Source organism: Cannabis sativa, chromosome 2 (assembly GCF_029168945.1).
Source record: "Cannabis sativa cultivar Pink pepper isolate KNU-18-1 chromosome 2, ASM2916894v1, whole genome shotgun sequence".
NCBI classification, from domain to species: Eukaryota; Viridiplantae; Streptophyta; class Magnoliopsida; order Rosales; family Cannabaceae; genus Cannabis; species Cannabis sativa.
Genome location: NC_083602.1, coordinates 71,440,705 through 71,512,793, shown reverse-complemented (window position 1 = coordinate 71,512,793; position 72,089 = coordinate 71,440,705). Strand labels below are relative to the sequence as shown.

The 72,089-nt window shown below is 34.9% G+C and overlaps 1 protein-coding gene and 1 long non-coding RNA gene across 2 annotated transcripts; both read right to left on the bottom strand.

Moving 5' to 3' along the window:
* Positions 1-7,516: 7,516 nt before the first annotated feature.
* Positions 7,517-9,384, bottom strand: LOC133035113 (uncharacterized). The gene is made up of 3 exons (XR_009686387.1): positions 9,153-9,384; positions 8,225-8,287; positions 7,517-7,748 (listed from the first exon to the last, which is right to left on the bottom strand). It is a non-coding gene; the product is annotated as an uncharacterized LOC133035113 (long non-coding RNA).
* A 13,767-nt stretch (positions 9,385-23,151) lies between these two features.
* On the bottom strand, positions 23,152-42,804 carry LOC115720157 (uncharacterized). The gene is made up of 4 exons (XM_061109584.1): positions 42,652-42,804; positions 25,885-25,948; positions 23,414-25,578; positions 23,152-23,307 (listed from the first exon to the last, which is right to left on the bottom strand). Exons 1-4 carry the CDS (start codon positions 42,802-42,804, stop codon positions 23,152-23,154), a joined length of 2,538 nt encoding a protein of 845 aa, XP_060965567.1.
* Positions 42,805-72,089: the final 29,285 nt, after the last annotated feature.

The following is a 72,089-nucleotide window of genomic DNA, read 5'->3' as shown; positions in this document are numbered from 1 at the left end:
GAGTACTTAGAATATTGCAAGTGGATCTTGGTCACAGAATACTAAACTCATATTCCATACAGTGTGAATCCATTGATAGAAAATGGTTATTAAACACCTGTGAAAGTGTAACTGTATTGTATCCTGGAATTAGAAATATTTGAAAATTTTTGTTTGGAATCTAAAATTAAAGTCAAAGACTTAAATTTATACCAAATATAATGAGTAATTCTTTCTTGGACCACCACTACAAATTTAAACTCTAAGTTAGATTTGCCCATACAAGTAGGGGATTTCTAAGATTGAGGTTTTATATTAATTGGGAATAGAATTTCGGGATTATAATCATATGCGTCATTTAATTTCTTAAGAGAAAATATAATGACATGAAATGATTTATATGTTAGGTTTTATGCCCTAAATAAAACTCCATTTCAATGTAATCTATTTTATTCAACATCAATAAAGAAACAGAGGTATTTTTCATTCATTTGTGTATGTTTTGGTTCACTCTATCAATTGCTTGTCTATTTGATTTATAAATTCATCTTAAACCCTTTTCACATACTTGATCATGTTTATTGTGCTGTCATCACATTGGAAAGTAAACATGACTATGTGAATAAAGTTTCCTAGATTTATCAGACACAGGGTTTTACTGATATGATAATCTACAACAAGAGTTTACTTGTATTTGGAGAAATACTATGTTCTTTCCAGAACATTGGTTAAAGTAAAGCTCAGGTTGGATGCATGGAGTATGCATCGGAAGGGACCAATATTGAACTTTGACTTAGATTTAATTAAACTTACCGTAAAATCTATTCAAGTCAATATCGCCAAGTTGATCCTAGATCAAATGATCTTAATCTTGTTATGATTAGGCTCAATCTCAAGAGGCTATTCGTGTTATTTGATTTGTTAGTTAAGCCTACTTTTAGGTCAGGGTGATACGTACATTTTGGGAACACGGTAGTGCAATTGAGTGGGAGCGCTAGCATAAACATGGAATCTATAGCTTCTATCTGGCGAATAGTAAGCAAAGGATGATCTCCTTCGAGCTTTACCAAACAAAAAATAAATGGTGGAGATCTCATTTCACATAAGCTGAAATATCATTTATACGGGATCAAGTGTTTTAAGGATAAAATACATAGTAGGGTGTTACGGTAATCTAATCCCTTTACAGTGTAGATCATTCATATAGAGGATCATTGATCAAATTAGGATTATAACAATGGATAACTAATGATGTGTCTATATGGTGGAACATATAGAGCATTCTATATATTGAGAGTGCAATTCTAAGTTCTATGCGTGGATTCAACGAAGAATTAATAAGTTAGTGAATTTTAGTGCTAAATTCTTGATCTACTTATTGGAAGCTCGGTTATATAGACCCATGGTCCCCGCACTAGTTGAGATAATATTGTTTGTAAGACTCATGTAATTGGTTTTGATTAATCAATTATAATTCACAAATTAGACTATGTCTATTTGTGAAATTTTCACTAAGTAAGGGCGAAATTGTAAAGAAAGAGTTTATAAGGGCATATTTGTTAATTATGATACTTTGTATGGTTCAATTACTAAATATGATAAATGACAATATTATTTAATAATTATTTATAGTTATTAAATAGTTAGAATTGGCATTTAAATGGTTGAATTAGGAAATTGGCATTTTTGAGAAAATCAGATATAAAAGGTGTTCAAATTGCAAAATTGCAAAAAGCAAGGCCCAATCCACTAAGCCATGGCCGGCCACCTTTGTAGGCTTTTTAAGTTGATATTTTTATTATTTTAATGCCAAATAATTCAAACCTAACCCTAGTGGAATGCTATAAATAGATAGTGAAGGCTTCAGGAAAATTACACTTTACACTTTCTGAATCAGAAAAACCTAAGCCTCCTCTCTCTTCCTTAGCTGCCACTCACTCTCTCTCTTCTTCCTTTGATTTTCGAACTTACCCTAGTGATTAGAGTAGTGCCCACACACAGCAAGCAATACCTCAATCATAGTGAGGAAGATCGTGAAGAAAGATCATCAGCAAAGGAGATTCAGCATCAAGGATTCAGAGAAAGAGATCAAGGTTCAGATCTTGATAATACTCTGCTACAGAAAGGATACAAGGGTTAGAGATCTGAACGGAAGGAGTCATTTAATTCCGCTGCACCCAATGTAAGGTTTCTTAAACTTTATATGTGTTTAATTTATCGTTTTAGAAAGTTCTTATTTAGGATGTTAATAAACATACTTGTGAGTAGATCTAAGATCCTGGTAAAATAAATTCCAACAACTGGCCTCAGAGCCATGGTAATTGATTTACTTGCAAGAAATTTGGACTTTAAAACGATTGTTTGTTTGTTTTTGGATGGTATCATGTTGTATTGAGTGTTATTTGGTGATTGATTGATGTTTGTGAATTTTTGTGAAAAATAATTGCGATTCTGTTTCTGGAATTATTTTTGTTGGATAGTATGGAAAAAATTAACCAAGTTAATTTTTTACAGAACTCAATTTCGATTTAATTTGAATTAGTTATAATTTTTTGAAGATTCGAAAAAATCGGGGCTGTGCTGAAATTTTCCTGCGATCGCGAAAACTGTCCGTACAGCTCACAATTTTTTCGTTTTTCTTCGTTTTTTCATGCTTTTTCATGGAATTAACTTCCGATTTTTTGTGTAGTTCTGTATTTATACTATTACTATTCCTAATTCAATTCTAATTATCATTTTGAATTAATTTAATATTTTTTAAATTTAATTCAAGATATTAGTGTAATTTGAATTTGAAAATAGTTAGTATCTATCTTTTTGGTTAATAATCTATCTTATTTTAAAATTTGATTATATCTTATCTTATTTTTAAATTTAAGGTCATATTTAAAATATTTTAAATTAATTTTTTTTTAATAGTTTGACCTTATTTAAATTTAAAATAAGATAACTATAATCATGTAATTTTTAAATGATATAAGATATTTTGCTAATTTTTTAAAATTTTGTTATTTTATTTATTTAAATTACATTTAAAATTTGGAAAAGATTTTCATTTATCTTTTCTAATTTTTTATTTAATTTTTATTTATAAAATAACATTTAAATTTTAAAAGTAGTTAGCAAATGTTTTTTTTTTTTTGAAATGATATTTAGGTTGGTTGAAACCTAATTTTTCAAAATTGTAGGTTTAATTTTAAATTTAAATATTTAATTAAATTTTGAATTTTTTTTTATTTTTCAATTTTTTTTTTTAAATTTTCGAAAATTTATTTTATTTAATTTATTATTTTCGAAATTAATTATTTAATTTAAAATTAAATAAATCCTACATCCAACTATCCAACTAACCTTGTTGCAGGAGTATGTGTTTTAGCTTGTGTGTAAGTTTTCAAAACCTATTATTACTTGATTGCAAATAGCCATGGTTACTTTTTGCCAGATCTAATGATCTAATGGCTCCCTTGGTCAAGATAATAATTTGTAACAGGTATATTTAGAAACTTCTTTCATCTGTGTATGACCTAGCAACATGATAGGACCCATCCAAAGTGTGCCTGTGTGAGCCTATGTGTTTAATTTTATTATAAATGCATATAGGTTGTTGTTGCTAAAATAAATTATCATAGTTCTTGATAGAATTTATTTAGGCCCATTTAGATTTTGGGCCTATTCAATTAATAACAGTTGTTCTTATTAAGGTTAAATTCCTCTCTTTTGGGCCTTATGTGAGAGTTGGGAGCCATAGTAGTGGGTACGACATACTGAACCCAACACCCCCTCACATGAACCACCCCAATTGTGAAGGCCCATTTGCCTCATTTGAATAAACTGTACTAGGTTAATTACACTAGTTTAACCTAATAAAAAAATTGATTAGCAACATAATTAATTTCATTTATTTTGAAATTAATTTAGAAAATCATAGTTTAAAGAATTTTATATTCTAAGCTAAACTATATGTATTTTCTTGTATTTAATTAAATATAAAATTATAACCATCTAGATTCTTTCTGAAGCTTAATTTAAAATTTTCATTAAATATTCCTATTTAAGTTGATATTTAGTTATCTACAACTAACCAACTTAAATCTGAATATCTTTTCGATTTAAAATTTCAAAATTAAGTTGAGGAATTTTAGACATTGGTTATTAAGATTCTTTAGATATTTTTAAAGTTAATATCTTTTCGAATATTAACTTAAAATGGAATATTTTAGATATTTTTAGGTTAATATCTTTTCGAATATTAACTTAAAATGGAATATCTTCAAATTAAGTGGTTACAACTTAATTTTAAATTTAATTAAATCTGATTTGAAAGATATTTAAGTTGATTTTTTAGATTCTTCTAAAACAACTTAAGCGAGATATTTTCAAATTTGTTCCATTTAAATATTCGAATTTAAATAATAATTGAAAATCAATTAAAGTTAATTTTTTTATTTAAACCAACTTTGATTTGTAATTTTTCATTATTAGTTTATGGAACTTGTTCCATTTATTATTCGAATTTATTTTTCGAATTTAATTAATAATTGAAAATTAATTAATGTTGATTTTTTATTTAAACCAACTTTAATTTGTAATTTTTCATTATTATATTATGGAACTTGTTCGATATTTATTTGAATTTATTTTTCAAATTAAATAATAATTAAAAATTAATTAAAGTTGATTTTTTATTTAAACCAACTTTAGTTTGTAATTTTTCATTATTATAATATCGAATATTATGATTATACAAAATACATATATATTTTTTTTAAATAATGAGCTTTTAATCAAAAGATATTCGATCTCCATTGTTGGTCTTACAATAGTTAAACTTTTTCAATATAACCTCGAGACGCTAGACTTTGTCCCCCTATGGATGGTTATTCGTTGAACACTTTTAACACCGTAAGATTTCATTTGATAAGTGTTTTGTGAGTTTTCGTCTCTATTTAGACTCTCCCCTACGGTGACTACTTAGAGATAAACTCATAAAACATGAAACAATGGTGGAAGCTCATAAAATGAGAATAACCTTGACTCTCGCCTATCGGGACAACGTTGGATTCTCATTTTGATCGAATAAAAGGTTGCTAAAATGTTTAATTTTAGATGAGCTGACAACTCTATTCAACTAATGTTATCTTTGACTCTCGCCTACCGGGACACTGTATTTCATTATGTTGGAAACCTTGGAAAATAAACTATGTTAGATTTAGTATTTCTATAACATATGTCATTACTTGTTATTTTCTGAACTTGTGTATGAATTTTGAACCAAAACCTTACTTCTGTTTTATTGATGTATTTTAGTAATCCCCTTCTCATTCCACTCCTAGTTAATATCTTAGCAATTGAACTTGAAGTTATAAACTCCTTGTCTGAGTAATACTTCACATATGCTCATGATGGACTTTAAATTCCAGAAAGCAGGTAAGCTGGGAATTGTTCACTCTGAAGAGCAAATAGTTCATAACTCCATATATCCTACCACTTCAAGCTTAGTTGAGAAGATAAGAGAAAGTGATTCCACTTCCTCAAGTTATACTTCACAACAAAATGAACTAGCAAGAACAACAATTAACAAACGAATAAGCAGTTTTTCTTTAGTCTTCGAATCATGTGTGTTAGAGAATGATAAATCCATTTGGATTCTTGATTCTGGGTCTACAAACCATGTAAGTTGTTCATTGCAATTGCTTGAGAATTGGAATTATTTGAAATCCGGAGAGTTGAAACTTAAAGTTGGTAATGGCGAAATGGTTTCGGTTAGAGCTAGAGGAAAAGCCAAACTCAAGTTTCAAAACAGAATTTTGGAATTAGACAATGTCTTATACATTCCAAATTTCAGTAGAAACTTGGTTTCTGTTTCATGCTTACAATTGCAACAATGCAAATTAGATTTTTCGGATTCTGGTTCTACCATTTCTCAAAATGACATTCAGATTTGTGTTGCATCCATGGAACAGGGGCTTTATGTTCTTAGACCAGAAACACCATTTGCCCCTACATAACGAACTTTTTAAAGTAGCTAAACCTAGAAACCACAAAAAGCAAAAGATCGTTGATGATAATGAAACATATCTATGGCATTTACGTTTAGGTCATATAGGCTTTGATAGACTCAATAGGCTAACCAAAGACGGTCCATTGAAAAATGTCGTCTTAGGTGAATTGCCAGTATGCGAGTCCTGCCTGGAAGGAAAAATGACTAAACGTTCTTTCTCTGCAAAGGGAGAGCGTGCCAAACAACCCCTAGGGTTAGTGCATTCTGATGTCTGCGGACCTTTGAATGTCAAAGCACGAGGTGGTTATGAGTACTTTGTCACTTTCATTGACGATTACTCTAGATATGGACATCTTTACCTTATGCATAAGAAATCTGAAACATTTGCAAAGTTTCAAGAATTTCACGCATTGGCTCAAAACCAATTGGGTAAAACATTAAAGATCTTGCGAACTGATAGGGGTGGAGAATATATGGATATGCAGTTCAAAGATCATTTAATTGAACTTGGAATTGAATTCCAATTAACCGCCCCTAGTACTCCACAACAAAATGGAGTTGCAGAAAGAAGGAATCACACGCTTTTGGAAATGGTTAGGTCTATGCTTAGTTTTTCAACTCTACCTACGTCCTTCTGGGGATATGCAATTCAGATGGCAACCGACATTTTAAATGTTGTTCCATCTAAATCAATCCCTAAGACACCTTTAGAACTTTGGAATGGTCGTACACCTAGTTTACGCCATTACAGAATCTGGGGGTGCCCTGCTCATGTCTTAAGAAAGAAAGACGGCAAACTTGAGTCACGAACTGAAGTTTGCATGTTTGTCGGTAATTCTAAAGAGACTAGGGGTGGACTATTTTATAGTCGCAAGGATGATAAAGTGTTTGTTTCTACAAATGCCACTTTCCTTGAAGATGACTATATTAAGAATTTCAAATCACAAAGTAAAGTAGTGTTGGAGGAAATGCTTTCAGATATAAGTCCTTCCAATGTTCCGTTCTCTTCCACACGTGAAGAGGACAATCCCACTCCCTCAGTTGAACAAACTGAGAAATCTACTACTAAAGTTTCTGTTCAGAAGACAACCGTACCTCGTCGTAGTGGGAGGGTTTCAACAAAACCTGCTCGTTATGGCTTGGATGGTGAAATCAATATGGTCGTAGGTGACGGTATTGATGACGATCCATTAACCTATAAACAGGCAATGGCTAGTCCGCAACGGAAACGATGGTCAGCCGGCATGGATTCAGAAATGGATTCCATGAAAAAGAACAAAGTCTGGGAATATGTAGACGCACCTGACGACTATCATCCGATAGGATGCAAGTGGGTTTACAAGAAGAAAAGAGGAGCTGGAGGCGAAGTCAAAACTTTTAAAGCTAGACTTGTAGCCAAGGGTTATACCCAAAGTGAAGGCGTGGTGTAACGCCCTAAATAATTAGGCACGCTACCCAAAATACTTATGAAGCCCTAATCCCCTAACCGGGATTACTAATTAAAATAGCGCAGAATTTAAACTTTTATATTAAACAGACTGAAAATAAACTTGTAATATATTTAAACTTTTCAAAATAGTTGGGATCCCAAAAATATTTACAAACTTATTACAAGTTCTTTCTTACTAGCCGACCTAAGCGGCAAAACAGAATACAAAAGTCAACACTGTTAGACCCATAACCCGCTTGGTCTGAAGTGGCATGAACATGTACATTCTTCGCCCTGCTCCTGAAACTCATGGCTGATCAGCTAATGCCTTACCCTTTCCTGCACAGTAGAGCACCCGTGAGCCAAGCCCAGCAAGACAGTATAAATCATAACAAATATATTATGCTCATTCACATATGTCTGTATAGCACAGACCTGATCATTATTTCATCATGCCCATTTATGTCTACGTGGCGTAGACCTATGTATTGCGCTCACACATCTAATTAAATCTACATGACGTAGACCCACGTGTTACTCTCACACGTCTAAATACATTAAGGCCTTAGAAGCGGTTCATCTCGATTATGAGTACCGAGTCCAACCTGATTATGCCTTGAGCACATAATCCTTAAATCTCATTTCAATTAACATGGCATGGCATTTATACACATATATCACTAGGGTAATAACCCTAGGCTATTAGACCGTTCCTATTAGGGTAATAACCCTAATCCCGGTTACTTAACATTCATGCATATCATTCTCAACATAAGCGCCACTGCGCATACTCTACGTGCTAATCACTGTCTTACCTGTTGTCCCGCAATAGTAGAGATTCCAAATCCCCGGGTGCTCCTGACCAGGTGCCGGTAATCCTAGTCACACACAATCCGGGATTTTCACAAATAGGGTTAACCCCTGATTTCACATTCATAAAATAAATTCATGGCATTTCAAATACAGATAATCACATAGAGCTCAAAAAGAGCTTTCCAACGGTATAAAGAACGTCCCAAACGGAGTCCCGAGTCAAAAGTTATGGCCAAAACAAATTTCAGCATTTCCCGATGAACTCCAACCGGAATTCCGGATGAACCAACCGGAATTCCGGTTGTCTGGGCAGAGAACACGAAATTTCTCAATCTTTAAACCCCCAAAACTCACTCAAATCATTCCCAAACATTCCCAAACTTTCCAGAGCATCAATATATGTCATAATAAACATATTCCACAACTTAAACCCAACAATTGCACTAAAAATCAAAAAGTGCCATTAAAGCACCAAGCTTGAGTTCCATGAACTCAAGCTTGCTTTTCACAACCAAAATCACAATTAATCCACTTAGAGCAGCTAGGAAATATTATAGGGTCTAAAACACATATTTATGCATCAAAATCCAACAATAAACCCCATAATTTCAGATTGCACAATAATTAAAATCATGCCTTAAACTCCAAAACTTCAAGCTCTAAACTTGAGCTTCAAACTAACATCTTTCCAATATTTTCCAGCAGCTCAAGACCAAATAAAACATGTATTTTCAACCTAGAAAATACCCTAAAATCTTACTCCAAACTCAACAAACATAAGTCCCAACTAAATCATGCAATTTCACCAAGATTAAACACCAAACTTAACAATATGCATACACAAGAACACATCAACTATACATGCTATTAAAGCATAAAATTCAGCAAGCAAAATCAATTAGAAACTCAATTAAAAACTGTAGAGAATACCTCAAGACTAAGCAAGAATAATCCCCACAATCAAGCTCCAAAAATTAGCTCCAATTCACACCAATTTTCTTCAAATTCAACTTGAAATAACAAGAGGGTTTGGGAGAGAGAGGGGGTCGGCCAAGAGGAAAGCAAAACCAGAAAATTGCTTTTCATTTCATCAAAAATCAATTTTAATCAAACATAGTAAATAGGGGTCAAATGACCAAAATGCCCTCATGGCTTATTATTCACACCTACACCCTCACAAGGGTAAATAAGTCATTTCAATACTCAATTAATTTCAAATAAATTTCAGATTATCATTCATCAAATAAAATGCCAAATAATCAATCCAATTTACATTTCGGGCCCGAACCCGGTTCGGCCCGAAATTCCCGGTTGTGACTATACCGCGCTAACCTGTCAGAACACACCTGAAAAGACAACACAGGTATACTATATAATAATATAGTTCCATTAAGCACGTAATCAAATTAATTTCATAATTTTACCCTTCTCGGGTCATAATTACTAAAATGCCCCTGGCTCACCAACGGGGTCTTAACATAATAAAATTCATATAATTTCACATATATTAAATTATATAATAATATAATTTCCTCAATTATACATAATTATCTAGTTAGGGTTTTGCTAATCCATTTCTTAATTCCGGGTATTACACGTGGACTATGAGGAAACTTTTAGTCCTCTTGCCATGCTCAAATCCATCCGAATTCTTCTCTCCATAGCTGCTGCTTTCGATTATGAAATCTGGCAAATGGAAGTCAAGACTGCCTTCCTTAATAGGGTACTTGAAGAAACCATCTATATGGAGCAACCAGAAGGTTATGTTCTTCCTGGGCAGGAAAAGAAAGTTTGCAAATTAAATAGGTCTATCTATGGACTTAAGCAAGCTTCTCGCTCATGGAACAAAAGGTTTGATGAAATCATCAAGACCTACGACTTTCTTCAGAATGAAGATGAACCTTGTGTTTACCAACTCAAGGAAGACCAAATAGTAGTATTCGTGGTCCTTTATGTTGATGACATTTTGATTATTGGAAACAATGTCAAGAAAATGACTCACATCAAGGAATGGCTCAACACTCAATTCGATATGAAAGATTTGGGTGAAGCAGCCTATGTTCTTGGTATTCAGATTATTAGAAACCGGAAGAACAGATCTCTTGCTCTCTCTCAAACAACCTACATAGACAAAGTCTTAGAGAGATTCTCCATGAACAACACAATTGGGGCAAACATGCCTTCTAGATATGGTATTCGTCTATCTAAGGAACAGTCACCGACTGATCCTCAAGAGATAGAGGACATGGCGAAAATTCCCTATGCCTCTGCATTTGGAAGTCTAATGTATGCAATGCTATGCACTAGACACGACATACGTTATCTTGTTGGAATCGTGAGCAGGTATCAGTCTAATCCAGGACAAGAACATTGGAATGCAGTTAAGTATATTCTGAAATACTTAAAGAGTACAAGGAATCTTGTGTTAGTCTACAAGGGTGGTGCTTTAAATCCCATAGGCTACACTAATTCAGATTTCCAGGCAAGTCTTGAAGACAGGAAATCTACATCTGGGATGGTGTTTACTCTTGGGGGTGGAGCAGTGGTTTGGAGAAGTGCTAAACAAACCGCGATATCGTACTCAACTATGGAAGCTGAATACATAGCAGCAGCCGAAGCTGCTAAAGAACTTGTCTGGCTAAGAAAGTTCTTCACCAGCATAGGTGTTGTTCCTGGAATGGAAAAGCCTCTGGTACTACTCTGTGATAATAATGGAGCAATAGCAAACAGTAAAGAACCTCGAAGCCACAAGAGAAGCAAACACATTGAAAGGAAGTATCACATTATCAGAGAATACGTGGCAAGAGGGGATGTACTAGTTGAGAAAGTTGACACAGAGGACAACCTAGCTGATCCATTTACCAAAGTCCTGGCCGTGACAGCCTTTGAAAAGCACCGTCAGAATTTAGGATTAATTGATATGTACTAATTAGTTTTATATTAGTGCAAGTGGGAGTTTGTTAGGTTTTATGCCCTAAATAAAACTCCATTTCAATGTAATCTATTTTATTCAACATCAATAAAGAAACAGAAGTATTTTTCATTCATTTGTGTATGTTTTGGTTCACTTTATCGATTGCTTGTCTATTTGATTTATAAATTCATCTTAAACCCTTTTCACATACTTGATCATGTTTATTGTGCTGTCATCACATTGGAAAGTAAACATGACTATGTGAATAAAGTTTCCTAGATTTATCAGACACAGAGTTTTACTGATATGATAATCTACAACAAGAGTTTACTTGTATTTGGGGAAATACTATGTTCTTTCCAGAACATTGGTTAAAGTAAAGCTCAGGTTGGATGCATGGAGTATGCATCGGAAGGGACCGATATTGAACTTTGACTTAAATTTAATTAAACTTACCGTAAAATCTATTCAAGTCAATATCGCCAAGTTGATCCTAGATCAAATGATCTTAATCCTGTTATGATTAGGCTCAATCTCAAGAGGCTATTCGTGTTCTTTGATTTGTTAGTTAAGCCTACTTTTAGGTCAGGGTGATACATACATTTTGGGAACACGGTAGTGCAATTGAGTGGGAGCGCTAGCATAAACATGGAATCTATAGCTTCTATCTGGCGAATAGTAAGCAAAGGATGATCTCCTTCGAGCTTGACCAAACGAAAATAAATGGTGGAGATCTCATTTCACATAAGCTGAAATATCATTTATACGGGGTCAAGTGTTTTAAGGATAAAATACATAGTAGGGTGTTACGGTAATCTAATCCCTTTACAGTGTAGATCATTCATATAGAGGATCATTGATCAAATTAGGATTATAACAATGGATAACTAATGATGTGTCTATATGGTGGAACATATAGAGCATTCTATATACTGAGAGTGCAATTCTAAGTTCTATGCGTGGATTCAACGAAGAATTAATAAGTTAGTGAATTTTAGTGCTAAATTCTTGATCTACTTATTGGAAGCTGGTTATATAGACCCATGGTCCCCGCACTAGTTGAGATAATATTGTTTGTAAGAGTCATGTAATTGGTTTTGATTAATCAATTATAATTCACAAATTAGACTATGTCTATTTGTGAAATTTTCACTAAGTAAGGGCGAAATTGTAAAGAAAGAGTTAATAGGGGCATATTTGTTAATTATGATACTTTGTATGGTTCAATTAATAAATATGATTAATGACAATATTATTTAATAATTATTTATAGTTATTAAATAGTTAGAATTGGCATTTAAATGGTTGAATTAGGAAATTGGCATTTTTGAGAAAATCAGATACAAAAGGTGTTCAAATTGCAAAATTGCAAAAAGCAAGGCCCAATCCACTAAGCCATGGCCGGCCACCTTTGTAGGCTTTTTAAGTTGATATTTTCATTATTTTAAAGCCAAATAATTCAAACCTAACCCTAGTGGAATGCTATAAATAGATAGTGAAGGCTTCAGGAAAATTACACTTTACACTTTCTGAATCAGAAAAACCTGAGCCTCCTTTCTCTTCCTTAGCCGCCACTCACTCTCTCTCTTCTTCATTTGATTTTCGAACTTACCCTAGTGATCAGAGTAGTGCCCACACACAGCAAGCAATACCTCAATCATAGTGAGGAAGATCGTGAAGAAAGATCATCAGCAAAGGAGATTCAGCATCAAGGATTCAGAGAAAGAGATCCAGGTTCAGATCTTGATAATACTCTGCTACAGAAAGGATACAAGGGTTAGAGATCTGAAGGAAAGGAGTCATTTAATTCCGCTGCACCCAATGTAAGGTTTCTTAAACTTTATATGTGTTTAATTTATCGTTTTTGAAAGTTCTTATTTAGGATGTTAATAAACATACTTGTGAATAGATCTAAGATCCTGGTAAAATAAATTCCAACATTATAGACCATTCATCCAATGATATGTTATTGAGCTAATTCGAAATGAATAAGCTAAGAGGAAGTAGGATAATTTCGTTGTTTAAATAAGAATCCAACGATGCTTCGATTAGCGAGAGTCAAAGTAATCTTATGTATACAATCTTCTTGTTTCATATCGTAAAAATACTAGTCTAAGGTGTCATCAATTGATGAACAGCTAGATGTTGCATATACAATATTTATCTTTCGAGGTATAACACTATTATGTATGTCTAATGGTGAAAATCCACTAGGGATTTATCTCATTAGATAAACAAACCAAGTTAGACCAACAATGAAGATTCGAAATTAAACTACAACTTAATAACAGAAAATAACATGGTTCAATATAAATTCATACACAATTCAGAAATTATTAAACATATAGCAAGTAGGAATGACAAGTGAAAATACTAAAACATACAATCCTAAATAATTTCCAAGGTTTTCAACAAACAGATATCAGTGTCCCATTTAGGCGAGAGTCAAAGCTACCATCCATTGAATAGAGTTGCCAGCTCATCTAAAATGTTAAACATTCTAGCAACCTTTTATTCGATCAAGATTGGAATTCAGCGTTGTCCCGTTTAGGCGAGAGTCAAGGCAATTCTATCTTATGAGCTTCTACCATAGTTTCATAATTTGCAAGTCAAATATGGTCGCCACCATTAGGATGATCCATACCATATAAAACACTTACAAACTACTTATCTTTCGAGATTAAACGGTGAGAAATTGCTAATGAACGTTCCTCCATTAGGGAGGATTACTCACTAAAACAAACGCGATGTGAAACCAACAATGGAGATCGAATATCTTAATAATAAAGCTCATTATTTAAAAATATATTTTCATTATTATTTATAAAATATATTCATTAAATATCGAATTTAAAATTTAATTTAATATTTATAAAATTATACTTAGATGGTGATTGAATTATTTCCATCTCAATAGTAATTTATATATAAATATTAAGAAAATTATTTAAGTTGTATTAATTTAAATTAATTTGCAACTCAAAATAAATTTTCATGAGAATATATTTATTGTATTTTGAAAAAGAAAGTATATAAACTTTATGTTTTTCGAAATACTTAAATAATAATTACTTTGAAAAATACTTCAAGCAAAAATATCACCTATCTAGATTTTTATTTGACTAATTAATTCAATTTCTAATAATAATATACTTTAATTCATTTATTTTAAATTAATCAATTAATGAAAAAATCATTGATTTAAGTTGGTCCAAAAATTTATTAAAATAAATAATTAATTTACAACTTAATCTATTTTTCAAGATAAATTCAAGATCATCTTGCATTATGAAATGCAATTTCGAAAATTGATTAATAAAATAAAGAAAAAATATATTTTGAAAATTATTTAAATTTAAGTTGAAAAAGTAAATTTCAACTAAAAATAATTTTCTATTTAATTAAGTGTCATGAAAAAGAAATATTTAAGTATCATGATTAAAATCAACTTAGATATTTAATTTTCAATTTAATTAAATGTATTAAATTCAAGAAATAAATAATTAAGTGTAGAGAAGACTTAATTATTAATTTCTAGTTTAATACTAGGAAAAATTATACTTAAAAGAAATTGTACCAAAATTAATTATTTAAATAATTAATTTTACAATGTATAATATTTTCTTATTTAATATTAGAAATAATAAGTAGTCTAGAATAACTATCTAGAAAATATCTTATTTGACTAAGTATCTTTTCCACAAAATTTGAAAAAATATCTTGTTTAAGTTGTTTTAGAAGAATCTAAAAAATCAACTTAAATATCTTTCAAATTAGATTTAATTAAATTTCAAAAATTAAGTTATAACCACTTAATTTGAAAATATTCCATTTTAAGTTAATATTCGAAAAATATATCAACTTAAAAAATATCTAAAGAATCTTAATAACCAATTCCTAAAATTCCTCAACTTAATTTTGAAATTTTAAATCCAAAAGATATTCAGATTTAAGTTGATTAGTTATAGATAACTAAATATCAACTTAAATAGGAATATTTAATGAAAAATTTAAATTAAGCTTCAGAAAGAATCTATATGGTTATAATTCTATATTTAATTAAATACAAGAAAATACATATAGTTTAGCTTAGAATAAAAAATTCTTTAAACTATGGTTTTCTTAAATTAATTTCAAAATAAATGAAATTAATTATGTTGCTAATCAATTTTATTAGGTTAAACTAATTTAATTAACCTAATACAGTTATTCAAATCAGGCAAACGGGCCTTCACAATTGGGGTGGTTCATGTGAGGGGGTGCTGGGTTAAGTATGTCGTACCCACTTCTATGGCTCCCAACTCTCACATAAGGCCCAAAAGAGAGGAATTTAACCTTAAAATGAACAACTGTTATTAATTGAATAGGACCAAAAACTAAATGGGCCTAAATAAAATCTATCAAGAACTATGATATTTTATTTAGCAACATCAACCTATATGCATTTATAATGAAATTATCAGAGGTAAAACCCTACAAAAGTGGCCGGCCCTATACATGTGGATTTGGGCCTCAGTTTTTGAAATTTTGCAGTTTTATCTTTTCTGCATCTGATTTTCTCAAAAACGCCAATTTTCTAATTCAACCATTTAAATGCCAATTCTAACTATTTAATAACTATAAATAATTATTAAATAATATTGTCATTTATCATATTTATTAATTGAACCATACAAAGTATCATAATTAACAAATATACCCCTAAAACTCTTTCTTTACAATTTCGCCCTTACTTAGTGAAAAATTCACAAATAGACATAGTCTAATTTGAGAATTATAATTGATTAATCAAAACCAATTATATAAGTCTTACAAGCAATATTATCTCAACTAGTGGGGGGACCATGGGTCTATATAACCGAGCTTCCAATAAGTAGATCAAGAATTTATTACTAAAATTCACTAACTTATTAATTCTTCGTTGAATCCACGCATAGAACTTAGAATTGCACTCTCAGTATATAGAATGCTCTATATGTTCCACCATATAGACACATCATTAGTTATCCATTGTTATAATCCTAATTTGATCAATGATCCTCTATATGAATGATCTACACTGTATAGGGATTAGATTACCGTTACACCCTACAATGTATTTAATCCTTAAAACACTTAACCCTGTATAAATGATATTTCAGCTTATGTGAAATGAGATCTCCACCATTTATTTTCGTTTGGTGAAGCTCGAAGGAGATCATCCTTTACTTACTATTCGCCAGATAGAAGCTATAGATTCCATGTTTATGTTAGCGCTCCCACTCAATTGCACTACCGTGTTCCCAAAATGTACGTATCACCCTGACCCAAATGTAGGCTTAACTAACAAATCAAAGAACACAAATAGCCTCTTGAGATTGAGCCTAATCATAACAGGATTAAGATCATTTGTTCTAGGATTAACTAGGCGATATTGACTTGAATAGATATTACGGTAAGTTTAATAAATCTAAGTCAAAGTTCAATATCGGTCCCTTCCGATGCATACTCCATGCATCCAACCTGAGCTTTACTTTAACCAATGCTCTGGAAAGAACATAGCATATCTCCAAATGCAAGTAAACTCTGTTGTAGATTATCATATCAGCAAAACCCTATGTCTGATAAATCTAGGAATCTTTATTCACATAGTCATGTTTACTTTTCAATGTGTTGACAACACAATAAACAGGATCAAGTATGTGAAAAGGGTTTCAGATGAATTTATACATTATGTACATATAATCATGAAATAAATCATGTGAACCATGCAACATTAAATGTTATTTCTGATCTATATTAATAAGTAAATCTGATTATATTGAAATGAGTTTTATTTAGGGCATAAAACCCAACAAAAAGTTGTAATGCTGCTGATGTTGTCTGGATGGCTCGTACCACCCTTCGACAATGGACATGTGCTCAGTCTAAGAGGCTGGACTCGATTTCCCTAGCCTCTAGTCGCACTGACACAAGAGAACACTGGTCCAAACCGGCTGCTGGACAGTGAAAAATTAATGTGGATGGGGCGGTTTTTGAAGACACAAATGAGGTTGGGACTGGTTTTGTTGCACGGGGCTGTGATGGCCGAGTAATTGAGGCGTTTTCAACTATTTCTTCTGTCAGTTGCCGACCTGAAATTGTAGAGGTTCTAAGTGTCAAAGAGGCACTTAGTTGGATAAAGAGGAATAACAAGTCACATGTCATTTTAGAGACGGATTGCATTTTAGTTGTTCAAGCTATTCTTAGTTCGGTATCTATGCCTTCTATTTTTGGTTTATTTGTTCAAGATTGTCAATTTATTTTATCTTCTTTAAGTAATGTTTCTATTGGTCATGTTAAACGTCTGCTAACAAAGCCGCGCACTGTATGGCATGTGGTGCTTGTTATTGGTCAGGTCGTCGTTTTACTGAGAGTGATGTTACCCTTGCTCTTTAGTCCATTGCATTAGCGGATGCTTCTGTCTAATAAAGATTATTTTTATTAAAAAAAAATAATTTTTAATAAAAAAATAAACAATATGAACAAATCTATGAGAGTTACGTGGCGAGCCACGTAAATATTAGTTTTATATAAGTTCTAGTGGTTTTTGTTTAAGACACTTGTGCTTTGCTAACAATTATATCTATTTGATATTTTTCCTTTAACTATATATATATATATATATCCATACACAGATTAGATTTCCCTTTAGATTTTTTTAAGAGTTTGGCTTTTCTGCAAATAAAAAGCCATTTGATACAAATATAACTCTCACAAAGATCAGACCATGGATTGTGGTAACTAAAGCATCAATCACATAAGGCATGAACATAACACAGTAAATCCATTCTAATTGATTAAGCAGAACAATACTAGCGTGGTTGAACTTGTTTTCTTCCTTGTCTCCTTTGCTATTACCTCTCCATTTAGGATCCATTCACAAATATCTTTTAGAATATACAGTAGTCTAGAATAAGTTCCTTCCAAAGCTGTATTTGCTTTCCGGATATCCCTTACTGGCTGCAAACTGGAGAAAAGAAAACAAATTATCTATATAACAAAACGACCCATAAAAAAATAAAGGAAAAAAAAACCAAACAAAATCATGATAATAGCATCTAAATCATACATTTACTTCAAGATTCCACTACACAATGGCAAGAGATCTGGCAAAAATTTGCAAAACTTTTCATTTTTAGTAACCACTAACAACAAAGTAAACATAATATATATGTTGCCTATATTTTTATAATATTAACTGTCAAAAATAGCAAAAGAATCAAAAATCGAAATGGCAATTTAGATTACATTTTATTGAAGAAACAAACGCACAAATAAGAAACAAAATAATTTCAAAAATCTCCAGTTTAGCCAATTAAGACTTCAATTCTTTTATTATTATATTTTTTATTCTTCCCTAACTCATCAACTTTCATTTTCTCCATCATAAAATTATTATTCAATAAAAAGTCAAAATTATGCAAAGGACAAAGAAATTATGCAAAGGACAAAGCAAGTCCCTTTGATGACGAGAACTTTTTTTTTTTTTGAAATGTGATGATGAGAACTTAATTTTGGAATAATCGACCAATCGGCAGCCCAATCGACAACAACCTGTGTGAAATTTGGCCATGAAAAAATAGTAGGATGAGTGGATAACTTACCCGGTGAGGCTCCGATGCTCAATAGGACCAATCGACAGCCCAATCGACAACAACCCAATTCTGAATTAAGAATCAGACCAATCGAATGGTCAATCGTATCGACTTCAAACTAATTTTGTTTACGGTGAAGCTCTGATCATCGAGACCACACTGATGCTCAATAGGACCAATCGATAACACATCTATTCTGAATGAAGAATCAAACCAATCAATATTGCTCGATTGCATCAACTTCAAACTCATCGTCTTCTTCATCATCATCACCGACATTGGTCTGTATAGGATTAGGATTAGTTGTATAAGATCGTTGTGTTTCGAACCACATCAGTCACATGCCAAACCCCCCTAAAATAAATTAAAAAAGGTATGTGTCTCGAACCACATCAGTCACATGCGAAACCCTCGAAAATAAATTAAAAAATGTATTATTTTATACAATTTGTTAGAGAGATATGTGGGTAAGATGATTTTTTTTAATTTTAAATAAGATTGTTTAATTTTTTGGATTTAATTATTGGGTTTATTTGTTAACGGAAGATCAAACCTGTTAGATAGACACTTTTAATATATAAAGATATATATATATATAAATGAGAAGTATGAGTCGATGACATGACGCTCTAAAATCACTATAAAGTTATTTTTCTCTCCCCTCCTTAATTCTCTAATTTTATTAAATTTTTAATAGATACATAAATATGTGCCTCAATATTTTTTCCTTTTTTCATATTTTTAGTAATATTAAATATTAATTAATTTTAAAAAAATAACACAACAAACACTATTATCTATTCTCTCCTTAATTCTCTCTTTTTATTATTTTTTATTTTGACAATTCTTTTTTAACAAAAAAATAAATATTTTTTAAAATTCAACAAAATCTTAACCAAATATGATATATACAAATATATATGCCAAAAAAAATCATTTTTTAAAATTCAAAAAAATCAAAACCGAGTATTATATATATATATAAAGCAACGAATTTTTAATTTAACAAAAAGAAATAATATTTATAAATTTATTTTTTATAATATTAGAAAAAAAATCACACAAAAAATTAGACTATGTATATTTATAGATTTGTTATTTTATTTTTAATCTATTTATCACTCATTTATATAAATCTTAACCTTATAATATGTAACTAAAACTCTTTTTTATTTACCAATACTATGGATCTCTATCGATCTCCATTGCTATTTCTGTTTGTCAATATCACCATTATAGCCATACATACATAATATATTATTTTTCTTTTGTATTACTCTATTTTTTTTTCATGCATACTATATTGTTTTTCTTTTGTATTACTCCATTGTTTTTTATTTCTTTTTTTTCTTCTCCATTGTAGTTATGGGCAAACATAGTTTTAATCTAAATGAATTGCTTTGCTTGTAAGAGAAAGCATTTTCTTTTTCTAATTTATGTATTCTTTTTTATTGATATTAATTAATGCTGATATTTAAAATTATTAATATCGATGTTCTGGTTACATGTTCGGAAGATACCACTTAACAAAGAAACATGCTAACAATGAGAAAAATATTTTATTAGATACACATTCTAATTCCCTAATTAATAATTCATGAGACTAATCTCATAGAGTATTTATTTATCATAATGAGTCTGACTGTACTTATAACATTATATTATATAGCTTAGTTTCTATTTGGTTTCCTTTCAGGTAGTGGAAAGACTTTTATTATGAAATCATTGCCTCTGAAGGCATCACATACAATACAACAATTATATATGGTGTTTTTTTTTATCTCCTCAGTGAAGAGAAGTAAGTCTTTCTGTCCTTAGTTTTTTTAAGAATGTAAGTATAGATTTTTCACTAATATAATACTACTATAAAAGTTAAATAATCATATATTAATATATTCTTAATTATAGTTTTTCTTTTTTGCTCTCAGTATGATTTTTAATTATTATTTTTTTTAACATTTTGAATGCACCTAATAAAATGATGAATGAAGAAAAAATTAATTAAAAAATGCATGATATTATATATATATATTTTTTGTGAGAAGTTTCTTAATATATATATATATTTTATTTTTATAATATGTAGAATATATATATTTTAATTTAAAAATATCTAACAACTAAAGTTTCAAAATTAAAAAAAAAATGTTATATATATTTGGCTAATTAGTAATTTTTTCCCCTGAACTTTCACATGTAGTAAATAGTGCCCTTTGAACTTTTTTGGCCGTTAAAAATTCTCCCCGAATTATTGAGATTGTTAAATTTAAGTACTTTTATATAATTTCATTCAATTTTACTGTTTCAGTGATTGTTTATGTACTAAACCATGCTCCCCAGACTTTGATATCTACCAAATCATGTCCCTCAAACTTTGATATGTACTAAATCATGCCCCTTGAACTTTCATCCATGTTAGAATTTTTTTACTAAAATTAGACAAAAGTCCTTAAATTTAACAATCTCAATTGTTCAGGAGAAATTTTTAACGGCCAAAAAAGTTCAGGGGGCACAATTTAGTACATGTCAAAGTTCAGGGGAAAAAATTACTAATTAGCCTATATATTTTTATGATACGCGCTCTAAAATGACTTTATTTAAAATTTGGTAATAATTATTTGCTATATTTATTTTATTTGGTGATGACATCTACTTTGAATATAGTGACGACTACAAATAAGATATGCTGATGACAACGATTTTGAAATAGTAGTTAGAGTTTTTTTTTTTTTTTATAGATTTATATTCAATTATCTTTTTTTATATCTCTATTTTTTTGTAAGGATTTATCTATTTTTAATATTTTATTCACTATAACATTTGTATAAAAGTGAATAGTTAACCTATTATTTGATTAATTTATTTTAGGGTAAATTGTGGCATAACTACCCAATGTTTTGGGTTTGTAAGCGACAGGTACCCATTGTTTATATTTAGTGGGTAAACTACCCAATGTTTACAAAATAGTAATTCCGTCTCATTCCGTTTTAAAAATACTGTTAGTCAATTTAGGTGGACATGTGTAAGGCTAAGATCACACTATTTTATTTTATTTCTTTTTCTCTTTAAAATAAATATCATTAATTATATTTATTCATTTTATATAAGTTAAATCTTAAAACTAAGTAAAGCATAACAATGAAGATGAAAATCCATCTGTGAACTAACAAGAGAGGAGACGAAGAACTTGTGAAGAATATATTTTCAAAGATCCAATGGTAGTAGAAGGATATGACCAGGGGTGGGTATATGATGAAAAGTGAATGATCATTCTATTCTTCTAGCTCTAATCCAATTGGAGGAAGGTCTAGTGGGGTATCAAGGAAGGGGTAGAGGGAGAGGGAGGTTTGATGGTATAACTTGTGATTGTGGGTTAGTGTCAGAAAATTTCTTGGACCGTAAAAAATTCTGGCTGAAGGTTCAAAATATACTTTAGAATGAGAGTAAGCGTTTTTAAATTTGTATTCTTAGTTATGATAATTATAAATGAATTGTAGTGCTGTTTTTTGCACTATAGACAGATGGAGGGTGAGTGAATTTTTCAGTTGGGTGTATTTGTAAACTTCTGAAATCGGAAAGGAATTGATTCCAAATTGGTTGAGAAGAATGAAGGTGACTAGAGGCATGAAAATTTAGTATTCACTGTGGGTAAAAAAATTGGGTGATATGAAATTTGGACAATAATTTCATATGCTAATCCAAATATATTTTCTTACTTGATATCTGTTGGATGAAATTATTTTTTATTGTATTAATGTGTGGTTTTAATAGTTTGGCTATTGAAGTAGTGTTGGTTTAGTGTAATTTGACTGAAAAATTAACTTATATTATTGTGATTTAGTTGCTGAAGTTTTGCAATTTGGCTACAATATTTATGTGACAATTAAAAGGAAATGAAATTAGTATTTTCATTGCTGCAATTTTCATAATATAATTTGCCAACCCATCAATGAAACAAGTTTTTTTTTTTTATTCCAGCAACATGTTTAACAAGGTGATGAAACAAAGAAAGAATCTTTCATCTTCATTGAACAAGTAATCTTTATTAAGGTGAGAGATAGCACATGTTTTTTAAAATCAATTGAGACGAGTTGATAAAACAAAATGTGAGGAGCAGATTAAAAGCTATAGGAGAGCTTGAGTGTACATTAGATAATAAATAGTAAACTTCTTTAAATTCATAACTATAATAAAACGCATATTGCTCATAGAATCAAAGCATAAGTACAAAATATTCCAAAGTTTCAAATCATGGATATTTTGAGTTCAGCAACACCACTAGCAGCAGTTCCCATTAACTATCATCCGTACTAATGGTATACATCAAAACAACACATCAAAATAAAGTCTGATTCAACCCTATATATCAAAAAGAAATTAATTTTAGTCAAAATAAAGGCTAATTTTGTTGCTGAGATGGTGGTTGTCCCTGAGATGTGGAAGCTTGTAATGCCTCTCTTGCCTTTTGCTTTGCTCTCCGCTTTTTTCTTTTCACTGTTTCTTCTGTTGGACTTTTCTTAAGTGGTCTTCCTCCTTTATTCTTTTGAGTAGTAGGCTGCAAAATTTTTAACTCACAAGTCAATTGTGAACATAAACCAAAATAATAGAGCTCTATAAAGAAATACTACAAGCTATATAGGTTTCAAATTATAATTTTGTACCTGTACTATTATTGAAATTTTACAAGTACGGCGTGAATGACCTTGTTTTCCACAGTTACCGCAAGTGTTTACCTGTCCAAATCTTCTCATCTTAGTTGCATTTGGGGCAGGAGGTTCATCGACATCTCTATTTCGTGCCTTTTTTGGTCTACCAGGTAAGACAGAATTAGTAGGAGGGTATATTGGATTTTGTCCTGGGTTAGGCCATTTATCAGGTGATGGCATTGGGTAAATTACTCCGACGTATTGAGCTATATAAGCTTCTTTTTTGTAAACATCATCCACAAAATCATACTCATTCAATCCAAAGCTACAAATAGCAGATAAGGCATGCCCACAAAGTATTCCAGTGAGTTGGTAACCTCTACAAGTACACTTCTTAGCAACCAAATCCACTGAGAACTTTTCTATGCCACCCCGACTTACTTCAAATGTGTGTGAATCTGCTCGAGTACAAGAACAACACCTGGCCACTTGCTTGTTCTTCTCGATGATTTTCGTCACCCTCTTTCCAACTGGATTCACCCATTTCGAAACACTTTCTCGTTTAACACATCTCCTGCTCATTAACCAAAAACGAAGCTTCTCTAACAAAGTGACAATAGGCTTTTCTCTTGCATCCAATATTGCAGAGTTGAAACTTTCACATAAGTTGTTCAGCAACATGTCACACTTAACAAAGAATCTAAAATGACTCTTACTCCATTCACTTGGTTTTTTTTTTATCAACCACTCATATGCTTTCTCATTAACCTCCTCCAGTTCAGCCATTTTTTTGGTGAAGTCCTCTGGTGTTGTGGCTCGTGCACGTGCCCACAACTTTTGTTTTAGCAAAAGGCCAGGGAACTCTTTCTTGAAATTAGAATATAAATGTCGAACACAAAATCTAACCTCCGCACCCTCAAATGTAGAAGCTTGAGCCTTCTCTAAACCTTTTTGTCTATCACTCATCATAGTGATTTTTGAAACGTCAATTGGTTCCAAATCCTCTTTCAACAAATTAAGAAACCAAGTCCAAGTATCTATATTCTCTTTTTCACATACAGCATATGCAATAGGAAATATAGAGTTATCAGCATCAATACCAATAGCAGCCAACAACATACCTTTGCAATACCCTTTTAAGAAACAACCATCTAAACCGATTAATGGTCTGCATGCTTTGAATCCATCCTTGCAAGCTTTAATGCATATGTAGACTCTCTCAAACAACCTTTTATGATCAACCATCTTGCTTTTAATTATCGCTGTGCTCCCAGGATTCAATTCCACTAGTTGTTTGCAATAATCATCAAGGACAATATACTGTTGTGCCACCGAGCCCTCAAGTGTGTGCCTTGCCTTCTTTTTTGCATTGTAAAACACATGCCTTTTTGTGTTAGAGAACTTACTGTTGGCGGTCAGCTCCATGAATTGAGTATAGTGCATGTTGGGATTCATTCTAAACTCATTTTCGAAATGCTTAGCTAGCCAAGTTGCATCCACATGCTTATTATCAAATACAATTCCACAATCATGAACATTATTAAGTGAGTTAACGCTAAAAGTTAAGTGGTCCCTTTTTTGTACCCTAGCATATAAGGACCAACCACATCCTTTAGCCTTACAAACTACTTGAACCTTTGTAGGGTGATTGAAGATGTAGATAAATTCTTTATCTGTGGCTATAAAATACTCCTTTATAGCTTCTCTTAGTTGAGCCACACTAGCAAACTCCAATCCAAGACTAAATTCAAAATTTGACCATTCATTTGTTGGTATAAATTGCTTTCTACTTCTCTTAACTTTGGTTTCACCATATTCATCTTCACTATCTAAGCTCTGCAAATCATCATCATTCTCATATCCACTATCTGAGTTCTCTAAATCACCTTGATTGCAAAAGTCATCAACAGATGCCCACCATTTACTAGGTTCACTTGTGTTTACTTCAAGTTCTATTTCATCATCTTCATCTAGGATATACTCATCTTCAAGAAATTCAACCTCCTCAACAAGGACAATGTGGCCCAATTCATCATCTTGTTGGGCCTCACTTTGCCCCGAATCAGCCTCTGCTTGGACCTCATTTGCAGCTTCATTGTGGGCCAAATCAGGGACATCTTGGATAACATTTGAAACTTGGTTGTGTTCCCAATCAAAGGCACTTTGGGACTCACTTTGACCTACCATACAAAGCCACAAAAGATGTGATAAGGTTCACTTATATATATGTATGTGATTAAAATTTTAAAATACAAAGTAACTAATTTCACCAAATACAATATAGTAAGGTTGTTCAAATTAATATCTTCATATTATTTTTCAATTATTGTTAAATAAAAACTGTAATATATTAACCAAAACATGGTAATACTATACTTTTACCACTCACTCAACTTAATTTCATGAATAACATGATAATTTAAGAGAGAGTCCAAACTAGCTAGCTAAATCCTTTCTGCTATTATAATTTGATGTATCCCACTTACTCTGAAACTTTTCAATGTCAAAATAAACCATAATCCCAAACCAATGCAAAGATTCCACAAAACACTGTAATTGGGTCAGCCACAAAAAATCACTTTTATAATTGACCCAACAATATTATAATATATTTTTATTAAAAAATAATAATATAGTATATAAATCCACGCATGTAAATACAAACCCACCATTCAGTCTATTACTTTAAAAGAAAAGAAATAATATCAAGTGAATATAAAATTCTATGAAATCAATCCATCCAATCTAATACAATAACATGTGGTCCCAAAAATATTTAACTAGAGCAGATAAAAAAGTCTTGAAACTACCGTAAAATAAAGAAGAAAAAGTATGGTTTGGGTCTGAAAAGTAATAAAAAAAAAAAGAAAAATAAGAAGCTTACAATATACATGAGTTGGGTCTAGATCCCACCAAGACATTATCTTCTTCTCCGGCGTCGTTTATCGGAAAAAAATTGTAACACCCTAACTATCTTAGGCGTATTACGTGATTTTTAAACGTACTGTGCAGCTCGTTGCTAATCAACGAGGTTTATGGAAAAACGTGATTAATTAAAATTTTGCTTTTTCATTAAACTTATAAACAATATTACAAAAGACTCGGGATCCCGATTATAAAATCATTTACAAAAAGATTTAACTGATTAACTGTTACAAAAATAAAAGTCGTCTAACGACCAGTTACAAAAATCAGCCTCGCTGTCCCGATGATCGTACGCTCCAGGCCTAACCGCCCCGACATGTACAATCTCATAAGCTCGCTCACGGTCCATCAGCAACAGCCTTGCCTTTACCTACACATGAACATAAACTGTGAGTCGACAGACTCAGTAAGAAAAGCATAATAATATCATACATAAAACTGACTGCCGTGTCCAACACGATACTGAGTCCCGCTACTGCCATGTCCAACATGGTACTGAGCACTACTGCCATGTCCAACATGGTACTGAGTTCTGAACGTTCATAGGGACGGTACTATTGACACGTAACAACCTGATCGGTCAAACCGGTCATACTCCGGCTGCTGGTCATACTCCAGCCTGTACCGACGTGTTACTATATCCTCCTGATCGGTCGAACCGGTCATACTCCGGCTGCTGGTCATACTCCAGCCTGTACCGACGGGATACGTCAATAGCACGGAACCACCAACCAAGTGTCAGCCTGATCGGTCGAACCGGTCATACTCCGGCTGCTGGTCATACTCCAGCCTGTACCGACGTGACGGGGTTGGATGGTTCGAAGCCAACATACAACTAATGTAATCTAATAGGCTTCCTACATGCACGCTAAACATGTAATCTACATATGCATCTCGTTATACTAATCTTACCCGGATTCCGATTTCGTGTGTGCCTCGTCAACCCGACCGGAACCGAAGCCGAACGCTGACATCGGCTCCTAAACCATAAAAATCACAACGCTATAAGTGACACGCTAAATCACTTCCCGGGGACTAAAACTCAAAACTAAAAGTTTCCCTATCGATAAAAAGCATGGCAATACCCCTAAAAACCCAAAAACGAGGAAAACTAAGGTTCTGAAAAATCCCCCAACCGGCAGACCGGTTGCCCAACCGAATTCCGGTTACGGGAATTTCGAACCCCCATCCGGAATCGGATGCACAACCGGAATTCGGTTCTCTCGCGAGCGACAACCATAAAATTCCATAACTCGACCAATTTAACCCCAATTGATCCCAAACTTTCCAGACCTGTTCTAAATACCCTAAAGAACAAATCCAAGGCATCAAACCTACCCAGAAACCACAAATACAAAATTTGCCATTGGAGCTCAAGCTTTGAGTTCCAAACTCAAGCTTGAGCAAACCACCAAAACAAGCATGCAAACCAACTTAATTCTACATAACTAAGCATAATATCACCTCTGCAAACTAACAAGAACAACAGCAACAACCCAGAATATATTCACAACATTTTCTTTCCAAAAATCATACTTTTCACAAAGAAAACTCAAAGCTTAACAATCTAACCTACATGCTTTCAACATAGCTTAACTCCTATCAATTTAACATGCTTTGAACCACATAAAATAACCACGTAAAAGCAAGAAAGAACAACATCCAAAACAACATGCATGCATCATCACTTTTCATCATTTTTTTCAAGAAATTTAAAGAGAAAGAGTTAGAATCACCTACCACAATCAAGAGCTCACAAATTAAGGTTGAATCAAGCTTTGAAAATTGAAGAAAAACCCAGCTTTGCACCCCAAATACCCAGCCGAAAATGGAGAGGAAAAGAGAGAGAGTTTGAGTGAAATTTCTAAATTTTTCTAAGTGTTTGTTTTGAAAAGTCAAATGGGGAAAAAGTCACTTAATCACAATTCATTCCAGCCAACATTTAATTAAAATAAACATTTAATTTCCAAATAAAAACTCACATAAGACAAAATATCATTGGGGCAAAAAGACCATTTTGCCCCTCCATACTAAAACCACATAAATCATACTTAAGGGGTATTTTTGGGAAATTCTAAATTCCCGGCCATTCCCGACATTCCCAATGTCTAAAACCCGTCCCCAAATACTAACATACTAAGTTGTGATCTCTACTGAGCCAAACGCCGAGTTCCAAAATACCGGACACCGGAAATGCGAAATAAAACTACTGATAACATACTCATGCATATCTGAATTCCATAAATATCCATAATAAATTATTTAAATGGCTATAAATAATTTCATGATTAACATAAACAACTGATAATTTCCAAATTAACTAAGCGGGCTTTACAACTATCCCCCCCTTAAAAGGATTTCGTCCCCGAAATCTAACCTGAATAACTCTGGATATTGAGCTCTCATATCTGACTCTAGCTCCCAGGTGGCTTCTTCCACCTCACTGTTTCTCCAGAGAACCTTGACCAATGCTATGGTTTTATTCCGAAGGACTTTATCCTTTCTATCCAGGATCTGCACTGGCTGTTCCTCATAGGTCATGTCTGGCTGAAACTGAAGACTCTCATAACTGAGTATATGAGAGGTGTCTGAAACGTATTTTCTCAACATTGAGACATGAAATACGTTGTGAACTGCTGATAAGGCTGGAGGCAATGCTAACCGATATGCCACTTGACCTATCTTCTCGAGAATCTCAAAAGGTCCTGTAAATCTAGGGCATAACTTGCCTCTTTTCCCGAAACGTTTAATCCCCTTCATCGGAGATACTCGCAAAAACACATGTTCCCCTACTTGGAACTCAACATCTCTGCGTTTCGGATCTGCATAACTCTTCTGTCTGCTCTGTGAGGCAAGCATTTTAGCTTTTATCTTCTCTATTGCCTCATTGGTTCGCTGAACTGACTCTGGACCTAGGTATTTCCTCTCCCCTGCCTCATCCCAGTGGATAGGGGATCTACATTTCCTACCGTACAACAGTTCATAGGGAGCCATCCCTATCGTACTCTGATAACTGTTGTTGTACGAAAATTCTATTAACGGTAGATACTTACTCCATGAGCCTTCAAAGTCCATAACACAGGCTCTCAACATGTCCTCCAATATCTGAATTGTCCTTTCGGACTGACCATCTGTCTGAGGATGGAATGCTGTACTGAATTTTAGCTTTGTACCCATTGCCCGTTGCAAACTTTGCCAAAATTTGGAGGTGAATTTCGGATCCCTGTCCGAAACTATAGACTTCGGTACCCCGTGAAGTCTCACTATTTCTCTCTGACATATAACTCTGCCAACTGATCCACTGTAAATGTTGTTCTAACCGGCAGAAAATGAGCAGATTTCGTAAATCGATCCACCACTACCCAGATGGAATCAAATAAACCCGTGGTCCGAGGTAACCCGACCACAAAATCCATCGTAATATCCTCCCATTTCCATTCTGGTAGGGTTAGAGGCTGCAACAACCCTGCTGGTCTCTGATGTTCAGCCTTAATCTGCTGACACGTGAGGCATCTCGATACGAATTCTACCAAATTCTTCTTCATACCGCTCCACCAGAAGTACGGTTTCAAATCTTGGTACATCTTGGTGGTGCCGGGATGCAGAGAATACGGGGTAGAATGAGCCTCCTCAAAGATCTCATTTCTAAGTTCCACACTGTTCGGAACACAAACTCTGGCTTTATACAAAGCATCCCACTATCTGACACTGAAAAGTCCTTGGCTTGACTAGCCAACACCTCATCTCGGATTTTCACTAACTCCGGATCTGTCATCTGAGCGACTTTTATTCTTTCCAACAGATCAGATTGCAGCGTCAAGTTGTGAAGCTGACCTACCACAAACTCAATGCTGGATCTAATCATATCCTCTGCTAGCTGAGGTGAGATCTGAACCATACTAGCCACTTGCCCGGGACCCTTCCTGCTCAGGGCATCAGCCACTACGTTGGCTTTTCCGGGATGATAGAGGACCTCACAATCATAATCCTTCACTAATTCCAACCAACGCCTTTGTCTCATGTTCAAATCTTTCTGAGTAAAGAAATACTTGAGACTTTTATGGTTGGTATAGATCCTACACTTCTCCCCATAAAGGTAATGCCGCCAAATCTTCAATGCAAAAACCACTGCGGCCGATTCTAAATCATGAGTCGGGTATCGCTGTTCATAATCCTTTAACTGACGGGAGGCATAAGCGATAACCCGATCGGCTTGCATCAATACGCACCACAAACCCTGTTTGGATGCGTCACAGTAGACTACGAACTTCTCCTTGTCCGAAGGCTAAGCTAGTACCGGAGCAGTAATCAATCTCTGCTTCAGCTCCTGAAAACTAGCTTCGCATTTATCTGACCAGATAAATCGCTGATTCTTCTTTGTAAGCTCGGTTAGGGGCATTGAAATTTTGGAGAACCCCTCCACGAACCTACGGTAGTACCCAGCTAATCCCAAGAAGCTTCTGATCTCTGTCACCGTCTTCGGTCTCGGCCAATCCCTGACGGATTCAATCTTCCCGGGATCCACCTTGATCCCATCTTTACTCACAATGTGCCCTAGGAAGGACACCTGAGACAACCAGAACTCACATTTCTTGAACTTGGCGTAGAGCTTATGTTCTCGAAGTCGTTGCAGTACCATCTGAAGATGTAACTCATGCTCCTCTTCTGACTGAGAGTACACGAGGATGTCGTCGATAAACACAATCACACAGATATCGAGGAAATCCTTGAATACTCTATTCATCAGGTCCATGAATGCTGCAGGAGCATTGGTTAGTCCGAATGACATAACCAGAAACTCGTAGTGTCCATACCTAGTGCGGAAAGCCGTCTTTGGAATGTCCTCCTCTCGGATCCTCAACTGATGATAACCCGAACGGAGATCAATCTTAGAAAAGACCGTCTTCCCCTGAAGCTGATCGAACAAGTCATCGATCCTAGGTAATGGATATTTATTCTTCACCGTCAGCTTGTTCAACTCTCTGTAGTCGATGCACATCCTCATAGACCCATCCTTCTTCTTCACAAATAAAACCGGGGCTCCCCAAGGTGACACACTGGGCCGAATGAACCCTATGTCAAGCAACCCTTGGAGCTGAATCTTTAATTCCTTAAGTTCAGCTGGAGCCATCCTATACGGGGCTTTGGAAACCGGATCCACCCCTGGTGCCAAGTCAATCACGAAGTCAATCTCTCGTTGAGGTGGTAACCCTGGAAGTTCTTCGGGAAAAACGTCCAAAAATTCCCGAACCACTCTGATGTCCTCTGGCCGAATGGTGTCTGGCCGAGTGGTGTCCACCACCACGGCCAGAAACCCTAAGCACCCACCGTGCAATAATTCTCTCGCTGACATCGCCGAGATCACCGGGATCCGAGATCCCTGAACCGAACCCACAAATACGAACGGTTCTTCACTTTCCGGTTGGAAGACCACCATCTTCCTCTTACAGTCAATGCTCGCCGAATATTTAGATAGGAAATCCATTCCTAAAATAATATCGAATTCGACTAAGCTCATCTCTATCAGATCAGCGCTTAACTCTCTACCATCTATCCTGATCGGCATAGACCTAATCCACCTATTGGAGATAACCAAATCTCCGCCAGGCAACAGGGTTCCAAACCCTGATTCATATCTATCAAAGGGTCTACCCAATTTACTAGAGATTCTAGCAGCCACACAAAAAACAACCTTGACCCAAGCACTCACCCGGAGGATGCCTCTTACTACTGAGACACTCCATTAGGAATAACGGGTCTCAACACTAGCCTGACGACTGTCTTGATTCTGGTTCCCTCGGAACCTCTTGTTCTGCCTCGAGCCACCGGATGCAGTGGATGATTTCCTCCTCCAGTCCATGGCCGAACCACTACCTCCCCTGCTGAAACCTGACGCAGAAAGGGTAGGAGCCCCGCCACATTCCGAAGTCCTGACTGATTCCACATACATCTAGTTGCGCCCTCAGCTCACCATACTTTCTTTGCCATCTCAACTTAGATGGTCTTATCGTCGGTAGTGATCATAAAGTCATACTTGATCTTCACCTTGAGTCCATCGAGATATTTTCTTTCTTACTGAAATCGGTTGGCGCAAATCCCGAGGCTAACCTCGCCAACCGGCTGAACTGAGTGATATATTCCGTCATGCTCATATTCTCTCGCTGGGTCAGGTGGGCGAACCCTTTCCTCTTGGCGTTTCTGGCCGCCTCGTTATAACCTTTAACGCTGAAGAGTTCCTAAAACCTTTCCCAGGTCATAGTGATAACGTCATGGATCTGAGCTACCATGTCCCACCAGACCAGAGCGTCTTCTTAAAACTGAAAAGTGGCACTCACCACTCTGCCGTTCCCGGTGACATCCATAAAGTTCAAGATCTTGGTGATCACCGTCAGCCACTGCTCGGCTTTCATCACGTCCGGACCTCCCAGGAAAACCGGAGGTGCCTGCTTCCGGAACCGCTCGAACAAAGGTTCCAATCTAATGGCCGCCACCACTATCTCGGCACAGGCGGCGAGGGCGGTGCCACTGGAACTACGGGCACTGGAACTGCAAGAGCACCCTGCTGTCTCAACCTCTGAATCTCGAGATCTTGCTCTTCTATCCGGGCTTGCATTTCCGCAAACCGTAACTTCCCAATTCTGGGCTTCCTGATTGACTTGGGCAGCCTGCGGCGAGTTAACATCACTCCAACCGCGAACCCTGCCCCTGGGACCTCTACCTCGGCCCATAACACTTGAGGGGAACTGAGCTCCTCGACCTTGATCTGACCCGACTGAGATGCCCTGACTCCTAATATTTCGTCTGGCGTCCATCTAGTCTGAACCACCTCGAAATCCCGAGTTGGCACTCAGGTCGCGATCATCGAGAGCTTACTAATGCCGCTTAATTTGGAAATTAAAAACGAAACATGCGCCTATTCTACTATCAGGCTACTAACATGCTTCCTAACAGGCTTTTCTTTTTCATAACTGAATAAAATAAACTACTAAAGCAATAAAGGCTTACTGAACCGTGAAACGAGCTAGCTGGCCGATGATGATTGTACATGTCGTGACGATCTTCGGAAGACAACCATCGGCGGCTACGATACCAAATTGTAACACCCTAACTATCTTAGGCGTATTACGTGATTTTTAAACGTACTGTGCAGCTCGTTGCTAATCAACGAGGTTTATGGAAAAACGTGATTAATTAAAATTTTGCTTTTTCATTAAACTTATAAACAATATTACAAAAGACTCGGGATCCCGATTATAAAAATCATTTACAAAAAGATTTAACTGATTAACTGTTACAAAAATAAAAGTCGTCTAACGACCGATTACAAAAATCGGCCTCGCCGTCCCGATGATCGTACGCTCCAGCCTAACCGCCCGACATGTACAATCTCATAAGCTCGCTCACGGTCCATCGGCAACAGCCTTGCCTTTACCTACACATGAACATAAGCGTGAGTCGACGGACTCGGTAAGAAAAGCATAATAATATCATACATAAAACCGATTGCCGTGTCCAACACGATACCGAGTCCCGCTTATCGCCATGTCCAACATGGTACTGAGCACTACTGCCATGTCCAACATGGTACTGAGTTCTGAACGTTCATAGGGACGGTACTATTGACACGTAACAACCTGATCGGTCAAACCGGTCATACTCCGGCTGCTGGTCATACTCCAGCCTGTACCGACGTGTTACTATATCCTCCTGATCGGTCGAACCGGTCATACTCCGGCTGCTGGTCATACTCCAGCCTGTACCGACGGGATACGTCAATAGCACGGAACCACCAACCAAGTGTCAGCCTGATCGGTCGAACCGGTCATACTCCGGCTGCTGGTCATACTCCAGCCTGTACCGACGTGACAGGGTTGGATGGTTCGAAGCCAACATACAACTAATGTAATCTAATAGGCTTCCTACATGCACGCTAAACATGTAATCTACATATGCATACTGTTATACTAATCTTACCTGGATTCCGATTTCAGGTGTGCCGGTCAACCTGACTGGAACTGAAGCTGAACGGCGGACATCGGCTCCTAAACCATAAAAATCACAACGCTATAAGTGACACGCTAAATCACTTCCCGGGGACTAAAACTCGAAACTAAAAGTTTCCCTATCGATAAAAAGCATGGCAATACCCCTAAAAACCCAAAAACGAGGAAAACTAAGGTTCTGAAAAATCCCCCAACTGGCAGACCGGTTGCCCAACCGGAATTCCGGTTCTGGGAATTTCTGAACCCCCATCCGGAATTCCGGATGCACAACCGGAATTCCGGTTCCTCGCAGGCAGCAACCATAAAATTCCATAACTCGACCAATTTAACCCCAATTGATCCCAAACTTTCCAGACCTGTTCTAAATACCCTAAAGAACAAATCCAAGGCATCAAACCTACCCAGAAACCACAAATACAAAATTTGCCATTGGAGCTCAAGCTTTGAGTTCCAAACTCAAGCTTGAGCAAACCACCAAAACAAGCATGCAAACCAACTTAATTCTACATAACTAAGCATAATATCACCTCTGCAAACTAACAAGAACAACAGCAACAACCCAGAATATATTCACAACATTTTCTTTCCAAAAATCATACTTTTCACAAAGAAAACTCAAAGCTTAACAATCTAACCTACATGCTTTCAACATAGCTTAACTCCTATCAATTTAACATGCTTTGAACCACATAAAATAACCACAGAAAGCAGCAGCAACAACATCCAAAACAACATGCATGCATCATCACTTTTCATCATTTTTTTCAAGAAATTTAAAGAGAAAGAGTTAGAATCACCTACCACAATCAAGAGCTCACAAATTAAGGTTGAATCAAGCTTTGAAAATTGAAGAAAAACCCAGCTTTGCACCCCAAATACCCAGCCGAAAGTGGAGAGGAAAAGAGAGAGAGTTTGAGTGAAATTTCTAAATTTTTCTAAGTGTTTGTTTTGAAAAGTCAAATGGGGAAAAAGTCACTTAATCACAATTCATTTCAGCCAACATTTAATTAAAATAAACATTTAATTTCCAAATAAAAACTCACATAAGACAAAATATCATTGGGGCAAAAAGACCATTTTGCCCCTCCATACTAAAACCACATAAATCATACTTAAGGGGTATTTTTGGGAAATTCTAAATTCCCGGCCATTCCCGACATTCCCAATGTCTAAAACCCGTCCCCAAATACTAACATACTAAGTTGTGATTTCTACTGAGCCAAACGCCGAGTTCCAAAATACCGGACACCGGAAATGCGAAATAAAACTACTGATAACATACTCATGCATATCTGAATTCCATAAATATCCATAATAAATTATTTAAATGGCTATAAATAATTTCATGATTAACATAAACAACTGATAATTTCCAAATTAACTAAGCGGGCTTTACAAAAATTGACTTTCCACCAGTAAAAAAACCAAAGGCAGCGTGTATTAAGGTTTGTGAAATGTAATTTTTTTTTTTTTTATAACTTGTGAAATATAAACTTAAGGGTTCTTACTTTTATTTAGTTTATTTTTAAGTTTGATTTTAAGATTTAAATCTGGAAAGTGAAAAGCTTCTGAATTAAATAAAAAAAGTAATAAAAAATTATTTAGATATATGATATTCATTTTAAAGAGAAAAAAAATAAATTGGTGTGATCTTAGCCTTACACGTGGCCACCTAAGTTGACTAATAGAAATTTTTAAACGGAATGGGACAGAATTAATGTTTTGTAAACATTGGGTAGTTTACCCGCTAAATATAAACAATGGGTACTTGTCGCTTACAAACCCAAAACATTAGGTAGTTATGCCGCAATTTACCCTTTATTTTATATAGAGTAAACTTATTAAAAATGATAGTGACGATTTACTTTGATTAGATACTTTTACAGTTTTATTTATGTATAAAAGTGAGTAGCTAACTCAATATTTAATTTATTTTGTATATAGGAGAAAACTTATTGGGAATGGTAGTGACGATTATAAGTGAGATACGGCGATGATAATGACTTTGATTGTAGTGGTAATTATGTCAAATTTGGTGATAACAACAGTTTTGAAATCATGAGTTTTTTTATAAAATTATTAATTGTTATATTATATATACTTTTTGAATTTCAATTTAATTTATTCAATAATATAGCAATAATAATTTGATTAATTAAAAATTATAATTTACGAGTTTTAAAATAATTTGTAAGATATTTATTTTCTTTTGTATTATTAAGATTGAAAAATAATAAATTAGTTACTTTTATTATTAAAATATATATAAAAAATATAAAAATTTAAAATTTGATATATATTTATGACTCAATCATCATTAAACAATATATAACCGCACGCAAAACGCGGGTGGTTTACTAGTTTATTATTAATTGCAACACTTTAGGTGGATTAATTTTATTTAGGTTTAACTAACTACATGGATGTTGACCCTTTATGTGGTAACATCTAATAATTTGTTATTTTTTTTATTTAAAAAATAAAGTCACCTAATAATTTTTCATAAACAAAAAATTCTGTTATATACCCACATTTTATATAGAATAAATATATATATTATCAACTATTAATATAGGAACGTGAATAATAAGGATATTTTAGATTTGTTAGTACATTTTTTTTCTTCTATATTTGGACTTATTCTTCTATAGCTAATGGCATATATAAGAGAATAGAAAAGTAAAAATATAAGGGAATGTTGTAAAGTATAATTTTATATGCTATAAAAAAAATTAATAATATAAAAATATATGGAATAAAAAATAATTAAAATTTAAAATATGAAAAGTTAAACAAAAAACCATAAATAAAGTTAATAAAACTTCTAAAAAATATATTGCCGGAAAAGTCATCGGAGAAGATATAGTCACTGAAAAATTGTGAGAAAAGTTATTCTCACCGGAAATTTATTAGAGTTGTCATTGTTGTCGAAAAAATTACTGGAGTTAGATGTCTTAGGTATAAATTAAAATAAAACGGATTCTATAACATAATGAATAAAAATAAATAACACACAATAACTCAAATTGATTATAATTAAAAAAAAAATCAGTTCCTAAAATACTGAAATATAAATTAAAATTAAAACTACCACAATAAAATGAGTAAAAAAACGAATAACACAAGATATCCCATAAACCGAATAAACTTAAAAATAAAGTGGGGATCAATTCTAAAAATACTAATCTAAACAGATCGGGTTCCATAACAAAATAAGTAAAAATAAATAATAGACAATAAATCAAATATAAGATAAAAAACTGATTATATATATCAACTAGTTAAAAATCTGAGACAAAGAATCTGATTCCGTAAAACAACTAAGATAAAAATTTACACACAAAAACTAGTTAAATAAAATAAATAAAATAAAATCCGGTTCCTTAAATTAACTAAAACAAAAAAAAAATTCTGAAATAACTAAATTATGTTTCTTAAATTAATTAAATCAAATATCGATTTCAAAAATAAATGATTTAAGAACCGTTTTCTGAAATGACTAAATAAAAAACTAGCTGTTACATAAATTAAAATAGAACTGCTTCCACAACAGAATGACTTAAAAGAAATACTACAAAATAACTTAGAATTCAGTTATGATAAAAAAAACAAGAGGGAATCAGTTCCAAATATACTGATACTTAAAATAAAAGAAAATCGATTCTTAAACAAAATGAGTAAAGAAAACAAGCAATAACTCAAAAACGTATTCTAATTAAAAGATAAGAGAGGATTAATTTCTAATAACATTGAGATATAAATTAAATAGAACCGTTTCAACAACAAAATGAGTAAAAACATACAACATAGAATAACTTAGAAACTAATTATAATTAAAAAAGTATAATATATATTATGTTGGTGAAACTATGTACCCAAGATTAAAAAAATACGTTCATTACAATTTTGTCACTCCAATAACACTCTAAGAGTTATTACCCAATTAGACAACATGAGGCAATGAAGGAATAAAATGATATAGATGTATTTTTTTTTCATTATGGTTAATCATCGAACACAACGAGCATATTAAGAAAACTACTTTTGTAATATTTTGAAAATCTAATGATGAATAATTAAAGCATATTATATAAAATATGGAATAATAAGTGTGTTAGGGGTATAAATAGGTAAGATTATAATCTTACAAATCTAATTATGTGATAATTAGATTTTAGTGAAAATGGATAAATAAGCTTACTTTATACATTACGGAAATTTTATTGGAATATGTCAGCATCAAACATGCTATTTATGAAATAAAAATATTTTTTAGGTTCGGAAATTATGAAGACCCGATTGGTGGCTAAAAATATCACAGGAAATTATAGTAAATGACTTCAAATCATAGGACTACGTTAGTAAATGTCCTAATTTTCAAACTTGTACTAAAATGATCCTTATTTTAGATTATTTATTATTTATATTGTCTTTTGCTACATAAAAAAATCAATATTTTTTTTTAGAATTAGAAACGTATTACTTAAAAATTATGGTATATCTATATTAGTTTTGTTAAAATGTTTTTTATCTGAAAGTTATGTCAATTTATTTGTTTTTTTTAATTTTTTATGAGTTGTTATGCGTCGTTGGTATATAGATTTTGTTATACAATATATTTCTATTTTGTTGTATAGTATATTATTATTCTAAGATGATATTAATTTTTATTTTACCATGGATAATAGTAGTATATAATTTTGTTCGCATAATTCAAATATTTTAATGTATGTATATAATTTTATTGTCATGATATATATATTTTAATTGTGGTATATAATTTAGTTAGTGTATACATATATACAGTGGCAAACTCCGAATTTAATTTTAGGGTGGGCTTAGTTATACATTTAATATAATCTAAATAATAATTTACAAGCTAAATTTAAGTGGAATAATGATTTAGCAACATCCTCCTATTCTAGTGGTCATAAGTTTAAATCTATTTTGAACTGTATACTTCTTTAGTTTTCCTTAATAAATAAAATGTAGATAAACAAAGAAAAAAAAAGGGCAAGAAAATTCGAAACATGAAAGCATCTTAACAAATACGTTCTATTTAACTACTATATATATAAAAGTAATAATTGTATATTAATATATTGGGATAGCGGCATAAGTACCTAAAGTTTTAAGTTTATAAGCGGCATAAATCCAACATTTATTTTTTACGGTATATTAATACAGAGTCTGTACTGACGAAATTAGAGAAAAATTACATTTTTTATAAATATTAGGTACTGTTAACGCAGATTTTCGTTAACTATATTTGAGCCTAAATTGTGATAAATTTGCACAGAAAATAAAAGCAGTAAAGAAAAAATAAGAACACACATGTTTTCACGTGATTTTACAGTTAAAATTCTACATAGTCCACAAGTCAATCTTATTAAATTTCTGATACAGTTCTAGCGCTCTTTCTCTAATGAATTTTTCGTCCCTTTTTTAGTGTAACCTGCTCCTATTTATAATTACATAGAAGGGTAGTTAATTACATAGTTGACTAATATTTTACAACAATTATCCCCTGAAATCATGGGATTTGATTACATCCCACATAAAATAAGTGCGGTTAATATTTGAAAATCACACAGCTGTGATTGGTTCGCTTTTACTGGGTCAATGTAAACGTGTATTAAATACATTGTAAATCGTATCGCTCTGGGACGTCTCGCTGGGAACATAGCAACAATAACCCTGGTAGCGAGCTGAAGCTTTTCCCATTTCTTTCTGAGGTTGATAATGTAAACCTCGTCAATCCTGCGCTTGAAGACATAACACTCCATCTAAAAATCCCAGTTCTTGGTGAAAAGGTGAACTTCAGCAGTCAATATCATTTGAATGTCAGTTTCTATCTGAGAGAACTGACTCAACAGAGCTGTAAATCTCATTGAAAGATGTCTAGAGCTGATTAGTGAAGGTACCATGAGCGCTCCTTCCTATAGCGAGATGGATGCTTCACTATTAGTTGTTTAGTTTTACTTGACTGTTATACTTAGTTTGTATAACGTGTATTATATGCTAAGTGTTTTAACAGTCATCATGTCTGATCTTCATCTTCTCATGCACAACGAGGTTGATCTCTCACTTTGTACCTCTAACGTAGAACGGTTTCTCGACGACACACGAGACAATAGTTTGTATATCCTTATCTCGCTTAAGACTTTACAGTCAACAAGTTATAAAGTATACTCTATCATCTCTGCATTTTATGAGTTGTTCTATTCCAATATCCATTAATATAATTACTATTATATTAATCGATTCGTATTATCTCAATTTGACACGTGTCCTTCTCTAAAGCGCTAGCCAAATTTCTAGTATAACAATTATCCATTAAAAAGTTTTTTTTTAATAAAAAGTACTTTTAAATAATTACAGAGGCTATATTTGTCATAATCTCTTTTTAAGATTATGCATGACTTTGATTTTAGCGGCTTCATGGTTTCGAGGGTCATTATTTGTTAGGCTTTGTGCCTTAAATAAAACTCTATTTCAATGTAATCTTTTCTATTCAATTATTAATAAAGAAACATATTTAATTTCATTACTTGTTTAATATGTTATTTGGTTCATGTGATCATCTATTTACTTATTTGATTAATAAATTCATCCAAACCCTTATCACATTGATATTCTTATTTATTGTGTTGTCAACACAGTGGAAAGTAATCAAGATTGTGTGATTAAATGTATTCCTAGATTTATCAGTACACAAGGTTTAACTGATATGATAATCTACAACGTAGTTTACTTGCACCTTGGATAAGTGTTATGTCCATTCCAGGGCATTGGTTCAAGTAAGCTTGGGTTGGATGTATGGAGTATGCATCGGAAGGGACCGATATTGAACTTGGATTAGATATGATAACCTTACCGTAATATTTAATTCATTATCACCTAGTTGATCCTAGATCAAATGATCTCAATCCTGAGATGGTTAGGTTCGCTCTCAAGAGTGTTATTTGTGTTCTTTGATTTGTTAGTTAAGCCTATCTTTTGGTCCGGGTGATACGTACATTTTGGGAACACAATAGTACAATTGAGTGGGAGCGCTAATCATAGATATGGAATCTATAGCTTCTATTCGTCTATAGAAGTGAAACAATGATTTCCTTCGAGCTTGGCTAAATAGAGATAAATGATAGAGTGCTCATTTTAGTGATTATATTAATTCACAAAAATATCATTTATAGGTGGCTAAGTGTTTTAACGATAAAATACATTGAAAGGGTATAACAGTAATTTTGTCCCTATGCAATGTAAATCATCTATAGAGGATCATTGATTATTGAGATTATAGCAATGGATAATTAATAGAGTATCTATATCTTGGAACATATAGAGCATTCTATATAACTGAGAGTGCAATTCCAAGTTCTATAGTGGTTCAACGAGGAATTAATAAGTTAGTGAATTTACTTGGTAAATTCTAGATCTCCTTATTGGAAGCTCAGTTATATAGGCCCATGATCCCCATACTAGTTGAGACAAACTGCTTGTAAGACTCAGTTAATTGATTTTGATTAATCAATTTTAATTCTAAAATTAGACTATGTCTAGTTTATGAATTTTCACTATCTTATGGCTTGATTGTGAAGAAATGGTATTTTAGGGTTAATTTATTAATTAAAAGACTTTTGGAGTCTAATTAATAAATATTATAATTGACAAGTTTATTTGATAATTATTTTAATTATTAAATAAATAGTTTTGGCATTTATAGGGTTGAAGTTGCCAAAAGTGGTATTTGTGAAAAATAGATAAAATAGTTGAGAAAAATGGCAAAAACTAAGCTAATGTAGGGCCCATTATATGGCCGACCATTAGGTGCCTATTTTGCTCTATTTTTATCAATTTTTTATTTCAAATAATTCAACCCTAACCCTATTGGAAATTATTATAAAAGGAACCTATCATGGTAAAAGGACCAACATTAGCCTCTGTCTGGGTCAAAGCGAATACCTGAGCAGGAACCAATATATCATCTTTCTTTTGTTCTACTATCCCACACTGGAAGCAGGCTCGAGCTTAACATTCGCCCTGATTGTGTCTCTTGCACCTCGAGCACTCTAGAGAGGTTCTCTAGTTTTTGTTTCCACCTCGTCAAAAACCCTGATTACCTTGGAATTTCTTATTAGGACCCATAGTTGTTGGGTCATTAGGTCTTTTCTTACGATTATTAGGGTTAGCACCCGTACCAGAACCGACATTGGGCGATTGTTTCCTCAAATCTCCTCTCACGCTATTTCTCTTTCGAATTTGATCTTCCGCTCCCTCAGTAGCAATAGCTAGCTCAACCACTTCAGCATAAGTTTAAACAACCCCTGGTTGCTTAGCAACTACAATTACATCTTGACCAATAAGCTCTTCCAACCCCGGAATGAACTTAGCCTTTCTAGTAGCCTCAATGGCAACTTCATCAAAGGCAAACTTTGCCAACTGATCAAATTTGGTGGCATACTCTGTCACCGTCATACTACCCTGAGTCAGCTGTATGAACTCTTTTGCCTTAGTAGCACGAATAGATTCATTGTAATACTTTTTGTAAAAGAAGGTCCAAAAGGCATCCTAGGTCATGTTATTCGAAGCATGACCCTGAGGCCCAATTTACCACCAAATGCGGGCATCTTCTCCCAGCATGAAGATAGCACATCCAACCCAATCATTACCCTCAACACACATAAAGTCAAAGATGGATGTTATCATGCTCATCTATTGCTCCGCCTTAACTGGATGAGCACCACCTTAAAACACTAGTGGATTCTACTTCTTGAACCGCACATACAACATCTCCTGATGATTTCCAACATCCTATGGCACTACCAAAGGTTCTGGAGGATTAGGATTGGGATTGGGAGCTGGCTGAGCTTGCTGCTCTCTCAAATCTCTGATCTAATCACCTTGCTGCTAGATGGTCTCTTGCATTGCTGCATACATTTGTTCCTAGTTTTGTGGTAGTGGAGGATTTCCGCCCTCACCACCAGCCCCGAGCCCCAAAAGCTCACGGTTAACCCTACGGGATTGCCTCAGGTGCATAATGTAATACACCTACGACCATAACTTTTAAATATTTAGAATCCTCCAAACCAAAGCCAATGCTAATAAGTATTACCATACGTACATATAAATAGCATCTATTATCTATAACCTACCATACTGTTCTAATAGCTCATACATTTCAAATAAGTAGACAATTCAAGTAATCAACAAATAATCTAATAATCAACTAACAATTAACACTTACTATACCATGAGTCGAACGAGTCTTCACAACCAATGTACATATCCAACAAGTCTTGAGGATCTTTAAACCTTGGTCATTCTGATACCATGTTGTAACGCCCTAAACCGTAAAGGCACCACATGTGTGGTTTTATTAATTAGTTTATAATAACAAACTAATGGTTTAAGAAAATTGTAGTTTAATTAAGACCTTTAGTAAAATTATTTAAAACATAAATTAACTTTTCATTCGAAATACTACTAGATTTGGGGATCCCCTTAAAATAAATTTTTTCATAAAATACTACAAAACAACTTATTACAAATTGCTGTCACATTTTCAAAATACAATAAAAGAAAGATCCTATCCATTGAGAGCAAAAATATGGCGACTAATATGTACGTTGCCGAAAGACCTCTGACTCATGGCTGGTCCAGTTTTCCCTTTCCCTTACCTGCACCATAAAGCACCCGTGAGTCACAAAAAGTCAACAAGAAAAGAAGGTAACAAGCAAACATCACATATAGCATAACATTTAATAACACAAACCTTATATTACCATATATAGCTTAAGCAATTATCCAAAGCATAATCAAATAATAGTGATCAATAATTTGCCTTATAAGAAACACCGACCTTGATACTTTATAAAGTATCCTTACCCCTCGCTATCAACAAGTTTCTTATGTCACTATTATTGCTTAATTAAGCAACTAATAAGTAAGAAACCTATCAGCAATTTCAAAAGAGTAATAACTCATTCTTAACAACGGTAATTACCGTAACCTTAATCATAATTGAGTCAGACGATAATAATCCTATCTTATTTAACATGCTAAGCAGTGCAATTGACTTTTTTAAGATGAAATACAAAATCAAGTGTGTAGACCAACCTAAGTTGAATAACGCTCCATGATCTCGGGTCCTATGTCACAACAATAAAAACTTGGTAAATAACCTAACCAAATTCTAAAATAGGCCCTAAACTCAAAACTGGACAAACCCTAATCAATACTTGCTTAAAAATAGTCTAAACTTCAATAAAACACCTAAAACTAAGTTCTGGAAAAACACCCAAATGGATAACCAGTTTAGAAAACTAGGGTTCCCTTGCTGGTCAACCTGTTGACCGGTTCCACAGTGCCCTGTAGAACGGGTTAACCAGTTTCTACTACAGAAATGAGTAACCCCTGCTTTTTACATCAAAACAAAACCAAAACTCCTCCAAGCCTATTGAAACTAACCATAAAAATTTATAAATATAAAAACAACATACTCAAGCATTCAAAACATATAATTACACTAAAAATGAAATTCCACCATAGCTGAGTGAGATTTGATTTCTTGAACTCAACTCAATTGTATCAAAACCTGTTATCCCAATTTTTGCACTCTGACGTGGCATCACATGATGGTGACACGTGGAATCGACTTCGAGTATCTGCTCGGAGAATACAGTTCGAACAGGATGCCTCATATGCATGCCTGAAGAAAAGCGATCAACAATCCGCGCAGAGTGACCAACACTTAGTGAATTCAGCTTTCGCATCGCGAGTCATCAAAGAAATCCCTATAACTTGGGGATTAGATTGCAGAGATATGGCAAGCTGTCCAAATCCCACAATCAGTGTATTCTGTATTTATCATGCAATTTTTCTGCTTATATCCATTGCAACGAGAAGGGAAATACTTCCTCTCCATGTTTATATCCCTATAAATAGTGATGCATGCTCACTGGGCAAAGGGTCAAAAGATTTTACCTAAAAGGCATCATCTAAGAATTCATAATCAGAGATACCGTTGTAAGAGCTATTAGAAAATGAACCTTTATCCTTGTTCTTGAGTCAATCCAAATAACGAGGATTAGGCTATTACCGAACTGCTCGGGGCTGAACCTCTATAAAATTCTTGTGTCTTTACATTGCTTTACTATATATCAATCGCCATAAATTACTTATCGCTTACTAAACTAGACTCATTGTTGTTGGCTAAAAGCGAGGTCAACATTTTGGTGCTTTCATTGAGAGCAGAATCAAGGATCGCTCTTCATTCAAAATCTAACCACAAGTACGATGGTGGTACAGAATCGTAGGGGCCTGGTTGATCCAGCAAATCCACAGACGGTGGATCCTGCATTGCAGAACCCAAGAAACGCAAGGGTTCCGCCAGCTACTAATCCGGAACAGCCGGCGAACGTGGGTCACGGTGTAACGACTCCTGTAGATGAAATCGCACCTGATGTGCAAGAGACTAGGAATAACAGTTCAGAACCCAACCAGGGCATTCATAACACAGCCGTTCCGCCTGCTACCAACACTCAAACGACCATTGGAGATGATACTGAGATACAAAACCTCCGTGCTGCTCTTGGACTCATGCAGGGTCATACCAATATCCTATATCATGATCAGTAAGAACTCTGCGCTGCGGTAAATCTCGTGTTCGAGGAACAAAGTGTTGGAAATATTTTACCAGGATCTAGATTTACTACCATGTATGTTTCATTAACTGTTAGGTTTTATGCCCTAAATAAAACTCCATTTCAATGTAATCTATTTTATTCAACATCAATAAAGAAACAAAAGTATTTTTCATTCATTTGTGTATGTTTTGGCTCACTTTATCAATTTCTTGTCTAATTGATTTATAAATTCATCTTAAACCCTTTTCACATACTTGATCATGTTTATTGTGCTATCATCACATTGGAAAGTAAACATGACTATGTGAATAAAGTTTCCTAGATTTATCAGACACAGGGTTTTACTGATATGATAATCTACAACAAGAGTTTACTTGTATTTGGAGAAATACTATGTTCTTTCCAGAACATTGGTTAAAGTAAAGCTCAGGTTGGATGCATGGAGTATGCATCGGAAGGGACCGATATTGAACTTTGACTTAGATTTAATTAAACTTACCGTAAAATCTATTCAAGTCAATATTGCCAAGTTGATCCTAGATCAAATGATCTTAATCCTGTTATGATTAGGCTCAATCTTGAAAGGCTATTCGTGTTCCTTTGAATCGTTAGTTAAGCCTACTTTTAGGTCAGGGTGATACATACTTTTTGGGAACACGGTAGTGCAATTGAGTGGGAGCGCTAGCATAAACATGGAATCTATAGCTTCTACCTGGCGAATAGTAAGCAAAGGATGATTTCCTTCGAGCTTGACCAAACGAAAATAAATGGTGGAGATCTCATTTCACATAAGCTGAAATATCATTTATACGGGGTCAAGTGTTTTAAGGATAAAATACATAGTAGGGTGTTACGGTAATTTAATCCCTTTACTGTGTAGATCATTCATATAGAGGATCATTGATCACATTAGGATTATAACAATGGATAACTAATGATGTGTCTATATGGTGGAACATATAGAACATTCTATATACTGAGAGTGCAATTCTAAGTTCTATGCGTGGATTCAACGAAGAATTAATAAGTTAGTGAATTTTAGTGCTAAATTCTTGATCTACTTATTGGAAGCTCAGTTATATAGACCCATGGTCCCCCCACTAGTTGAGATAATATTGCTTGTAAGACTCATGTAATTGGTTTTGATGAATCAATTATAATTCACGAATTAGACTATGTCTATTTGTGAAATTTTCACTAAGTAAGGGCGAAATTGTAAAGAAAGAGTTAACAGGGGCATATTTGTTAATTATGATACTTTGTATGGTTCAATTAATAAATATGATAAATGACAATATTATTTAATAATTATTTATAGTTATTAAATAGTTAGAATTGGCATTTAAATGATTGAATTAGGAAATTGGCATTTTTGAGAAAATCAGATACAAAAGGTGTTAAAATTGCAAAATTACAAAAATCAAGGCCCAGTCCACCTAGCCAGGGCCGGCCATCTATTTTATCTTTTTTAAATGATTTTTTCATTATTTTAATGCCATATAATTCAAATCTAACCCTAGTGGAATGCTATAAATAGATAGTGAAGGCTTCAGGAAAATTACACTTTCTGAATCAGAAAAAACTGAGCCTCCACTCTCTTCTCTAGCCGCCACTCTCTCTCTCTATTCTTCATCTATATTTCGAACCTCTCTTAGTGATTAGAGTAGTGCCCACACACATCAAGCAATACCTCAATCATAGTGAGGAAGATCGTGAAGAAAGATCATCAGCAAAGGAGATTCAGCATCAAGGATTCAGAGAAGAAGATCCAGGTTCAGATCTTGATAATACTCTGCTACAGAAAGGAATCAAGGGTTAGAGATCTGAACGGAAGGAGTCATTATAATTCCGCTGCACCCAATGTAAGATTTCTTAAACTTTATATGTGTTTAATTTATCGTTTTAGAAAGTTTATATTTAGGATGTTAATAAACATACTTGTGAGTAGATCTAAGATCCTGGTAAAATAATATCCAACAACTGGCCTCAAAGCCATGGTAATTGATTTACTTACATGAAATTTGGACTTTAAAACGATTGTTTGTATGTTCTTTGGATGGTATCATGTTGTATTGAGTGTTATTTGATGAATGATTGATGTTTGTGAAATTTTCGTGAAAAATAATTGTGATTTCGATTCTGGAATTATTTTTATTGGATAGTATGGAAAAAATTAAGCAAGTTAGCCTTTTACAGAACTCAATTTGGATTTTATTTGAATTAGTTATGATTTTTTGAAGATTTGACAAAATCAGGGCTGTGCTCATATTTTTCTGCGATCGCAGAACTGTCCGTACAGTTTCGGATTTTTTCCTTTTTTCTTCAATTTTTCATACCTTTTCATGGAATTAACTTCCAAATTTTTGTATGGTTTTGTATATATACTATTACTATTCATCATTCAATTCTAATTATCATTTTGAATTAATTTAATTTTTTTTTTAAATTAATTCAAGATATTAGTGTAATTTGAATTTGAATAGAATTAGTATTTATCCTTTTGCTTAAAAATCTATCTTATTTTTAAATTTGATTATATTTTTTTTAAATTTAAGGTCAGATTTTTTAGATATTTATAATATCTTTTTAAGATATTTATAGGAATGTCAATCTGGGCCATTTTCGCGGGCCGGGCCGACTGTGGCCCGAATTATTCGGGGTCTTATCGGGCTTCTGGCCCGGCCCGGCCCGGCCCGGTACAAATTATTTCGGGTCGAGCCCGGCCCGGCCCGATTTCAAATATTAAAAAAAAAACCTAAATCCCTAAAAAAAATCCCAAATTCTAATTTCTTCTCACTGTTCAGATCTAGACTTCTTCTCTCTCGTTTCCTCTCTCTCTCCGACGACCGGTTCATTGATTTCGTCTCAAGCTCTCCTCTGTTCTCTAACTCTCTTCTCCTTTCATTCACTTGCTTTCGTCTCAAGCTCTCCTCTGTTCTCTAAAGCACCATAACTACTTACGTTACCACGCCGGCTCTGTCATCCACCAGGTTTTTTTTTTTACAAAGATATATATATATATGTATGTATACGCAAATATTGAATGTATATATGGTTATAAACATGTATAGATTACCCATAGTATACAATAGAGGATTCACTTATTCTTTTTAGTTCATTCACTTCTTCACTCTATTAATGTATATATCGGAGAAAATTTATCTTTATCTTTGTAGAGCAACCTCTCAGCATCTGAAGATTTGAAATCATGTATATACTGGATTTTTTTTTCTTAATTTCTTCCTAATTAAAGTGCTTTAATTAGTTGTAATTGGGAAACCCAATACAAAGAAAGGTTAAATCAAATTGATAATGACGATATATATATATAAGTCTGAAATAAAATCTATATAGTATCTTTCATCACATCATAATATGCTCCACTATTAACAGTCATTTTGTATAGTTAGGATTGATGATGATATGTTTCTAGCTAGGATTTACATCTTTGAATGCCTTCAATTCAATATTGGCATTAATGTCTGCTAATAAGGAGAGTTATAGGGCCAAGCAATGTATTTATGTGAATGTAGAGTAGATATATATATAGTGGAAAATTCCATGGTGTTCCTAAGCCTAATGAGTCATTTCAAACGACACCTTCCACCACTACCTACCCATTTTCAATCATAGAATTATTAATGTATATACTGGATTTTTTATCTTATCAGAAAATTTTGTAGAAATAAATAAATTAAACAAATCAATGTAAACAAGATTGAATTGTCAATGATGGTTATAAACATGTATAGATTACCCAATTTCCATGTTGGGATTTTTTTTTTCAAATTGCAATGTATCTGTAACTGTAAACTGGGTTGAGCTTTAGCATTTTATGATATGAACATTTGGGGTTCAATTCAGTATAAGTGTTCAAACATGAATTATTGGCTCCATTTGATTTTGCTCTGTTTTATATTTTTTTATAGGCTTTGGCGTTTTGCAAGTGTTTGAAAAGAATTTGAGTCAAGTGGGAATTTCAATCTCGATTCATCGGAGAGGTATATATATTTTTTTATATAATTACTTTATTATATTACATATAATTTATAGAAGAGTTTGAATATCTTATATATTCATCCATAGTGAAGTAGGTTCTGCGAAATTTATGTGCTGCGGTGATATAAGGATGATAAATTGTGTGTTATCTGATTATTTATAGTTAAAATTGACAGATGGTTAGGTTAATAAAATAGGGAAAATGCTGCCCGATTTTTCGTAGATATGTTTATCATATTTTTAAAGCAATTGCATGGATTAATTGATAGATATGAGAATATGGTGTTAATGTAGGTTAAAATATAATGTCTGGTCAAATCGATTCTAATTTTGAGGATGATGTTGATTTTGTGCCATCAACGACAAATGAAGTACAATCTGTTAGTAATACAGTAGATGAAACTCAGAATCAGAGAAAAAGAACTTCTCGTGCATGGGATCATTTCACACGGGAAAAAATTGATGGAAAAATTAAAGCAGTTTGCAAGTATTGCGAGCGTAAGTTGGTGGGAGAAAGTTCTAGTGGGACTAGGCATTTAAATTCTCACGTGAAAACGTGTCCTGTAAGAAAGGCCCAACTTGCCGCCAATCCTAGTGCAACTGCAAGCCCTTCAGTTTCTTTTAATTTTGATCCTGATTTAGCAAGGATCAAATTGGCTCAAATGATCGTTAAGCACGAATATCCCTTGTCTATGGTTGAGCATAGCGGATTTATAGAATATTCAAGCACTTTATGTCCCATGTTTCAAATGGTGTCAAGGAATATAATTAGGTCAGACATTATGAAAATGTATAAAACCGAGAAAGAAAAGTGCAGGCAAAATTTGGAAAAAAGTAGGAGCAGAATAGCCATAACCAGTGACATGTGGACTGCAAATCATCAGAAGAGGGGATATATGGCTGTAACAGCTCATTTTATTGATGATTCTTGGAACTTACACAGTCAGATATTGAGTTTTAAGTATGTTCCGTGTCCTCACGATGCTCCAGCACTACTTGATGCCCTAAGATCTTGTCTTAATGATTGGAAAATAGAAGACAAGATCAGTACAGTGACTCTCGATAACTGTACTGCCAATGATTCCATGATTGATCTTTTGAAAGGACAATTTGAGCCTGACAGTTTTATTTTGAAGGGAAAGTTGCTACATGTGCGTTGTTGTGCACATATTTTAAATCTAATTGTCAAAGAAGGCTTATCTGTCATTGGTGATAGTGTTGACAAAATTCGAGACAGTGTTGCTTATTGGTCAGGCACACCAAAAAGACATGAAAAATTTGAAGACACTGCTCGTCAACTTGGAGTACCATACACCAAAAAAATATCACTTGATTGTGTAACGAGGTGGAATTCAACTTTTCTAATGCTTAGCACAGCTTTATCCTACAAGACAGTATTTGAACGTGCAAGGCTGCGGGAGTTGCGTTTGAGGTGTGCCCCTTCGGAAATTGATTGGCAAAATGCTCAACAATTGTGTGATAAGTTAGAGTTGTTTCATGAAGTAACCGAATTAATTTCTGGAACAAAGTACCCTACCGCCAATATTTTTTTTCCAAAAATATGTGAAATTAAGATAAACATTCAATCATGGATGTTATCAGAGGTGCCTTTTATTAAGGACATGGCAACTCAAATGATGTCCAAGTTCCAAAAATATTGGCGAGAGATTCACGGGCTTATGTGTGTGGCGGTTGTTTTAGACCCGAGGTACAAGTTCATGTTGCTCGAATATTATTTCCCTGTAATTTATGGAGATGAGCAATATGTAACCGAAATTGCGAAGGTTCGTGAGCTTTGTTGCGAGCTACTAGAGGAGTATGGGTCTAAGTTTCCTCATTTGAGAGAAAGAAGGGTTCAAGAAGAAAATGTATCAACATCGTCTTCAACACGCCGATTGGATGCTCTTTCTAACTTTGACAGATTTGTTAGAGCTTCCTATCGAGTAGAGAATATGAAGTCTGAACTGGATTTATATTTAGATGAGAACTTGATACCTAGGACTGAAGAGTCATTTGATATATGCAACTACTGGAAGGTGACGGGCCTCAAATACCCTTTGTTGAGTATGATTGCCAAGGATGTATTTGCTGTGCCTGTTAGCACTGTTGCTTCGGAATCTACATTCAGCACTGGTGGTAGGCACGTGAGTTCACATCGATCGAGACTTCATCCTTCTACATTAGAAGCATTAGTATGTACACAAAATTGGTTGAAGACTGACAATAAAGGTAGATATTATTTAACAATTGTAAATATATATTTATATACATTTTTTCATTTCTTAATTAGAATTAATATTTATTTTATTTTTTTTAACAGCAACAGTGAATGATGAAGATAATGATGTTGATCCAACAATGGTAATTAGTTAAGTTTTTGTAATTTATCAAATAAATTATTTATTTTTATTATTAATACTTTTTTCTGTTTTTATTTTTTTGCAGGAGCCTTACGTAGTTGATCTTGATGATTAGAAAGTACATTGTTCTTTTTAGTATATGAGTGAGGACATGGATGAGAACAAATTGTAGTGTTTAGTACTTATAGTTGCTAGTTATTATATTCGAGTTTATGGTTGGTGGTTATTATTGATGTATTAAATATTGTTAGGAACAAAAGTACAATCTCAAACTTTCCTCTATTATGCATAATTGAATCCATCATTTATTCATTACAACATAATTCTCTTCATTAAAAATAAATTGACTTACATAATTATTACAATATTGATTTTAAAACGTAATCAAACAACATAATATTTCTCTCATTACCCATGACTCAAAACAAGACAAAACCAAAGAAAAAAGAAATCTCTTTTAATAAGGCATGTCATATTGTAATAGTATAATAGTTATAACTAACCACTTTCTAATAATAATAATAATTTTTAGAACGAAAATAAAAAGAAAAGAGGGCAAATAATAATAATAATCAATGGTGGGTTTTGATGCATTATCTATTTTCTCATCAAATTTTCTCTCTCTAAAATAACATAATAAATAAAAAAAAAGTGTCTATAATGAATTGTCTCAACCACCACCAAAATTAAATACCATCCACTTTACCAAATGAAACAAAACAAAATAATAAACATTCTAAAAAAAAAAAAACGGGTCGGGCCTAACCCGGCTCGATTATCTCGGGCCGGGCTTGACCCGCTAGGCCAAAAGAAGGAGTCGGGCCGGGCCGGGCCAAAGTGATGTCGGGCCGGGCCGGGTTTGTGGCGGGCCGGGCCCGGCCCGGCCCGACTGACATTCCTAGATATTTATAATATCTTTTAAGATATTTTAAAAATATCTCTTAAGATATTTATAAAATCTTTAATATCTTATCTTTTAAGATTTTTTTTAAAAATCTTTTTAGATATTTTGACCTTATTTAAATTTAAAATAAGATATTTATAATCATGTAATTTTAAATAGATATAAGATAAAAGTAGGTTTAATTTTAATTTTTTTTTATTTTTCGAATATTAAAATATTTTTTTTTTATTTTTCTTAATTTAATTATTTATTTATTCGAAATTATTTATTTAAAATTAAATAAATCCTACTTCCAACTATCCACCTAACCTTGTTGCAGGAGTATGTGTTTTAACTTATGTGTAAGTTTTCAAAACCTATTATTACTTGATTGCAAATAGCCATGGTTACCTTTTGCCAGATCTAATGATCTGATGGCTCCCTTGGTCAAGATAATAATTTGTAACAGGTATAATTTACAATCTTCTTTCATCTATGTATGACCTAGCAACATGATAGGACCCATCCAAAGTGTGCCTGTGTGAGCCTATGTGTTTAATTTTATTATAGATGCATATAGGTTAATGTTGCCAAAATAAATTATCATAATTCTTGATAGGATTTATTTAGGTCCATTTAGTTTTTGGGCCTATTCAATTAATAACAGTTGTTCTTATTAAGGTTAAATTCCTCTCTTTTGGTCCTTGTGTGAGAGTTGGGAGCCATAGAAGTGGGTACGACATACTGAACCCAGCACCCCCTCACACAAACTACCCCAATTGTGAATGCCCATTTGCCTGATTTGAATGACTGTACTAGGTTAATTACACTAGTTTAACCTAATTAAAATTGAATTAGCAACATAATTAATTTCATTTATTTTGAAATTAATTTAGAAAATCATAGTTTAAAGAATTTTATATTCTAAGCTAAACTATATGTATTTTCTTGTATTTAATTAAATATAGAATTATAACTATCTAGATTCTTTCTGGAACTTATTTTAAATTTTTCATTAAATATTCCTATTTAAGTTGATATTTAGTTATCCATAACTAACCAACTTAAATCTGAATATCTTTTGAATTTAAAATTTCAAAATGAAGTTGAGGAATTTTAGGAATTGGTTATTAGATTCTTTAGATATTTTTTAAGTTGATATTTTTCAAATATTAACTTAAAATGGAATATCTTAGATATTTTTAGGTTAATATCTTTTTTGAATATTAACTTAAAATATCTACAAAATTAAGTGGTTACAACTTAATTTTGAATTTAATTAAATCTGATTTGAAAGATATTTAAGTTGATTTTTTAGATTCTTTCTAAAACAACTTAGACAAGATATTTTCAAATTTGTTCCATTTAAAATTCAAATTTTTTTTTGAATTTAATTAATAATTGAAAATTAATTAAAGTTGATTTTTTATTTAAATCAATTTTGATTTTTAATTTTTCATTATTATATTATGGAACTTATTCGATATTTATTTGAATTTATTTTTCAAATTTAAATAATAATTGAAAATTAATTAAAGTTGATTTTATTTAAACCAACTTTAGTTTGTAATTTTTCATTATTATAATATCGAATTTAAATGATTATACAAAATACATATATTATTTTTTAAATAATGAGCTTTTAATCAAGAGACATTCAATCTCCATTGTGGGTTTTACACCGCGTTTGTTTTAGTGAGTAATCCTCCCTAATGGAGGAACGTTCATTAGCAATTTCGCACCGTTTAACCTCGCATGATAAGTAGTTTGTAAGTGTTTTGTATGGTATAGATCACCCTAATGGTGGCGACCATACTTGACTTGCAAGTTATGAAACAATGGTGGAAGCTCATAAGATAGAATTGCCTTGACTCTCGCCTAAACGGGACAACGCTGAATTCAAATCTTGATCGAATAAAAGGTTGCTAGAATGTTTATCATTTTAGATGAGCTGACAACTCTATTCAATGAATGATGCTTTGACTCTCGCCTAAACGGGACACTGTATCAGTTTGTTGAAATACCTTGGAAAATAAACTATGTTAGATTTAGTATTTCTATAACATATGTCATTACTTGTTATTTTCTAAATTGTGTATGAATTTATGAGCCAAAACCTTACTTCTGTTTTATTGATGTGTTGTAGTGTCATTATGAATAACCCACCCCCCGATCCTCTCTTAGTTACTATCTTAGCAAAAGAACTCTATAGTGTGAAAATGCATCCTGGTAGTTGCATTAACTCGCACTTGTTGATGATGAATCTGAAGTTCCAAAAGGCAAATCTACTGGGAATTGATTTATCAAGAGAACAATGGGTCCAACTTATCCTCAATAGTCTTCCTCCGGAGTATAATGAATTTGTTATCTCTTACATGATGAACAATTCTAACTCCTCCGACATGGACAAGCTCGAAACAGAATTACGAGCCCATGAACGGAACTTGATTGCAATGGGTCCCCCTGGGTTTGCAATCAATAATCGAAGGAAAAGGACTAGGTATGAAGGATCTAGCAAAACTGCTTCTTCAAGTACAATTATCAGACATAATCTTCTATGTTCGAATTGTAATGGAAAGGGTCATCATGAAGAACGATGTCCCAAGCTTCTAAACAATTCAAACGAAGGTAATGCTTTTGTCTTTGAATCATGTGTTTTAGAGAACGACAAATCCATCTGGATTGTTGATTCTGGGTCTACTAACCATGTATGTTCTTCGCTGCAGTTGCTTGAAACTTGGGAAAATCTGCTTCCAGGAGAGTTACAGCTTAAAGTTGGCAATGGCGAATTAGTATCGGTCAAAGCTAGAGGAAAAGCCCGCATCAAGTTTCAACAAAGATTTTTAATTTTAGAAAATGTTTTATTTATTCCAAACTTTAGTAGAAACTTGATTAGTGTCTCATGTTTGCAAACACAATCTTATATATTGAATTTTTCGAGTACAAATTGTTCCATTTCTCGTAATGGATTTCAAATATGTGTTGCTATAATGGAACAAGGGCTTTATGTTTTAAGACCGAGTACTCAAATCTCACTAAATAGTGAACTTTTCAGTGTAGCTAGACCTAGAAACCTAAAAAGAAAAGAGATTGATAATGATGATCAAACTTATCTATGGCATTTACGTTTAGGTCATATAGGCTTTGATAGACTCAATAGGCTCACCAAAGACGGTCCATTGAAAAATGTCGTCTTAGGTGAACTGCCAGTATGCGAGTCCTGCCTAGAAGGAAAAATGACTAAACGTTCTTTCTCTGCAAAGGGAGAGCGTGCCAAAATCCCTCTAGGGTTAGTGCATTCCGATGTCTGCGGACCTTTGAATGTCAAAGCCCGAGGTGGTTATGAGTATTTTGTCACTTTCATTGACGATTTCTCTAGATATAGTTTTCTTTACCTAATGCAAAAGAAATCTGAAACGTTTGAAAAGTTTCAAGAATTTCATGCTTTGGCCCAAAACCAATTAGGTAAATCATTAAAGATCTTGCGAACTGATAGGGGTGGAGAATATATGGATATGCAGTTCAAAGATCATTTAATTGAACTTGGAATTGAATCCCAATACATTGCCCCAGCAACTCCACAACAAAATGGAGTTGCAGAAAGAAGAAATCGCACTCTTTTGGAAATGGTTAGGTCTATGCTGAGTTATTCAACTCTGTCTACGTCCTTCTGGGGATATGCTATACAGATGGCAAATGACATTCTAAATGTTGTTCCATCTAAAGCAGTCCCTAAGACACCCGTCAAACTTTGGAATGGTCGAACACCTAGTTTACGCCATTACAGAATTTGGGGGTGCCCTGCTCATGTCTTAAGAAAGAAAGAAGGCAAACTTGAATCACGTACCGAAGTATGCATGTTTGTTGGAAATTCTAAAGAGACTAGGGGTGGACTATTTTATAGTCACAAGGATAATAAAGTGTTTGTTTCTACAAATGCTACCTTCCTTGAAGAGAACTATATTAAAGACTACAAACCGAAAAGTAAAGTTGTTCTAGAGGAATTGCTATCAGAAATAAGTCCTTCCAATGTTCCGTCCTCTTCCACTCGTGAAGAAGACGATCCCACTCCCTCAGTTGAAGAAACTGAGAAATCTACTGCTAAAGTTTCTGTTCAGAAGACAACCGTACCTCGTCGTAGTGGGAGGGTTTCAACAAAACCTGCTCGTTATGGCTTGGATGGTGAAATCAATATGGTCGTAGGTGACGGTATTGATGACGATCCATTAACCTATAAACAGGCAATGGCTAGTCCGCAACGGAAACGATGGTCAGCCGGCATGGATTCCATGAAAAAGAACAAAGTCTGGGAATATGTAGACGCACCTGACGACTATCACCCGATAGGATGCAAGTGGGTTTACAAGAAGAAAAGAGGAGCTGGAGGCGAAGTCGAAACTTTTAAAGCTAGACTTGTAGCCAAGGGTTATACCCAAAGAGAAGGCGTGGACTATGAGGAAACTTTTAGTCCTGTTGCCATGCTCAAATCCATCCGAATTCTTCTCTCCATAGCTGTTGCTTTCGATTATGAAATCTGGCAAATGGATGTCAAGACTGCCTTCCTTAATTGGGTACTTGAAGAAACCATCTATATGGAGCAACCAGAAGGTTATGTTCTTCCTGGGCAAGAAAAGAAAGTTTGCAAGTTAAACAAGTCTATCTATGGACTTAAGCAAGCTTCTCGCTCATGGAACAAAAGGTTTGATGAAATCATCAAGACCTACGGCTTTCTTCAGAATGAAGATGAACCTTGTGTTTACCAACTCAAGGAAGACCAAATAGTAGTATTCCTGGTCCTTTATGTTGATGACATTTTGATCATTGGAAACAATATCAAGAAAATGACTCACATTAAGGAATGGCTCAACACTCAATTCGAAATGAAAGATTTGGGTGAAGCAGCCTATGTTCTTGGTATTCAGATTATCAGAAACCGGAAGAACAGATCTCTTGCTCTCTCTCAAACTGCCTACATAGACAAAGTCTTAGAGAGATTCTTCATGAACAATGCCAATGGGGCAAACATGCCCTCTAGATTTGGTATTCGTCTATCTAAGGAACAGTCACCGACTGATCCTCAAGAGATAGAGGACATGGCAAATATTCCCTATGCCTCTGCAGTTGGAAGTCTAATGTATGCAATGTTGTGCACTAGACCTGACATCTGTTATGCTGTTGGAATCGTGAGCAGGTATCAGTCTAATCCAGGACTAGAACATTGGAATGCGCTTAAGTATATTACGAAATACTTAAAGAGTACAAGGAATTTTGTGTTAGTCTACAAGGGTGGTGCTTTAAATCCCATAGGCTACACTGATTCAGATTTCCAGGCAAGTCTTGAAGACAGGAAATCAACATCTGGGATGGTGTTTACTCTTGGGGGTGGAGCGGTGGTTTGGAGAAGTGCTAAACAAACCTCGATATCGGACTCAACTATGGAAGCCGAATACATAGCGACGATCGAAGCCGCTAAAGAACTTGTACGGCTAAGAAAGTTGTTCACCGGCATAGGAGTTGTTCTGGAATGGAAAAGCCTGCGGTACTACTCGTGATAACAATGGAGCAATAACAAACAGTAAAGAACCTCGAAGCCACAAGAGAAGCAAACACATTGAAAGGAAGTATCACATTATCAGAGAATACGTGGCAAGAGGGGATGTACTAGTTGAGAAAGTCGACACAGAGGACAACCTGGCTGATCCATTTACCAAAGTCTTGGCCGTGACAGCCTTTGAAAAGCACCGTCAGAATTTAGGATTAATTGATATGTACTAATTAGTTTTATATTAGTGCAAGTGGGAGTTTGTTAGGTTTTATGCCCTAAATAAAACTCCATTTCAATGTAATCTATTTTATTCAACATCAATAAAGAAACAGAAGTATTTTTCATTCATTTGTGTATGTTTTGGCTCACTTTATCAATTGCTTGTCTAATTGATTTATAAATTCATCTTAAACCCTTTTCACATACTTGATCATGTTTATTGTCCTGTCATCACATTGGAAAGTAAACATGACTATGTGAATAAAGTTTCCTAGATTTATCAGACATAGGGTTTTACTGATATGATAATCTACAACAAGAGTTTACTTGTATTTGGAGAAATACTATGTTCTTTCCAGAACATTGGTTAAAGTAAAGCTCAGGTTGGATGCATGGAGTATGCATCGGAAGGGACCGATATTGAACTTTGACTTAGATTTAATTAAACTTACCGTAAAATCTATTCAAGTCAATATCGCCAAGTTGATCCTAGATCAAATGATCTTAATCCTGTTATGATTAGGCTCAATCTTGAAAGGCTATTCGTGTTCCTTTGAATTGTTAGTTAAGCCTACTTTTAGGTCAGGGTGATACATACTTTTTGGGAACACGGTAGTGCAATTGAGTGGGAGCGCTAGCATAAACATGGAATCTATAGCTTCTACCTGGCGAATAGTAAGCAAAGGATGATTTCCTTCGAGCTTGACCAAACAAAAATAAATGGTGGAGATCTCATTTCACATAAGCTGAAATATCATTTATACGGGGTCAAGTGTTTTAAGGATAAAATACATAGTAGGCTGTTACGGTAATTTAATCCCTTTACTGTGTAGATCATTCATATAGAGGATCATTGATCACATTAGGATTATAACAATAGATAACTAATGATGTGTCTATATGGTGGAACATATAGAACATTCTATATACTGAGAGTGCAATTCTAAGTTCTATGCGTGGATTCAACGAAGAATTAATAAGTTAGTGAATTTTAGTGCTAAATTCTTGATCTACTTATTGGAAGCTCAGTTATATAGACCCATGGTCCCCCCACTAGTTGAGATAATATTGCTTGTAAGACTCATGTAATTGGTTTTGATTAATCAATTATAATTCACGAATTAGACTATGTCTATTTGTGAAATTTTCAATAAGTAAGGGCGAAATTGTAAAGAAAGAGTTAACAGGGGCATATTTGTTAATTATGATACTTTGTATGGTTCAATTAATAAATATGATAAATGACAATATTATTTAATAATTATTTATAGTTATTAAATAGTTAGAATTGGCATTTAAATGATTGAATTAGGAAATTGGCATTTTTGAGAAAATCAGATACAAAAGGTGTTAAAATTGCAAAATTGCAAAAATCAAGGCCCAGTCCACCTAGCCAGGGCCGGCCACCTATTTTATCTTTTTTAAAAGATTTTTTCATTATTTTAATGCCATATAATTCAAATCTAACCCTAGTGGAATGCTATAAATAGATAGTGAAGGCTTCAGGAAAATTACACTTTCTGAATCAGAAAAAACTGAGCCTCCACTCTCTTCTCTAGCCGCCACTCTCTCTCTCTATTCTTCATCTATATTTCGAACCTCTCTTAGTGATTAGAGTAGTGCCCACACACATCAAGCAATACCTCAATCATAGTGAGGAAGATCGTGAAGAAAGATCATCAGCAAAGGAGATTCAGCATCAAGGATTCAGAGAAGAAGATCCAGGTTCAGATCTTGATAATACTCTGCTACAGAAAGGAATCAAGGGTTAGAGATCTGAACGGAAGGAGTCATTATAATTCCGCTGCACCCAATGTAAGGTTTCTTAAACTTTATATGTGTTTAATTTATCGTTTTAGAAAGTTCCTATTTAGGATGTTAATAAACATACTTGTGAGTAGATCTAAGATCTTGGTAAAATAATATCCAACATTAACATCCTAATATGAATTCTAAAACAATGAAATAAACACATATAAAGTTTAGTAAACCTTACAATGGGTGCAGCAGAATATAATGACTACGTCCATTCAGATCTCTAGCCCTTGATTCCATATAGCAGAGCATAATCGAGATCTGAACCTGGATCCCTTTCTCTCCTTCCTTTGATGCTGATTCTCCTTATTGATTGGATTCTACACAATCTTCCACACTATGATTGAGATACCACTTGATGTGTGTGGGCACTCACTCATTCACTCAAGGCTGAACAATATGAAGAAGAAAAGAGAAGGGAAAGTGGCGGCTAAGCTATTTTCTCTGAAGGAATAATATGCATGTCATAGTTTCCTGAAGCCATCACTTTCTATTTATAGAAAGCCATCTAGGTTTAGGTTAGAATTGTATGGCATTAAAATAATGAAAATATAAATGGTAATTACTTGCGTAGTGGCCTCACTTTGCAATTTTGCCATTTTGTCAATTTATCCCATTTTCTCAAAAATGCCAATTTTCCAATTTAGCCATTTAAATACAAATTCTAATTATTTAATAACTAAAAATTAATTATTAAATAATATTTTCATTTAATATATTTATTAATTTAGACATATAAAGTCTCTTAATTAATAAATAAACCTAGAATCTCTTTTCTTTACAATTTCGCCCTTGCTTAGTGAAAATTTATAAAGTAGACATAGTCTAACTTTAGAATTAGAATTGATTAATTAAAATCAATTAACTGAGTCTTACAAGCAGTATGGTCTCAACTAGTATGGGGACCATGGGCCTATATAACCGAGCTTCCAATAAGTCGAACCGAATTTACCAAGTAAATTCCCTAACTTATTAATTCCTTATTGAATCCACACTTAGAACTTAGAATTGCACTCTCAGTCATATAGAACGCTCTATATGTTCCACGATATAGATACGCTATTAGTTATCCATTGTTATAATCCTAATTTGATCAATGACCCTCTAATAGATGATCTGCATTGAATAGGAACTAAATTACTGTTACACCTTCAATGTATTTTATCCTTAAAACACTTAGCTCCGTATAAATGATATTTCAGCGAAGTGAAATGAGATCTCAACCATTTATCTCTGTTATGCCAAGCTCGAAGGATATCATCGTTTCACTTCTAAATTCCTATAGAAGTTATAGACTCCATATTTATGTTAGCACTCCCACTCAATTATACTATCATGTTCCCAAAATGTACGTATCACCCTAACTTTTCAAAAGTAGGCTTAACTAACAAATCAAAGAACATGTATAATACTCTTGAGATCGAACCTAACCATATCAGGATTAAGATCATTTGATCTAGGATCAACAGGCGATATTGAATTGAATAGATATTACGGTAAATTTTAATATATCTAATCAAAGTTCAATATCGGTCCCTTTCGATGTATACTCCATACATCCGATACCGGTAAACTTTGCCATTGCACTGGAAAAGACATAACACTTATCCAAGGTGTAAGAATACCTATCTCTGATTATCATGTCAGTCTAAATCCAGCGAACTGACAAACCAGGGAATAAACTTTTGAACATATAATTAAGATTATATTCCACTTTTCTGACAACACTATAATCATTAACAAATTCATATGTTTTGGACTTAAATAGAATTCATATATTATATGTATATAATCATGAAATAAATCATGTGAACCATGCAACATAAAAATATTATTTCTAATCTTTATCATTAAGTAAATCTTATTATATCGAAATGAGTTTTATTTAGGGCACAAAACCCAACACAAAGACGTATGTTTGCCGAGTGGAGAGACAAAGAGATGGAAGCGTTAAGGGCTCATCATACAGAGATTGAAAATCGTAGTCAGCAAGCTACTGTGCTGATACGAAAAGCCTACCAAACTGTCAGACATCAACCTCCGAGTGTCATCCCCCTAGGTGAGATGGACGAAGATCCAGTGATGAATACTTCCCATACTACAAATGGTCAGCCGCCAAATCCCCGGTCACGAGTTCCGCTTGTGGGCCTAGCGGTAGGCGGGCAGACTTTGTCTAGTAATTCATCAGAAGAGGTCATACGTGATAGTTCCAACCAGGTTAACGGTGTCATTCCACCTATCAACCAAGCAAATCAATCACTAAGACAGCCAGTCACTTCTGTATTTGATAGATTGGGAACGATTCATGACCTAAGGAGCGATCTGAACAGAAGGAGAGGAGTAGACAATCAGATTGTCACGACGATCGTACAGCCCGGAGCCCGTGCTCAAATTCCCGCTAAAAAAGATACTGATGTGATTCAGATCGACCAGAATGCTGAGCAGGTTAGTCCAGTTGTACAGGCACAGCTAGACGAACTAAAAAATATGTTCCAAGGAATGGCTAGACTGAGAAACAATGATCTCGAGCTGGACCGAGCACATGGAACTCCTTTCTCTCCAGAGATCAATCTTTTGGCGTCGCCCCACAAGTTTAAAATGCCAACATGGAAAATGTACAAAGGAAGAGAAGATCCTCTTTCCCACCTCATGTATTTCGAGATGCAAATGGATTTGCAGGGGATACGAAAGGATGTGTGTTGCAGAATCGTTCCTGCTACCCTTTCGAAAGCCGCCCAGCAATGGTATTTCAAGTTGGCCCCTGGAAAGTTCAACTCATGGAAAGCCTTCTCTTCGGAATTCCATGCACAATTCTCCTCCTCTCGCCAACTTCCATTGCATATGGGAGACCTGGTCGAAGTCAAGCAAAGACCAGGCGAACCTCTTCGAGCATACATCTGCAGATTCATGACGGAGGCGACCAAAGTTTCACGGGTAATTGAAGATGGAAAGTTGTCCGCGATACTGGGGGGCATTGAAGTCCTCGTTGAACTTTGGAAGGACATAAGGAAGAACAACCTAGTAGACTCAATGAGTGATTTTCTTGACTGCGCTGAAGGCTTCATCAAGCTCGAAGAAGCCATTCAACGAGCAAAAGGTGAGTAAAAGCATGGCAAGTCCAAAGCTCCTTCTACTGGAACGTCCACCCAAATCCCCAATTACCCAAATAATTCAAGCTCAAATGGTAAACGTTCCAACAACAACAATAGGCAAGGGAATGTGAAAAAAGGAAAGTTCACCAACAAAACCGAGTAAGCTCCGCAGGAGAATCAGGAAAAGTACACTGCATTTACCATCTTGACTGAGGATATAGAAAGTGTTTAAATGACTATTCAGTTCCTGGCCCCATATAAGAAGCCCGGGCCCATGAAGAAAGATGTCAACAAGAGAGACATGACAAAGTTTTGTCAATTCCATGGAGACTACGACCACGACACTAACGAATGCAGCAACCTGAAGCGCGAAATTGAATTCCTGATAAAGAAAAACAACCCACACCTACAGAAGTATGTCAAGGCCGATCAGGGTCAGAGGAACGACAATAACCAAGATTTACTACCGCCATCGGCAGACGGACATCTGCAAGTCATCGTTGGAGGCCGGCATATTGCTGGAGATTCAGGAAAAGCTCGGGAGAGGTATGCCCGAACAGCGTAGCACGAACAAGAGGACGTTATCCTGGCCGTAGAAGAAAGAAAGCCCGAAATTCCACGAGCAGGAGGGCCTACCATAACCTTCAACGATGAAGACGCTGTCAAAATCAGATTTCCACACAACGACTCGCTGGTCGTGGAAGTCCAGATAGCCAATAAAATGGTGGCCAGAACCATGATTGATAATGGAGCCTCTTCCAATATCTTGTTCAAAACTGCTTATGAAAAGATGGGACTACAGCTCAAGGATCTAACCCCATGTCTCCTACCTGTCTATGGTTTCTCCGGTCACGGAGTCGCACCTCTAGGACAAATTCGTCTACCCCTCACTATTGGACAAGCTCCGACAAGCATGACTATCATGGCCCAGTTCCTGGTATTAGATGTTCCTTCAGCTGTTAACGTAATGCTAGGCCGACTGGCCTTGTATGACTTAAAGGCTGTCACATCGATATTCCACTCGTGCCTGAAGTTTGCAACAAAGAATGGGGTAGGGTGTCTGAGAGGAAACCAGCAGACTGCTCGGGAATGTTATAAGCTTGTAGTGGCCAAGGCTAAGAAGGAAGTATCCTCTAGGCAAAGCACATACAAGGGAAAAAACATTTCCAAGTAGGGAACTTCCCAAGGCGGGGATGAAGAAGTGGATCCTCGACTTGGGGACCCAAGCAGTAATGTTGGACCTGTAGAAGAATTAGAAGAGATCGAGATCGATCCAGATATCCTGACCAGAAAGCTAAAGATCGAAAAGGGTTTGTTGCTCGAAGTGAAATAAGCATTAATAAAATTTCTGAGAGCAAACCTAGACGTTTTTGCCTGGTAACATGCGGATATGGTCGGAATTGATCCTTCTATCATTGTACACGTTCTGAATATTGATCTCGATTTCTGGCCAGTACAACAAAAGCGAAGGCTACTGGACAAAGAGCAAGCATTAGCCCTAAAGGAAGAAGTAGAAAAGCTACACAACAACAATTTTATAATTGAAGCTTTCTACCCAGCTTGGGTCGCAAATCCCGTATTGGTGCCCAAGCCGAACAAGAAATGGCGAGTTTGTATTAATTTCATAGACCTCAACAAAGCATGCCCCAAAGACTGTTTTCTACTTCCAAGGATCGATCAACTCGTGGATACAACAACAGGGCATGAAATATTAAGCTTCATGGACGCTTATTCAGGCTACAATCAAATCAAAATTCATCGACCAGACCAAGAACATACAAGTTTCCGAGCAGATATGGGTCTATATTGCTGCAAAGTAATGTCGTTCAGTCTAAAAACGCTGGAGCAACATACCAAAGATTGGTAAACAAAATGTTTAAAGACCAAATCGGGCGAAATATGGAAGTGTATGTGGATGACAAGCTCGTCAAATCCAGGAAGGCTGGGGGGCACATAGATGATCTGGACGAATGTTTCAAGGTCTTTAGAAAGTACAATATGAAACTAAATCCCTCAAAGTGTTCCTTTGGAGTCAGCTCGGGAAAGTTTCTGGGCTTCATCGTCAATGCCCGAGGAATCAAAGCCAATCCAGAGAAGATTCAAGCCCTCCTAGATATGAAGTCGCCAACTAAAACCAAGGAAGTGCAAAGTTTGACTGGTCGGATTGCCGCACTCAGCAAATTTGTTTCAAAATCAACAGATAAGTGTGTCCCATTCTTCAATATCCTGCGAGGAAACAAGCATTTCGAGTGGATGGAGGAATGTGAAAAAGCTTTCCAAGAGCTAAAAGCACAACTTGCAAAACCTCCCGTACTCTCAAAACCTCTGGACGGAGAAGAACTTGGAATATACTTAGCTGTCACGGAACATGCTATAAGTGTCGTGCTAATCAGAGAAGAGAACAACATACAACACCCAGTCTATTACATCAGTAAAAGACTCATTGAGGCCGAAGGCTGATACCCATTGATAGAGAAAATCACTTACTGCCTTATTCTAGCAACAAGAAAGTTAAGGCCTTATTTTCAAGCTCATCCTGTTAGGGTGTACACTGACCAACCATTACGCCAAATGTTGGAAAAGCCAGATGTCTCTAATGGCTACTCATGTGGGCGGTGGATTTGGGCCAATACGAAATTACTTTCCAACTCCGAGCCGGTACAAACACCTCAGTCAAGTAATAGTAAAGATAAGCCGACCTGGAAACTACATGTAGACGGGCAGCTACAGATCAACTATCTGGTGCAGGAATTGCCCTTGTCACGCCTGGGGGGCAACACCTGCACACTGCAGTCAAGTTTGGATTTAAAGCATCTAATAACGAAGCCGAGTATGAAGCTCTAATTGCTGGCCTAAAACTAGCCCAGGAGATGAAAGCCGAACACATTGAGATCTGCAGTGATTCACAGCTAGTGGTAAACCATGTATCCGGAGAATACAAAGCTTAGGGAGAAAAGATGATAGCGTATTTGAGCAAAATACATGACCTGCTCGCACAATTCAAAAGCTACGGTCTCAGAAAATTCCAAGGGAAGAAAACATAACTGCAGACGCGCTAGCTCGGTTGGCAAGCAGTAATGTAAGTGATAAGGCGAACTTGGTTCCTAACTAGTTCCTCGAAGAGCCTAGTATCACTGGCACGAAAGAAATTGAAATGATTGATACTTCCCCAAACTGGATGACACCGATAGCCGCCTACCGCAACACTGGAAAACTCCCAGATAATTGGAATGAAGCTCAAAAAATGAGAAGGAAGGTTGCACGGTATATCATAGTAGAGGGAATTATGTACATAAGAGGATTCTTGATGCCATTGCTCAAATGTGTTACTTAAGAAGAAGCTGCACGACTCCTATCTGAGGTGCACAACGGATTTTGTGGAAATCATGCCGCCGGGCAAAGTTTATCTAAGAAAATTCTAAGGCAAGGTTACTTCTGGCCAACGATGATTGAAGATTAAAAAGCCTATGTTAAGAAATGTGACAAATGCAAGAGATTTTCAAAGATACCTCGAGCTCCACCTAACGAGTTAACTCAGATGCAGAGTCTGTGGCCCTTTGCAATTTAAGGAATTGACGTGATCGGAGAATTACCCAAAGGCAAAGGAGGAGTGCAGTATGCAGTGGCAGCGGTTGATTACTTCACTAAGTGGACGGAAGCCAAACCACTCACAACCATTACATCAAAGAAAGTTCAACACTTTATTATGAAGAACATAATCTGCCGGTTTGGACTACCGTACAAAATAGTTTCAGATAATGGCAAGCAGTTCGACAGCCAATCCTTCACTGACTTTTGTGCGAACCATGGTATCATCAAAAGTTTCTCCGTAGTGGAGCATCCTCAAGCGAATGGTCAAGTTGAAGCAGTCAACAAGACCTTGAAGGATACACTGAAGAAAAAACTCGACGATGCCAAAGGAAATTGGCTAGAAAAACTTCCTGAAGTTTTATGGTCATATCAGACAACTGAGAAAACAGCAACCGGACAGACACCATTCGTTATGGCGTATGGATATGAAGCTATGCTGCCTGTAGAACTCGAGCCACCATCCCACAGAAGATTGATGTACAACCAAGATACCAATCACGTACTCTTGGCCGAATCACTTGATGAAATTGAAGAGAGACGAGCCACTACAAACTTGAAGTTGATGGCCCGTCAACAAAAAGTAGCTCGATATTTCAACAAACAAGTGAAGGCTTAGAGATTCTTCACGGGGGATATGGTCCGAAGAAGAATATTTTTAAACACCAAAGACAGTACGGCAGGTGTACTTGGACCTAACTGGGAGGGACCATATCAAGTGGTCGAAGTTCTCGAATTCGGAGCATACAAATTAGGTAAGTATGATGAAAAAATGCAACTCATTCTTGTACCACAGTATTGGAATGAGGAACATTTAAGAAAATACTACCAATAAAGTACCAGGTCGGACGACCACACTAAGTACTGAATGAACATTTACTTTTAAGTGAATGGCCTGCTCGGCGGACTACGCTCAAAGGTTTCGATAAAAGAAAAAAAGTACGTAGGTCGGATGACCACCATTTAAAGTACAATTTCTTATTTTTGCAATTTGTTTTATTTCATGTTAAGCTAAATGATCAGATTAGATCAAATAGCTGTGATGTAAGTTACTACGGTAACAAACACATTTTCGATCAATAAATGAATAAAGATGTTAATTTCAAAATTCAAATTGAGTCGAAATTATTAACATGTTGCTAATTTATCATCCAGTGCTCATAAAAGGTTTGGTCGAACCCAAAATCCTGAACAGATAAAAAAGTATACTTGTAAGAAACAAGTGAACAAGGGTCATAAGTCTGCTCGGTCACTTAGGGGGCACCTATACCTATACAAAGCATTCGGTAAAGGTAAAACAACCACAATTGCACGATGATTATAAACAGAGAATGAAATCCATTAAATATAACAAAAGCACGTAATACCGGGATTAAAAGCTAACCAATCAGCCCGTTTTCTGTAAAATGAAAAATAATTCCAAGTTTAAAGACCGCTTGGCCGGTCATGATGTCTTAAAAAAGGCCTTATGGCCGAATAAGATATATATAAAAAAAAGAAGGATAAAAGAAGAAGTATTTAAATAGCTGGAGTCCCAAGCTCTTGGTTTGGATCTTCTGGGCTAGTAGGAGCTGGAGGATCTGTTGTTTGAATGGGAGCTGTATCAGTATTTTGGCCGGAGGTAGAAGCAACCGCCTCAGTTTCACCATAAACCACTTGGGAAGCACAGAACTTGAGATACATATCTTTGGCTTCACCCAAGTAATCAAAGTTGGCCTGAGGGTTAGCCTTCCAGAAGTCATAAAAGAGCTCGAGACCGGCTATCTCTAAGGCATGGACTTTTTCTCTCAGCCTCGTCACCTCCGCCGTAAGCTCCTCCTCCTTAAACTTCTTCTCCTCTTCAAGCCGACGAAGGAGTGCTCGAACGGATGTTCTTTCATGTTGAAGGTTGTTCACTTCTGCAGATAAGGTCTTCATGGTCTCTTCAAGTCGGTTAGAAGCCTTGATCCTTAGTCAACTCGGTTATTTTCTTCTGAGCAGTAAAAAGCTTCTTGTTGACTTCACCTAGCTCCATCCGAACAGCTCCAAGTTCCACCCTGGCGTCATCAGCTTCCTTCCTGGCCAATTCCACCTCCGGCCTCATGGTGTTGGACAGAGTCGCATTCTTGGAAGCAGCAGACTTAGCCCGGGAGAATGTGTAAGCCAACTTCAGACCAGCCTGTGCAGAGAAAAAACTTTAGAATCCAAGCCAAGTAAAGAGGATTAAAGGAAACTGTCACGAAAAACTTACCCTTGTGAATTCCTTCAAGACTCCTCCCTTCAGCAGCTCCAAAGAAGAGTCGTTGTCAACACCGGTCAGTTGCTCACTAACATCAGGAACCAACCGGTTTATGTAGCGGGCGAGCATCTCCTTGCCTTTCTTAGCTTGTGGAAGCCCTTGCAAAGGAGGAGTAGGAGCCCGCATCTGCTCGAATCCACCCTTGATCAGCTCGGATCCACCTTTTGGTTGCTCAAACCTGCCCGAACTTCCTCCTCGAGAATTCTTGGACTTAGCAACTTTTGTAGTGGAGGGGTTTGCAATAGTTAGTTCCTCAGAAAGGTCGATAACCTCCCCGGCAGGCGCCTTTTCCTTGGAAGGGGTCCCCTCACTGCCTCTCGATTTCTTGGCCGGAGGAGATGTGCTGGAGCTTCCACCAATTCTCTTCTTCAGAGCATCAGGCATCTTTTGAGACATGTATGCGTGAAACAAAAACAACATGGTTAGAGAAAACAGACATCAGAAGCATAAAGCATAATAGTCAAGAAGATTAAAAACAAGACGGAGTAGTCTGCAAAACGATTGCCCGAGCAAGACTCGAAAGTCCGTCATCACTTGACAAGCCTCTTATCTCAGACATAACAGCTTTCCCTTTTCCGAGCACGGGAGAAGGCAGTCAAGCAGGCGAACTGGGCTCCCTAATGCAAATTGCCTGTTCAATAGGCCTAGGCTGGGCCGGAAGTTTCTTCCTCCTTTTGAGCGGAGTCACCTGCTCTTTCTCAGCCTCATCTTCAGGATTCAAGGGCTCCTGAGTATATTGCTTGGCCGTTACACCTCCTTTCAGCTTAGCCTCGTGCTTCAGTTGAATCAGCTCATCCTCCTGATAAGCTCGTTCAGCCTGTCCAGCACCAGATTTCCTCTTCCTCCCCTTCACTAGCTTAGGAATGAAATCCTTCGGATAAAGCTTGTACTTCACAAAGTTGTCCTCGGAGGTCAACTGGATGATATTCCGGTCATCCCCCGATAGCTGAGTAAGCTCTTGAGCTCTATCCCTAAGAGTAAGAGTGAGGGGAGGGTGGTGATATGTTGGAATCTGCTGGAACCGAGTATGGGTGATGCCCGCACCATCCACCATGAAGTACTCATCAACAAAAGGCCCAATTTTGCTGATGGCCAAATCTCAGTGCCCGTCAACCACTTGAAGTTTGGTTGAGAAAAATAGAAGTACCCCGACCTGCCTTGCTTTGTGGTGGACTTCAAATCAAAGAACCAGCTAACCTCGTGGGGAGAAGGCATATCCCACTTCTAGGAGGCATAAAGGACGAAGAGGGCAGACAGATACTTAATGCCCTTGGGGGTGAACTGGGTCGGGCAAAGGCAGAAGAAGTCTGCCACATTCTTAAAGTGCGAGTGCAAAGGCAACAAAGGCCTTTGCTGGGCATGAGCTGTTGGAAATATTTTACCAGCATATTAGATTTACTAATAGGTATGTTGTTTAACATCCTAAATATGAACTTCTAAAATGATATTATATAAACATATATAAAGTATGAGAAACATTACAGTGGTTGCAGTGGAATATAATGTCTCCTTCCACTCAGATCTCTAATCCTTGTATCCTTTCTGTCGCAAAGTATCACCAAGATCTGAGCCCGAATGTCCTTCTGTTGAATCTGGATTCTTCACGATCTTCCACAATATGATTGAGGTACCACTTGATGTGTGTGGGCACTCACTTTATCACTCAAGGGTTCGGTTTCTATGGTGAAGAAGAGAGAGGAGGAGTGGAAGCTAGGTTAAGGAGAGAAGACACTTAGTTTTTCTTTGAAGGTATAGGATGCATCATCTTTTTCCTGAAGTCATCACTACCTATTTATAGTCAACCACCTAGGGTTAGGTTAGATTTATTTGGCATTAAAATAATGAAAAAATAAATGGTAAAACCCTTGCATAGTGGCCGGCCATGATGTGGATAATGGGTCCCATTTTGCCATTTTGTCATTTTTCCATCTGATTTTCTCAAAAACGCCAATTTTCCAATTTAACCACTAAAATGCCAATTCCAATTGTTTAATAACTAAAAATTAATTATTAAATAATAATGTCTTTAATATATTTATTAATTAGACTAACCAAAGTCTCTTAATTAACAAATGTACCCTAGAAACTTTTTCTTCACAATTTAGCCCTTGCTTAGTGAAAATTCACAAAGTAGACATAGTCTAATTTTAGAATTATAATTGATTAATGAAAATCAATTAACTGAGTCTTACAAGTAGTATTGTCTCACCTAGTATGGGGACCATGGGCCTATATATCCGAGCTTCCAATAAGCAGACCAAGAACTTGACAAGTAAATTCACTGACTTATTAATTCCTTGATGCATCCACGCATAGAACTTAGAATTGCACTCTCA

Coding starts and splice junctions, on each gene's coding strand:
- LOC115720157 (XM_061109584.1), bottom strand. CDS start 42,804: ATGACGGTGACAGAGTATGCCACCAAATTTGATCAGTTGGCAAAGTTT. Junction 25,579..25,884: donor TGACATTGAAAAGTTTCAGA/GTAAGTGGGATA, acceptor TTTGTATGGTAG/GTCAAAGTGAGTCCCAAAGT. Junction 23,308..23,413: donor AAATTTCAATAATAGTACAG/GTACAAAATTAT, acceptor AAAATTTTGCAG/CCTACTACTCAAAAGAATAA.